We start from the raw sequence: 72,089 nt of genomic DNA on the forward strand, positions 1-72,089 counted from the left end.
TAATTTGGCGTTGGTTTCATCCAAATCAGAGTCACGGATCAAAAGTTATGACTAAAATACCACAGTCTGTCAAGTTTAATGCATATACGTGAAGTCTTAACTTAGTCTTTGCTTGAGTCTAGTCACATAGTCTAGCCACATGGTCATGACACGAGTCTTAACATGTCACCTACACTCACTAGTCTTAGCAAACACTTTGAGTACATGTCACCATGACCATGTCTTAGGTTCATGCGTGAGTCGGTTTTTTTTCCGTCATTTGAGTTGGGGGGTACATTCTATTCCTAACTCTTCATATCCCTCCATCTCCATCATTCTTCTTCACATTCTATTCCATTTTTCTTCACTTCCTCCATCCATTGCATGTCAAATAAAGCTTGAGTCAAATAATTAACAATGAATATCCCCAAATTCCTTTTACACAGTACTTGGTCGAGGAGAGAAGGGCGATTAATCAAGGACAACCTCTTTATTCAAGTTTCACTTTTCGATAAACCGATTCGTCAAAAGAGGAAGGCTAAAAAGATAATGGCAACTCAAGAGGAAGTCAATGAGCTTAGGAACCAAATAGTTACCATGACTGAAACACTGAAGCTCCTTACCCTCAAGGTCGATGATCAGTGAAGCAACAACAAATGAAGCTCATGCAAGAAAGCTTGAGAAAGCTATCTAGTGACTATAAATTTCAGGGCATGAGTTCACAAGGGGTCTCACTGGACAAGGAACTTCTTCCGCATAAGTTTAATGCCACTGACATCCCTAAATTCAAGGCAACAGATAACCCTTACTTCCATCTAAGAGCTTTCGAAACCATAATGAGTATTAAGAATATCGATAAGAAGGTTTTCCCCTCTCTGTTCTCACTATCTCTTTAAACCGTTTGCCAACAATGGTTCTTCTCCCTTGACAAAGAGAAAACCTCTACCTGGGAATCGATAGTGTAGACACCTAAAAATGTCTCCCCAAAACCAAATCCGATGATGAACAACCTTTCACCGCCGCTATTGGTCGGGTTCGGTATTTAATCCCGAGAGTGCTTAAAAAATCGTATTTAATTAAATTCATATTTTTGAACAGCCCATGGATTGGTCTTGATGTCTGGTAAAAGCATAGTTTTAATTTCAGCCTAAACTTATTATTTAATTTTAGCCCAAACCTTTTTTATTTTATTGTTTTATTATTTATTTTTGGCCCAAACCTTTTACTTATTTTTATCTAATTATTTTCTTAGCCCAAATAATAATAAGTCAGAAAAGGCCCGAAATTATCAATCGGCACTTAAAATGCCGAATGAAATTAGGGTTAAAAATGTATTTAGACGGAAAATAGACTGGAAATTCCCGCGCCACGGCAGACTGCCACCGTGTCATGGGAATCCTTCCCGTCTGACGGTGGGATTTCCCGTGACACGGGAGGTCTGCCGTGACACGGGACATTCCGTGTCTTTTCCGCGTAAACCCTTAACGCGTTTTCTTTCCCGTTTTCTGAAAATTTCCCGCGTCACACTAAAAATGTACCGTGTCACGGGAAAGTGTGTCGTCTGACGGTGGGACTTCCCGTGTCACGGCACAGTTTTTCGTGTCACGGGATACTTTTTTAGGGTTTTTGTCATTTTAGGGTTCCGTGTGCTCCCTCAGCACATTTTCCCTATAAATACCCCCTCATTTCTGATGTACGGGGCACCGAGTAATTCTCTGATTTATTTTTCTCTCTTCTATGCTTTAGCCTAAACAATAGCCTACCCTTTTCACTTCAAAATTCCTTCTTCAAGTACTCAAAGGAGTCCATACTTTACTCGTGGTTCTATCCTTAAGCCAAGGCGTGAAAGGTAGAACTGTTTGAGGGTTTGGCCCCAAAATCAACTTTACTTTATTTAATTTAATTTAATCATCGTTTTATTATTTCATTGAAGTTACTAACTCGTTTATTATTTTGTAGTTGCAAACAAACAGAATCAAAGTAAGGATCATGTTCTTTTTATTTCTATTACTTTTCTAACGATTTTATGTTATTGGAATTGTGATTAAATTGGTTTTTAATATTAATGTTATTCTATTATTTTTATTGATCACCATATTGCATGTTAAAGGGAATATGTAATTGAAAATCACGCCTAATAAGATAATTTGGACAACCGGTTTAGGATCCTTTTAATCTTATTATTAATTGAAGTGATCACCAATATTTTAGAATTATGTGTGCATTAATATTAAACCAATTTAGTTAAATAATAGTTTGGAGCGAATTGAATATTTTGTTTTTATGCCTTTGAGATCACAGGAATGCTTTTCACTATAAGAATCGAGTAGAGGCCAATACGGGCGAATGTGACTCCATGACTCACTTCGTACCATCATCCCAGATCCTCCTTTCGTGGTTCCGAACCATATGGAGTTAGTAATCTCATGGATTATGAATGGGGTGTAACCTTCATGGGTCAATCGCTGTTGCTTTCGTTGTCCCTTATTCGTGGTTGCCTTTTATGATCCGTGAACGGTTTACAAGTTCCTTAAAAACTTGTTGGTGACTCCCTACTTTATTTATCCCTAATCGTATTATGTCAATTCCCACTTCCTATGAGTGCCAAGCATATTCACCACATGCTTTGACGTAGGCGCACTTCGAACGACGCCTACAGATAGTGAACGCTTTCATTAATAGGTACAAGTGCAATATCCAAGTTGAAACCGACCATAGACAACTTGAGATGCTAAGACAAAAAGAGAATGAAGGCTTACTTCTTTCTTTAATAAATGGAGGGAAACTTCTGCCAAGATGATTGAGGTCCCCACCGGAAAGGAGTCTGTGATGATATTTATCAAGAATCTCCAAGAAAAGTATTCAAAGCATCTAAAGTATCAACACAATCTGAATACTTTCAAGGCCGTTTATGACATCGGAATTGAAATGGAAGATGACCTCGCAAAGCAAAAAGCTACTAACAATAGTAACCACGGTGGCTGGAAAGGAAAGAAGAATGACAATCCTTCTTCTTCTAAAAACGCCCACTCTAGTAATAATGTTAGTACCTTTAACCATAATGGTGTCTTAGCCATGGACAATCAAGGATCTAAAAGGAAACCCAGGCGAGAGTTCACACCCATTGGAATGACCTACGATGCTGCTTTCGATCGTCTCTATGATCGAGGATTAATCAAACCTATTGGCCCTACCGAGGATCCAACACTAGAAAATCGATCTTCGAGATGGAATCCAAACTCCTATTGCAAGTATCATCAAGGGCGCGGTCATACTACTGATGAATGCTACAGGTTTCAAAACCTCATTCAAGATCTCATAGAGGTAAATAAGATCCCATTGCCTCTAGCTAGCGAGAAGACTGGATGATGTCGGAGCTAACAACACAAGAAAGAGGCGAGCTTCAACGACAAGATTTAATCACCTCTTTTTCTATTTCTTTTTCATTTTTTCCTTTCCCCAATAAGTCTAGCATAGGCACCTTTTCTTTTCCTTTAGATTAATTTGTAGTTTTTTTTCCTTTTCCCTTTTTAATAAAATGAGCATTTATTTCCTTGCATATGATCATCGCATTGCATTACATTAAAAAAAAAAAAAAAATCCATGTCGAATTAAGCACAAGGTATACCAATGATTTAAGGCACCCCTTGTAGCCACATTATATCTCCTTTCACCTTTCAAATATGCAATCCTTTCTTCATAAACCACTTTGAGCCTCGTCTAACGATAGACCTTTCTTTTTTCAACCTACATCTACCTAACCTTGGGATGGGATGGTGTAGGGAATGTTTCAAGCTTTAATCCCACTAGCTTGAACCCCACTGTGATCATACGCTAAAGTACGATGGCGTCCAAAAGGGAAGAAGATAGAGCAAAAGAGTCGCCAACAAGTTTTTGGAACTTGTAAACCGTTCACAGGATGAAGGTTACACCCCTTAACGATCCAAGAGATCGTCAACTCCATAAGGTCTAGAACCAAATAAGAGTTCGGGGATGAAGGTACAAATCCAACCTAAAAGAGATTAAACCTGCCCTAATAATAGGCCTCTACTTTATTCTGATCGTATTCATGTGCGCTTTCTAATTAACATGCAATCAATAGGATTAACTCTAAACTTGTTTATCTATGTTGGTTGAATATTAATGCACAAACAAATCTAATATTGGCAATCACTTTAATTATAATCACATTAACCCTAAACAAGATTATTAATTATCTTATTAAGCGTGATTACAAGTACCAAATTCCCTTTAAGCATGCATAAAAGGCGTGATCAAGCAATAAATATAAATAATCAAGAAACATAATAAAAAATCAATATCACGAATAATAATTATAATAATAATAATAATCATCATAAAATTATAATCATAATCAAAACAATAATAATCATAAATAAAACAATCATTATCAAAATAATAATAATAATAATAATATTCATAATCATCATAAATTATAACAATTATAATCATAATCATGTTCATGTTAATATTAAAGCATAATAAAAATAGCAAGATCCTAGGCATGATACTAACAAGATTAATAACAAACTCTAGCATGTCACTAAACAATAAAAATCAAATCTTTAACCCTAACATGATACTAACAATCATAAATATTAGGAAGAGAATAAAAGGCATCATAGCAATCATATTTAATATTAAAATTAACCCTAGACATGATACTAGGAATATCATAATAACAATATAAACATGATTTCTGCATCATAATATCAATAAATCAATTAAAGCACTTACTTTGATGTTTCGTACCTCTTTCTAATAACAAAATACACACGTTAGTAACTTCAAGGAAAATAATAAACAACAATTAAATTAAATAATTGAAAGAGAGATTTAGGACCAAACCCTCAGAAATTAAACCTTTCACGTCTAGGGCGAAGGCAACTTCGAATATGGTTAGGCGTATCTAAGTCTTGCGAATGCGGAATTTTGTATTTGAGAAAAGGCTAGTTTAGAAAAAGAGAGAGAGAGAGAATAATCAAGAAAATCTTGATGAGAGTTGGTGAATTGAAATAAGAATTGATGAAATCTGGTTATCGAAAACGGATTTTTAATACGTTATTTATAGAGAAAATCAGCCAAAAAGATAAAATTAACAAAACAGAGTCTGGCGCACACAAAAAGAGGTTGGTGCCAGACATTGGCCATTGGCTCCAAGCGACAATGGCTAGCACCAGACGCCAATTGCTGGCGCCAGGCGCCAATGCCTGGAGTCAGGCGCCAAGCCTGTTTTTAACGCGTTTTTGTTTTTATCATATCTTTTGATCCAGAAGTCCAAATAAGGCATATAATATGTCGTTGGAAAGCTCTTAAAGTATACTTTCCAACCCAATTAGAATCAGATTAAAATATTTTGTGGATAAAAATATATGGCCAAAATAGTGGAAGGGTGTCAGTTTTGGATAAAGTTTCATGTCTCATTCATATCTTTTTTGTTATAACTCGGATTTAATATTATAATATATCATTGGAAAGATAATTTCAAGATCTATCTAACCATATAAAATTTGTATAAATATTATGAGGCACGAAAATAAAATCTGAATATATTCCACTTCGTACAAAACAAGGATTCTTAAAAGGAGTAGTTTTATTCAATTTCAAACTCTTTAAAACATAATTATCAATCCTAACTCCATTAGGATTTAAAAGAACCTTCTAGAGTATTCTAGAAGACTATAATCAATCCTAATAGTTTTAGGAATGATAATTAATAATAGGCCCTCCTCTAGATCATTGGGCCGCATATAAAAACCAAATCAGGCCCAGTTTAGTATTATGGCCATAACTTCCTCGATATTCATCGGAATTGGGCTTATAATATATCGTTGGAAAGTTCTTTGCAAGCCCCATAAAACTACACTACTATTGGACCCATATCATGGACCAACCAAACTGGATTGGCTGTTTTCTTAAAATAAGTTTTCAAAAACAGAGAGAAAAGAAAAGAAATTAAAACTATCCGCAACGCTAGACTTTCCACACTTTCACTTCATTCGATTATGATTCGATGCGAAAGGTACTCATCACTGGGTTTGGTTTTGGGGAGACACAAATGGGTGTCTACAGAAGCCCCCACTTTGACTGAGAATGGAGAAACGCAAGTTTCGAAAACAAAAGTCAAAGTATCGATAGGGACGGAGAAAGATTCAAAACGTTCTGCGATCCTAAATCACTCTTGTAACGCCGATATCTGCAAAACTAGCGTTAAATTAGTTAAACAGATAAAAGAGTTAAGAAACGCGTATCTTGCACCGTCGAGCATACGTCTCTGAAAGTAACCTATTTGCTGCCGCTTTACTGTTGTTTTGATGACCTTCTACAAGCTAGAGAATGCCATCCCGCTTGAAAACCGCTACGCCCGTAACTGCTTCCAATTTGGAAAATTGCTTCGCCTGAAACGACCTTCCCCCGCTATGATAATATTCCACATCCAAGGGAATACTATCGAAGATTATTTCTCTCGAAACAATCCTCATCCGCATTGATAACATTCCACGTCCAAGGGAATACTATCGAAGATTGATTCTCTTGAAACAATCCTCAGTTGTTTGTGACAACTCTCAACAATCTAGGGAACGCCACCTTGCTGTTTCGATGTTCACTCGTCTCTGAACAAAGAGCTTCTTTTTTATGACTCTAATTTCCGCTGTGATAGTCTTTGAAAAGATCACTGCTTCTTAATGTTTGCTATGCCAGTACGTCTTTACTTTGCTGCTTGTGAACCAGTATATCGGTGCTTTTGCTGTGATGACAATCCTCTTTTCTTTGGGAATAGTTGCCAACACAACTCTTGTATGATGTATGACAATCCGATTTAGGGAAAGTTGTCAATGCTTTGTAACAATCCATCCTTGGAAATGTTGCCACGATGAAGCGACAATCCGTATCTCGGAAAATTCGCCAAAATCCAATTTTTGGGAAAAGTTGCCAATGCTTCGTAACAATCTTTCATAAGAATTTTGCTACGATCGACAATCATCATCTTGGAATATAACTCTTGAAAGCAATCCACCTTGGAAATTTGCCAACGCTATGCGACAATCCTTTTAGGAAAATATTGCCACAATTGACAATCCGCGTCTTGGAACATTTGCAAAAAAAGAGTCGACCGACAATCCACTTCGGGAAAATTTGCCACTTATTGAAATGAATGACAATCCACGTTGAGGAACTTTTGCCGAAATTTATGATGAATAGAGTCCTACGACAATCCTTTGGGAAATTTTGCCATAGGGAACTGGGTGTATGACAATCCAATCTCGGAAAACTTGCCAGCAATGTATGAATGTATGACAATCCGAACTTGGAAAAACTTGCCAAACAAAGAAGGAGCACGACAATCCACGCTTGGAAACTTTGCCAGAGATGGCAATCCAATCTTGGAAAAATTGTCGTTGAAGAAGATGCACGACAATCCATTTTTGGAAATATTGTCAGTTGGGGATGACAATCCAATTTTTGGAAAACTTTATCGTTTAATAAGAATGCGCGACAATCCATTTTTGGAAATATTGTCGTTTGAGTGCTTGCTTTTGAATCGATTGTAATGAGCCAGTGTTTTAGGCGCTTAAGCTAAGTGAGATGATCTTTTGTCAGGTCAATCACTTACTACGATTGTAATCGAGCCGACTACTAATCATGTCAAATTGCATATAGGGGCTAATTGACGTACCAAGGAACCCGAAATTGCTGCATGAGGTCGAAATCACTTTTCTGAGAGGCTTCGAGCTCTGTCGTTGCTGAGATATTTCTGGCACCAAGAATTGGAGTAGGGTCTTCCCTATTCTTCTGCACCTGTATTTATTTTTGACTATAGAACTTTGCCAATTTCTTTAATTATTTTAGGGTTGACCTAAGGCTTAATGTTGCTTGACTCATCGACTTGACACGACTCAAGGTATAAACTTGACTCGATATGTTTGACTGACTCGAGGTTGACTCGACTCGAAGTGTAATGACACATGTGTTAGATTCAAATCAAAGTGATATGGCACGACATGACTCAATGTGTACATGACTCGTGTGTGCATTGTAATGTGATCGTGCGACTCGAAAAATGCAAAAAAGCAAAAATTTTCCATCAATTTTGTGGAGGGTACCGACTTTCTCCCGAAAAAGAAAGACGTGAAAAAGAAAATCAAAAGTTTGAAGATGCATGTTGAATGAGCTTAGTCAAATGTTGTGTAATACCCGTATATTTTATGATTTTACAAATTATAAAATTAGAGTTGTATACTTTAAATTTTATTTTCTTATCTTATTTGATAGTATTTATATCCTTTAACCCTACATTATTATTTTATAATAATAATAAAAAAAAAGAGCCGTGTATTCTTTCCTTTGGCTGTGCGTGAAACAAACCAAACCAAGATTTGTTTTTTTTTTTTTCTTTTTATTCTCATCATCATATCTAATGTTTAATATGATGATGATAATAATTTATATCATTATGGTGAGATCAATAGAAAAGCTACACAAATTGCAACGTTACTTGATATAATTTGCCTTGAATATTGTCATTCTGTTGTACTTTGTCGAAGGTAATCACACAAACTTCATGTTTAATTATTATTTATTATATGTAATCACACAGGTTTATTTTAGAATTGTTTGTATAATTATTACTTTATATTGTTATTGAATAATTGGATATTCATATGCTTGAGTGTATGTATATATGATTGACGTATATAATTTTATGATATGATCTGATTTAACTGTCTTGCTATTATTGTTATATTGATTGATTGTGTTATTTTTCTAGGGTTTTTAATGTTGTTTCTATAGGGAGTATTGTTTTATCGAGGTTTTAGGGTTGTTGATGCAGAGTATTATTTTTGGGTTGAGAATTAATTAATTTTGGGTACTAGTATTAGCCCTATAAGAGTGGAGATATTTATGAATCGAATTGTTATATTATTTGGGAACATGTGCCATTGTTGAGATATTGTCTATTAGTTTTTGAATGATTATTTGATCGATGTATGAGATCAAAAGGTTGAGAATTATATTTTGTTCTTCAGTTGAGGCTCGAAGTTATATACCTTAGTCCTTGGCAAGTTGGTAAGAGGATGATAATCATGAGTTAAGAATGAGGTACAATCTTTATTATTTATTTTTCTATGGTCCCCTATAGTGGGAATTGGCCCGTGTGTGGTCTGGTTCAAGGTGTTTTTCTGGTTATTGAGAGTATTCAAGTTTTTATACTTGTTGGTTTGTTATTCGAATTACTCATGTCCAAGGCTAGGTATAGAACAACGAGCATGGCACACTTATTGGGTATGATTAGTTAATTGAGTAAAAGGTTCGTATTATTATTCGAGGTTGAGTCGATAAAGGTTATTTTTCAGAGTACAATGTGTAATGTAGTTTTAAACTACATTATTTAATTGAGCTAGTGTTGTCAATCATTCTATTATACTATATATTCTGATATGTGATGATTACTCAGCTTTTTGCTGACGTGTGTGTTGTTTTGTTATCCTATTTGTGTTTGCGGCCATGTCTTTTTCTTATGGTGGCCCTGCGACGATCTATTTTGGAATTTGTCCTTAATGGTGAGCAGTCAAGATTGTTTAAGCAGGTTGATCAAGTGATCGTAGCTAAAGGAGCTCAAGTGTTTCGATTAGTGTTTTTTTTATATCGAGTTTGTAAAGTTGTATAAATAGCTCACCTAGATTTGTTGGGTTGTAATTATTGGGATTTTGTAAGCCTTAACACTTGACAGGTTGTCGAGTGTGGCGGTAATACCTCCGATTTAAGTGTATGATTCCGCAGTTTTATTCAAATGTTATTTATTTTCCTTTAATTTATTGTTTATTATTAGCTAGTAAATTGGGGGTGTTACATGTTGTTTGATACTATCTCTCAAGGTTCAAGGATTAATTCATCCTAGGCTATCTCAACTGTTGACTCCATGATGAAAGTATTTGGGTAACTTAGGCACGGAGGCTAAGCACTTCATACTTCTTGATGCAATGACAATTATGAGTGATTTTGACGAAGCATGCTTCAGCGTTAAGATTTCATGACAAAGGGTTCCTAAGGGAAATATATTTGGTCATGTATGCGTGATGTGTGTGATAGAGACACTAAAGTTAGGCCGCAAGAGCTAAGTGTGTGGAAAAATATATTATTGAAAAGAGTCAAATGGTGGTGACTCTTAGGCTAGGTAAGCTAATGATGTAGGGATCAAGCCCCCAAGTCTAGCTCTAAATGAATAGGGATGAGCACAGGGGATCCCTTGATATGATCATGGTGTAAGTGTGTGAATGTGAATATGAATGCATTTTTATTACGGCCGCACCTCGATGTGAGGTTGCCTACGTATCCGTTAGGAATCAGGCCGAACGTAGATCTAGCCAAACCTCGCACAAGTGTGTATACCTCAAAAAAGGTTTTTTTAAGGGTTGTAACGTGGTTAGGCTAAAGGTTTGAAGAAAAAGGGGATAAAGGCTCAAGACCCTAGATAAGCCCCCAAGGTGTGCAACCTTGCTTTTGAATACTTGTATTTTTATGCTTGAGGTTTTCTACTCTTTTTTTAGCTCTTTCTTTTGTTTTAGCATTTATTTCATTTTTATAAATGTGGGCAATCTCGATCATGCGGTCTATCACTTACTTGGCATTCATGTTTCTCGAGCACTCGATAAGAGACGCAATCTGAGACGTGTTCATATCGAAGATATTTTCATATCAAAGACATTGGAACACTTGCCCTTTTGTACACTTTTATTTATATTTTTTGCTTTTGCTTATTTTTACTATTTTTTGAATTTATGAAATCACTCAAGCTTCGTTCTTTGAAAATTGCATAAGTTGCACACCATCCCATCCCAAGGTTAGATAGATGTAGGTTGAAAAAAGAAAGGTCTATCGTTAGACGAGGCTCAAAGTGGTTTATGAAGAAAGGATTTGTAAATTAGATGGCGAAAGGAGATATGATGTGGCTACAAGGGGTGCCTCAAATCATTGGTATACCTTGTGCTTAATTCGACATGGATTTTTTTTGCTTTATTTATTTATTTTTTATTATATTTGATGCAATATAATGAAATGATCATATATAAGGAAATAAATGCTCATTTTATTAAAAAGGGAAAAGAAAAGAAAAACTACAAAAATAATCTAAAGGAAAAGAAAAGGTGCCTATGCTAGACTTATTGGGGAAAGGAAAAAATGAAAAAGAAATAAAAAAAGAGGTCATGAAATCTTGTCATGAAGCTCGCCTCTTGTCTTGTGTTGTTTGCTCCGACATCATCCAGTCTTCTCGCTACCTAGAGGCGATGGGATCTTATTTGCCTCTATGAGATCTTGAATGAGGTTTTGAAACCTGTAGCATTCATCAGTAGTATGACCGCGCCCTCGATGGTACTTGCAATAGGATTTTGGATTCCATCTCGAAGATCGATTTTCTGGTGTTGGATCCTCGGTAGGGCCAATAGGTTTGATTAATCCTCGATCATATAGACGATCGAAAGCAGCATCGTAGGTCATTCCAATGGGTGTGAACTCTCGCCTGGGTTTCCTTTTAGATCCTTGATTGTCCATGGCTAAGACATCATTATGGTCAAAGGTACTAACATTATTACTAGAGTGGGCGTTTTCGGAAGAAGAAGGATTGACGTTCTTCTTTCCTTTCCAGCCACCGTGGTTACTATTGTTAGTAGCTTTTTGCTTTGCGAGGTCGTCTTCGATTTCAATTCCGATGTCATAAACGGCCTTGAAATTATTCAAGTTTTGTTGATATTTTAAGTGCTTTGAATACTTTTCTTGGAGATTCTTGATAAACATCCTCACAGACTCCTTTTCGGTGGGGACCTCGATCATCTTGGCGGAGGTTTCCTTCCACTTATTAAAGAAAGAAGTAAAACCTTCATTCTCTTTTTGTCTTAGCATCTCAAGTTGTCTATGGTCGGTCTCAACTTGGATATTGCACTTGTACCTATCAACGAAAGCGTTTACTATCGATTCCCAGGTAGAGGTTTTCTCCTTGTCAAGGGAGAAGAACCATTGTTGGCAAACGGTTTCGAGAGATAGTGGGAACAGAGAGGGGAAAACCTTCTTATCGATACTCTTAATACTCATTATGGTTTCAAAAGCTCTTAGATAGAAGTAAGGGTTATTGGTTGCCTTGAATTTAGGGATGTCAGTGGCGTTGAACTTATGCGGAAGAAGTTCCTTGTCCAGCGAGACCCCTTGTGAACTCATGCCCTGAAATTTATAGTCACTAGATAGCTTCCTCAAACTTTCTTGCATGAGGTTCATTTGTTGTTGCTTCACGGGATCGTCGACCTTAAGTGTGAGAAGATTCAGTGTTTCAGTCATGGTAACCAGTTGGTTCCTAAGCTCATTGACTTCTTCTTGAGTTTCCATTATCTTTTTAGCCTTCCTCTTTTGACGAATCGGTTTATCAAAAAGTGAGACTTGAATAAAGAGGTTGTCCTTGATTAATCGCCTTTCTTTCCTTGACCAAGTACTGTGGAAAAGGAATTTGGGGATTTTATTGTTAATTATTTGACTCAAGCTTTATTCAACATGCAATGGATGGAGGTGGTGAAGAAAGATGGAAGAATGTGAAGAAAAATGATGGAGATGGAGGGATATGAAAAATTAGGAATAGAATGTACCCCCCAACTCAAATGACCGAAAAGACCGACTCATGCATGAACCTAAGACATGGTCATGGTGATATGTACTCAAAGTGTGTGCTAAGACTAGTGAGTGTAGGTGATATGTTAACACTCGTGTCATGACCATGTGGCTAGACTATGTGACTAGACTCAAGCAAAGACTAAGTTAAGACTTCACATATATGCATTAGACTGGACAGACTATGGTATTTTAGTCATAACTTTTTATTTGTGACTCTAATTTGGATGAAACCAACGCCAAATTAAAGAAAACACTCGGGGCTACAGATCCATAGGTTGTACGACTCGTAGTGCTTCCTAGAACTCCGGCTATGACCAAAACAAGTTGATGCTTGTGCAGTATACGGGAATAAAAATCCGGGTTGACTTAAAGGAACTATGACTCGATTTTATATTTATTTATTAGCTCAAATTAATTAATTAATTAATTAAACAAAGTCCTTTAGTCATTAATCAGTTTATTTAGTCTTAACACAAGTCAAACAAACGGTTAGAAAAAATCACATAGAGTATGCACAACAAATAATGCACAATTAGTCAAGTAGGCACAACATGATGCAATGAGTTTGCAACCTAACCACGGCTCTAGTTCTCTAAAGTTCGGGATATGGTTTAGTCAATAAAGGGTCCATGGTTAATTGTCCGGATGCACCGCGCGGAAGCCTAACCGTGAAGGGTTGGCGCGAGTGGATGGGACACCGCGAGTTTTAGAAAAAAAAAACTTGCTTCCATGGTTTGGTGAATTCAACATTCTCGGATGTACCCTTTGTTGCACGGAGCGTTCAATCAGGTAGATGGAGCATGAATTCCCAGAGGGTTATGTCCATATGTAGAACACATATGGGTTTCGGAAAAGTGAGAAAAAATTCAATCAAGAAGTAGGATCGAGCAAACAATACAAAAAACCGATCGAAATTAGAACGCATATTTCTGGCTCGGTATTGGGGGAGGTTGGCGCCAGCAATCAGAGACTGGCGCCAGTTTTTAACTGTAGCGCCTGGCGCCAATACTGACGTCTGGCACTACGGCTAAAAGTCTGGCGCCAAGCTCTGGCCCCTGGCGCTACTTCCCACATGCCTCAGCAGCTTTCTGTGCTGGATAAAGTTTTCCAGTTTCGCTCGGTATTATTTCGGTCCTAGTTGTGAAAGATATTTCTCAGATTTCCTACGTGTAAAATCCTATGTTTTTAACTCATTACGGATGGTCTTTCCAATGAGATTTTTTTTATGCATATGACAATAATTTTAATCAAAATTACGCACATGAAATACTTAGAACGTTTCGAGTCTCATCCACTCATTCTAAATCATTGCCGAAACAAATTCAGGAATTAAAATAGAAATCTTCCCCAGTGGAGTCGCCAAAAAACTGTAGGGAATAATTTCAAGCATTAAACCCCTAGCTTGAACCCCACTGTGATCATACACTAAAGTAGGGTGGCGTCCAAAGGGAAGGAAGATAGAGTAAAAGAGTCGCCAACAAGTTTTGGGAACTTGTAAACCGTTCACAGGGTGAAGGTTACACCCCTTAACGATCCAAGAGATTGTCAATTCCATAAGATCTTGAACCAAATAAGGGTTCGGGGATGAAGGTACAAATCCAACCTAAAAGAGATTGAACCTGCCCTAATAATAGGCCTCTACTTTATTATGATCTTATTCATGTGCGCTTTTTAATTAACATGCAAACAATAGATTAACCCTAAACCTGTTTAATCTATGTTGGTTGAATATTAATGCACAAATAAATCTATTATTGGCGATCACTTGAAATCATAATCACAATTAACCCTAAACAAGATTATTACTTATCTTATTAAGCATTATTACAAGTATAGATTCCCTTTAAACATGCATAAAAGGTGTGATCAAGCAATTAATAAATAAGCATCAAGAAACATAATAATAATAATAAAAATCATACCAATAATTATAATCATCAAAATAATAATCATTATCATAAAATTATAATCATAACAATTATAATCATAATCATGTTAATATTAAAGCATAATAAAAATAGCAAGATCCTAGGCATGATACTAACAAGATTAATAACAAACCCTAGCATGTCACTAAGCAATAAAAATCAAATATTTAACCCTAACATGATACTAACAATCATAAGTATTAGGAAGAACATAGGAAGCATCGCAGGAATCATATTTAATATTAAAATTACCCTAGACATGATACTAGGAATATCATAAGAACAATGTAAACATGATTTCTACATCATAACTCAATAAAACAATTAAAGTACTTACTTTGATGCTTCGTACCTCTTTCTAATAACAAAATACACACGTTAGTAACTTCAAGAAAAATAATAAACAAAACAATTAAATTAAATAATTGAAATAGAGATTTGGGACCAAACCCTCAGAAATTAAAACCTTTCACGTCTAGGGCGAAGACAACTTCGAATATGGCTAGGTGTTTCTAGATCTTGTGAATGCGGAATTTAGTATGTGAGAAAAGGTTAGTTTAGAAAAAGAGAGAGAGGGAGAATAATCAAGAAAATCTTGATGAGAGTTGGTGAATGAAACCAGAGTTTTTAATACGTTATTTATAGAGAAAATCAGCCAAAAAGATAAAATATCAAAACAGAGACTTTGGTGCACGTAAAACAAGATTGGCGCACCTAAAACAGAGCTGGCGCCAGGCGCCAATGGCTAGCACCAGGCGCCAATAACTGCCACCAGGCACCAGGCTTGGTTCCAGTCGCTGATTTCATAAATTCTCGCGTTTTTGTTTTTATCATATCTTTTGATCCGAAAGTCCAAATAAGGCATATAATATGTCGTTGGAAAGATCTTAAAATCTACTTTCCAACCCAATTAGAATCAGATTAAAATATTTTGTAGATAAAAATATATGGCCAAAATAGTGGAAGGGTTTCAGTTTTGGATAAAGTTTCATGTCTCATTCATATCTTTTTCGTTATAACTCGGATTTAATATTATAATATATCATTGGAAAGATAATTTCAAGATATATCCAACCATATAAAATTTGGATAAATATTATGAGGCACGAAAATAAAATCTGAATATATTCTACTTCGTACAAAACAAGGATTCTTAAAAGGAGTAGTTTTATTCAATTTCAAACTCTTTAAAACATAATTATCAATCCTAACTCCATTAGGATTTTAAAGAACCTGCTAGAGTATTCTAAAAGACTATAATCAATCCTAATAGCTTTAGGAATGATAATTAATAATAGGCCCTCCTCTAGATCATTGGGCCGCATATAAAAACCAAACCGGGCCCAGTTTAGTATTTTGGCCATAACTTCCTCGATATTCATCGGAATTGGGCTTATAATATATCGTTGGAAAGGTCTTTTTAAACCCCATCCAACTACACCATTATTGGATCCTTATCATGGACCAACCAAACTGGATTGACTATTTTCTTAAAATAAGTTTTCAAAAACAGAGAGAAGAGAAAAGAATTAAAACTTTCCGCAACACTAGACTTTCCACACTTTCGTTTCATTCGATTATGATTCGACGTGAAAGGTACTCATCACTGGTTTTGGTTTTGGGGAGACACAAATGGGTGTCTACAATAGCTCATTAAGATTTTTTAGATTCCAAAATCTCTCATCATTTTGCATGTCATCAATGAAATTTCCAAGTAAATGATCAAAGTACATTAAATCACTACTTGAAAATTCATTAGGATACAACTCGGCAAGTCGAATCAATTTTTCTATGTCAAATGATGCAAATCGATTAGAAGGATCAAAAGAAGACATACATATGAGTAACTGTTGGCTTTTCTCATTAAACCGATTTTCAATCTCATATGAGTAACTTTTTGCTTTTCAATCTCTTGTAATTGCAAATCAATGACACCAAGAAAAACCTCAACTCGAAAATGATGAAGATTAGTCACTCTTGGTGTATTACCACGAAACATCCTTCTACCCGGTTGAACATAAAAACCCTCCATGTTAGGAATCTCAATTTCATGCTTCTCCATAAATGAAGTAACTTTATTCAAGTGAGCATCCCATCCATTATCTCTTAACCTTTGCAAACTCCTCTTAGTTACCCCAACCAAATTCATAGCATTCACAATATCTTATCACTCCTTTGCAAGGCCAAGTTCAACCCATTTGTGATCGCAAAAATAGACACCATCAAGTGTGCAACAAAAACAAAATCAAAAGTCATCAACAAGTTTGTTATTGCACATGCTTTGTTTTGGTCGGCTTTATCAATAGAAGAATTCGCAATTTCATCAAGTGACTCAAGAATAGGTTGATATAATTCAAGCACATTCAAGATTGTTTTAAAGTGTGATCGCTATCGAGTGTCACCCGGTCTTTTCAAGCTAAGCTCTTGATTTAAACCAGTTCCTGTTTCAAGTTCACCTAATGACAAAGCCTCAACAACACGTTCCTTTTGTTTTTCTCTAAGAAATTCTTTCCTCTTAGGTGAACCACCAACAAAATTCAATAGTAGAGGAAGCACATCAACAAATAACCAATTGCAATCATTGTTCTTTTTAGCAACGACAATAATAGTTAATTGAAGCTAGTGAGCAAAACAATGAACACAATATGCTTGTTTAGTTTCTTGAAGGATTAAAGATTTAAGACCATTAATTGAACCTTGCATATTACTTGCACCATCATAACCTTGACTACGAACATTAGAAAGACTTAAAGAATACTCCATTAGCATTGATTCAATAGCATCTTTAAAAGTAGCAGAAGTAGTATCAGGAACATGCATAATGCTAAGAAAGCGTTCTTTTACTTCTCCTCTATTATCAACATATCGCAAACAAAGAGCTAATTGTTCTTTATCCGATATATCTGCAGATTCATCAGCCAATATAGCAAAAAAAACCATCACCTATTTCTTCAATTATTGCTTTTGTTGTCTCCCTAGCACATGCATTCATAATTTGCTTTTGAATAGTAGGAGCTATCATTTGACAATTTTGAGGAGCATTTTCCAACACAACATTTTGGACATCAACTCTATCCATCGCATGAAATTTTAAAAGTTCAAGAAAGTTACCCTGATTTAATGAAGTTGTGCTTTCATCATGGCCACGAGCAGGTAGTCCTTGAAGTACAAGCCACTTCAAACACTTCATAGAAGCTTCTAAGTGAATTTTGTATTGCCTTGTGAACTCCTCAGTTTGCTTAGAAAAGTTAGAAATAATAGAACCCCTTTGATTTTGGAAATCATAAAGGGAACCCATAACTTGATTGTGAATGTTATTAACACCACCTACATGCTTCCTTAGTGCCTCAGGTTTGCTCCAATTTCTGAACCCCTCACTAACAAAAGCATCGAATCCGACATTGTCACTCTTGAACAAATATCAAACAAAGCAAAATGCAGCATCCTTTTCAACACTATACTCTAGCCAAGGTCTATTATCTTCAAACCACTTTGGGTTAAATCTACGAATTTTTTGCCCAAAAGGTCTAAAAGGAAAGTCAAAGGTTTCAGGTTGACAAGGTGATCTTTGAATGTACTCTCTTCTAACTACATCCCTGTCATCTGGATGAAATTCAATCATTTTTCTCCTTTTTCCCGGATCTTGAGGAAGGTTTGCTACATCAGTTGATGTTATTCTTGCTTGATCAGTGGAAGCATTTGTGCAAGGATTTGAGGTGCCGACAACATTCTCTGTCTCTACTTCCTCTTCATGTTCTTGAGAGATGGGAAAATTAGTTGAGGGAGAAGAATTTTGTTGGCTAGGATAATTTTGTTGGCTAGGATGATTTTGTAGTGGAGGTGAATTTTAATGACTAGAAGGAGGGTTTGGGAAAGAATTTTCTCCACTTTCTCTTTGTGTTCTTTTTGAAAAAAAAAGCTTGCAATACTTCTTTCTTGTGTTCTTTTCATGATTTTGAAAATATTGCATATACTTTATTAAAGATTTAGAGCAAGTTTTATTGTAAAAATTTTATAAGTTTACAAATTACAACAAACAAGTTATAATTCATCAACTAGCATAACTTTAATCTAATTAGTCAATGTCAAATTGTCAACAAATTAACAATAATTGCACAACTCAATAGATAAAATAACTTAAATAAGTATAATTGAATCACTGCCCACTTAAAGTAAACAATAAGCAACAAACTTATAGGATAACAAGTAACAATTAATACCCATCTAAACAATTAGCAACAAACAATTAGCAATAAACAATCACTGCCCATCTAAACTCTAAAACAGTAAGAAACTAACAAATTAAGAAATAAGAATGGTAAAAATGTAGAATTCGTCAAACACTTAAACATTCATTGATTCATACATTATACATAACAATAATTTAATAAACAATTAGCAAATAGCAATTAGTAATTAATAAAGATTAATAACAAATTAACAATTACTTAGGAATATATACTTACCTTTTGAAATTCAGATCTAAAAGAGGCAAAGAGCAGCAGCCAGCAGGGCCGAGTGCGGGCTGTGCGGAACTCCGAACTGGGCTACCGGCGTGATGGACTAACGACGTCCGGCGGGGCAGCGACGAACTGGGCGTCTGGCAGGCGAGGCAGCAGACCAACAGTGAGGTTGAGTGTGGCTGGGCGGAAGTGGGAAGTTAGGAAGTTAGGGTTTTAACTTTGAAAAGGAAATATAAAAGAGAAGAGGAAGCCTTCCCTTTTCCCGTGTTTTTTTCTCAAAAAAAATTAATTTTTTTTGGGGGGTAGCACGTGCCCCCCCCGAGCCCCTACGTGGGTCCGCCACTGTTTACCATAATGGTAAGCAATGTTGACTATTTTCATGTGGAGTCATGAATGAGCATATGGGTGTCCCGGGATTTGCTTTACCTAGTTTAGAATTGTTGGTCTTGTCTTTATTTTGAGTAATCATAACAATAAATATTAATTAATAAAAGAAAGTTGAGTTTCCGCTGCAAGTTTCGTTATTAAGTTAAATATTTTGAGTAGTCTTGCGTAATCACGCAGGAGTAATACGCCCAAGTCTATCTCTATGGTATAATTATACGTATTATATTAGATTTGTTCCGAAATGCACGAGTAGTTTTCAATGATCTAGTGTTTATAGTTTTTACAAATATACAATTAGAGATATCTATACTTAGTATTTAAAAACTCAAACCACCATCATTCATATGCCACATGTCCTCCCAACTTATCCATATGCCACATGTCCTTACAACTCACTCATATGCCACATGTTACTTCCCTTACCTTTTTAATATTAAAAAATTAAATTAAAAATAGGAAAATTTTAAAATTACCACCCAAAAATGTAACCATTTTCGAACTAACCACCCATTAAATTTTTTATTTTAAATTACCACCCCTTAAATTAAATAAATGCTTACATTACCACCCATTTCAAAAATCCGGTGGATTTTTCGTTTGTGGGCCCCACCTAACACTTATTTTGACCCTTTTGACTGATTTTTTCCCCGATTTTTCTCTTTAAAAACGCTCTCCTAACTTCAATTTACATTTTTTCTCTTTGACATTTGGTTGAATTTGGTGATGAAAATGTAAATTAAAGTATAGAGAGCGTTTTTAAAGAGAAAAATCAGGGAAAAATAAGTCAAAAGGGTTTAAATAAGTGTTAGGTGGGGCCTACAGACGGAAAATCCACCGGATTTTTTAAATGGGTGGTAATCTGAGCATTTATTTAATTTAAGGGGTGGTAATTTAAAATAAAAAATTAAACGGATGGTTAGTTCGAAAATGGTTACATTTTTGGGTGGTAATTTAAAAATTAACCTTAAAAATATTACATAATGTTAAAGTCTTTATGCGTAACTTGCACATTTAAGTAAGAAAATGAAGTGTTTCATTTCTACCATGATAGATTAAAGTAGAATTAACTATTATATAAACATATATATGAAGTATAATAAATCTAGTCTTTTTATCTCTTAAACTTAAAATATAGCTTAAACTAATACGAAGTATGTCATTTCATATTCTACAATATTCATGTATATATACTTAACTAAATTCCTTCATATATTCTTCCACAATTCCACCCTCATTTTTTTATAAGTTTTCACAGCATTCACCTCAAATTCATGTAACAAAAACTTTGTAATTTCAACTATTGAAAAGCATACATTTATATAAAAATAACATAAGTTATAACCCTTGCATTGAACAGGCCAAAATGCTAGTTACACTTTAAAATTTTTGTCTCAATTTACGTAAAAATACATACAATTATTGCAATTATTACGTTACGGATGGAGTATAATAGAAGTGTTAAGTATAAGGAGGGAAGGAAGTTTTCAATTGACAAAAAGTGGTACATGATACGTACCATGTAGCAATAAATAGCGCAGCATACCAACCTTGTGAAGCACTAGTCTTAGGGCATAAAGCACTCTATAAAATTCACATCAGATTAGAATATTTGTTGGGTATTTTTTTTGTTGGATATAAAAGTACTCTATAATAACTCACAACTAACAAAGAGTAATAACAACGAGCAAAAACAAGCAAGAGATCTAAAATTTTGTTGGGTATTTTTTTTTTGGTTTTTGTCTCAACTTTCTTCATCTATAATTTCTTTTGACTTGGTTATTCATTGATTTTATTTTGGGATTTTGTTTAGGTGGTTACTTTGAAGAATTGAAGAAAGTATGAGAAGAAGCAAAGGTTTTGGGTAAGCTACTTCTCCTTTTCATCTTTCACATATTTTTTCTTTCTTCTTCTTTCATCTATCATTTTATTTTATAGTAAATTATTCTTGACAATGCATGTTGTGTTGATGCGAAAATTCTATAATTTTTTTTTATTTTAATTATCTATTCATTTATTCTTTTGGGGTGTTTAGAGAAGACTAAGTTTGCAAAATTTATTTGAACTTACATTCAACTAAAAAAGATTAATCGAATTTCTCATGACAAAAAAAAGGAGAAAAAAAAAAAAGAAATTCAACGAAAAGTTAAAAAAAATTGTATTTCTTTGTAAAAAAAAAAAACAAAAAAAAAAAAATTGTATTTCACATTTTCACATTAAGAAAAGTTCTTACCATGGGATCCCTATTTTTTTAAGGGTTTAGGTACTTCAGTTTTTATTATAATTTTTTTTTTTGAAAAATAATTTAATCTTTAAATTGTAGGTATTTTGTCTACCACTAACTAAATTGTACTCCGTATCATTATATTTTGAGGCTTTCAAAGCAAATGATTTGCAATGGTAATAATTATTTTAATACAATTATGTAGATTTAGGATTTATCTATGATATGTGTTTGCCATCATATATTGTGCTTATTTAACTATTTGCCATTAAAAAACAAAAATAGGTTTTAACTTTATATTTCATGGTACCGTAAAAAAACACAAGGTTTATGTGGGGTAGAGACTAGTACAGTGGCGGATCTTGAAACTTTTTCTTTCAGGGGCCAATAATTTTTAATATAAGCATATGAAAATTATTTACAAATTCAGTGCAATTTTATATTATAAATGCTAAGGTGTTAAACAACTTGTTAATTGATAGATACTCATATTAATAGAAAAATATATAACGACATATCGTAGGTATGAAAGCAAAAACTTACTTTATACTTTTAACGGAGTAATTTATCGACCTTGATAACGTCTTTTCGCCTAAAATTATCAATTATTTTCTAGTGCTCAGACAAACCAATATAACATACGAAGTAGAAATTTATTTTAACAACAAAAAATGTATAACAATTGTTTAAGGAAGATTGAATAAATAAATGTGGAGTAAGAAAAAAGGGGAAAGGGTTTGTGGGTCAATGAGTTGTCAGTACTTTTGGAAATTGGGTTGTAGGGTGTTTATACTCTATAGTTAGTTACCTTTTCTACGCTACTAGGCAAATAAGAAAAACAATTGGGTTTTCTTAATGGACCTTTAAACAAAGTACAATATAATTTTTTTCCCACAAGTTATCAGGGGCCAAGCCCTCTTCAGCCCTAACAATAATCCGCCCCTGCTTAGTACCCCTCTTGGTGCACTTGGTGTTGTTGTTGATGGAATTGTTGTTGTTGGAATTGTTTTTGTTGTTGCTCTTGACCTTGTTGTTGTTGCTCTTGTTTCTCTTATTCTTCACCGGGAAGCCAAAAAAGGTCCCTTGGAAAGACCTAGTTGCCTTCATCGTAGATGCCCGTGATCTCTTGGTCGGGGAGGTAGGCATGGTGTTGGACTTAATGATTTTGATGATGACACAACCTCACTTACTTACAAACTAATAAGTGCTTGATTGTTTGAGTGTGTGCTCAGTTGCAAAGACCAGGAGAATTAAGTGTCTTGTAAAGATACCATGAGGAACAAGAAGGCCAGAAACAGAGCTATCCATAAAGAAGAGTTCCTTTGCAGGAAATGGTGCTTCTGAAATGAAGACTTGAGAAGAGAAGGTTCCCCTCAGGGAACAGAAGCTTTAGAGAAGAAGCTTCATCAGAGAAGAGAAGTTCCTCCCAAGGAACAGAAGCCTCGGAGTAGAAGCTTCATCAGAAAACATGGAGACTAAATATATTTTTATATTTTAGGATTTATGTAAGTATGAGATATTAAGTTGCACTCGAAAATTCTGTGTGGAATTGGTCCAAAAGATAAAATTGTGCATGCTAGTTTTTAGGAAAATTGTTGCTTTCTAAAACGCTTATCTTTTTCCAAATTAAAAGGGATTTTATTTTATTTCTGATTTTCGAAAATATCTTTTGAAAATAAAATCTCCCACGTTTTCTAAAAACCTGCGGCCTACTCCTCCATGATTTTCTTCAAGTCATGGTCTTGCACATTGAGGAGTTCATGTTTCCTTAATTTTAGGAACATGATCTTCTTAGTGGGTTGGAGTAGTGGCGTAGTGGATTTGCTGCACAAAGAAGTTTTTCCTAAACAAATTTTGGTCTATAAATAGCTGTTGATTTCAGATGGAAAAACTCACCCTTGTTCACATAAGTTTTCTAGCTTTTAATTCGAGTCAAGTGTCAATTCCACACAAGTCAATTAGAGTGTTCTTAATGTTCTTATACTAGAGTTTGTTTTTCTTTCGATTTGTAATTTGGGGAATGGGGAAGTTTAAGTGAACTTCTGTGTATGAGAAAGAGAAGTGAGAAGAGAAGTGAGAAAGAGAAGAGAAAGAGAAGAGAGAACAGAGAAGTGAGAAGAGAGAAAGAGAAGAGAAGAGTGACAAGTTGGGTGTCTTGTTCCTTAGGGTTTCAAGTTCGTAGAGGAACTTGAGTTTGAGTCTTTAGTTTGTAATAGGACCATTTCCCTATTCTAGTGAATATTCTTTTCCCAAAATCCCAAGTGGTTGTGGTTTTTCTCCTTATTAGGGCCAAGGAGTTTTCCACGTAAAAATCTCTCTTGCATCTTTTTGTTCCTTTAGTTAATCTTTCAGTTTCTTTAGCTTACTTAATCTTAATTCCGCAAAAAGTTTGGCTAAACTCTCATACTACAATTCAACCCCCCCTTCTTGTAGTATTCTTTGAAACAACACATGGGGTTGCCCACTCACCAACCACAAGTATGGATGGGCCCATTGTACGTTCATGACCTAGTTCATCGTCCTCAATGCTTACATATCTACCTGCATTGGCCCTGGACAAAAATCCTCATCTGCAAAATCAAGGTTAAGAAAACCAGAAATAATGGTAATCATTCCACCTATGGTAATGTTACCGGTTCCCGTGGCAACATCATCAAGGTCGTCAACAAGCCAAGCACCTACATCTAAGGCGGTGCTCCCCTCACTGAGGTGCCAAAGGAATTAAAGCTCCCTTGTGGACACCACCCCCGAACTATCACCCCTAGCAAACGTCATGTTTGCTATAGTCCTCTGAGAAAGCCTAAAAGCGGGGTGAATAACGGTTGTGGCCTTATCGGACCTGGGTTGTACTAAAAAAGGCCCGTGATTTTTCTCCAAAACTCTCCCTCATTGTAGTTACGGGGGTACCTTTCCTTGGGCCCTATGGTTCCGGCAGTAGACCACCCAAATGCTTGATTAACCTTCCTAATGTTTCATTTTATGGTTTGAGTTCATGAGTTGGAAGGTCATGTAACGGGGAGTCCAGTTCATGTCTCGGTGCACGTAAAGGATGGAGAGGAACTCAAAAGTTTATCTCTAGTAAGTTGGGGCGGAAAATCCTAACCAAGAAGCTAGGCCGGCACCCTCAAACAACATTCTCATATCGTCCCCTACCCCTAATTTATTTGCCACCTCGTTGTTGTAGAACCTAGTTGGCCTAACTCACCTCCTACTATTCTTAACAAAGTTGGACAAGAAGGCTGGGTCATTAAACACAATCCTCATTGTATCCACTTATGGTGGAACAACGGGAGGAGGAGGCGATGGGTTTCGGTACCTAGCATCGGTGTTTCTAGGTCGGTAATTTGTGAAAATTTGTTGAATTTGGGTGCAAATTTAAGTGTTTGATGGAGATTTGAGTGAGTATGAAGGAAGAGGAAGTAGAAGTTAGAGTGAGAAAGAGGGGAAATTGTGGAGAGAGAAAGGGGGTTTGAATTTTTTTTTTAAATGAGTAAAATGTCGTGCTTAATACTCCTTAAACCCAGGTTGCACGGGCGTGCAATGGTTGGCATGGGCGTGCAGCCTGGGTCAGAAAGTTTTGAACTTTCTGCCTGACCGAGCACGGCCGTGCAGCCTGGGCAAGAAAGTTTTGAACTTTCTGCCTGACCGAGCACGGCTGTGCAGCATTTGGCATGAGCGTGCAGCTTCTCTTGCATGACCGTGCGTGATTTGGCACGACCGTGTAGAACTTTGAGTTTTGCTTTGAAACATTCTGATTGCCTCTATCTGACCCTGCACGGGCATGCGTTCTGCACGCTTTCACTCTTTTTTTTTTTTTTGAATAATAGCAATAAGGAATAACGATAATGATAAAATTATTATCATCACCATTATTATTACGGTTTTTTTCACCATAGACCCCTGAGTTTTTTTGTTTATTCACCATATACCCATGATAATTTTCAAATTAACCATATAACCCTGAGTTTAAACAAAAATTCACCATATATCCCTAATGACAACAAGATGAGTGGAATATGATTAATTATGCATCAAAACCACCTTATATCTCTCTCCCCCATCCTTGAAACCACTCCTTTCCCTAGTCCTATCCTTGAAACTATTCCAAATCTCCATAATCATATCTATATGATCAATTTTGAGGATGAGAAAAAGAAATTTAGGGTGGTTTTGGGGGTGGAAAAATGAAATGTGGGTGATTTCGAAGGTAAAGGAATGTATTTAGGGTGGTTTCGGGTCATAATTAACGCTAATGACTGACAAAGTTAACAATTAAGGGTATGGTGTATTTTTGTGAAAACTCGAGGGTATATGATGAATTTTAAAAAGTTCATGGGTATAAGGTGAATAAAAAAACAACTTAAGGGCATATGGTGAAAAACTTGTTATTATTATTATTATTGTAACACTTCTCTCACAAATCTTTTATATAACCCTTTCAAGCATACCTACAAGTGTAAAAAGAAAGGAGTTATTGAAAATAAAAATAGATTGAGAGAAGCAAAAATGGGAAAGAAATAAGGGAGAAGGGTGAGAAACTCGATCGGGTTGCCTCCCGTTAGCGCTCTTTATACATCACTAGCTTGACGACACTCCGATCACATTAATTGGAGTTGTTAAATTCCTTCACTTTGATGGAGTGAAGCGCACCTTTCTTGTCACCCTCATAATAAACCCTGAGGCGTTGACCATTCACCTTGAACGTTCCGATGCTCTCACTCCAAACTTCAATTGAGCCATAGGGAAATACCTTAACCACTTGAAAAAGGCCACTCCACCTTAATTTAAGCTTTATGGGAAAAATCTTTAACCTTGAGTTGTAGAGAAGAACCTTATCACCTTCTTTGAAGTCCCTTTTGATGATGTATTTGTCATGAAATTCCTTTGACCTTGCCTTGTAGGAGCTTGCACTATTGTATGCATTCATTCTCAATTCTTCTAATTCATGCAAGTCTAGCATTCTCTTTTCTCCGGCACTTTTGAGATCAAAATTCAAGGATTTGATTGCCCATTGAGCCTTGTGCTCCAACTCTACGGGCAAATGACAAGACTTCCGATAAACCAACTTGTAAGGAGTAGTTCCAATGGGAGTCTTAAAAGCCTTACGGTATGCCCACAAGGCATCATATAGCTTTGCCTCCCAATCCTCCTTGCTTATAGCCACGGTATTCTCAAGAATGAGCTTGATTTCTCCATTTGATACCTCCATTTGGCCGCTTGTTTGAGGATGGTAGGACAAACCAACCTTATGGTGAACTCCATACTTAGCCAATAAAGCCTTGAATGTTCTATGAACAAAATGAGACCCTCCATCACTTATCGCATATAATCCCCCATATTTTCAACCTAATTAAAGCATATTTATTTATTATTTATACAAATATTTTTATTTTAATTTTATAGTATGAATTATTTTGATGAAAAAGTAACAATATATTTATAATTAGTAAGCTAAAACTACTAAGTTTAATTTAAATTATAAGCCTCTCTTAACTTAGTAGCCCAATATTTAATTCCTACTCAAGCCCAAATTACACAATTCCTACTCCTAATAAAATTAGGAAACTAAAGCCCAAATAAAATCCCAAAATCCTCAAACCCTTCTCCCTCTCACGTAAAATTCATTCACCCTTTTTCCTCATTCTCTCCTCTTTCACGGCTTCACAACAACAACAACAACAATAACAACAATAACAAAAAACTGAGACTGTCGGCTGCCGCTGCCAAGCCGCCGACGCACCACCTCCGTCGCCACCCAGCTGACCGGCGACCACCACAACCTACAATAAATAGCCCCCATTTCTTCCTCCATTTCTTTACTTCTTTTTATTTTATTAAATTGATTTAAAGTTCTAATCTTTGTTTAATTTTGATTCTAAATTATTATTATGGGTTGATATTATAAATGGGTTATAAAAGATTATAAATTTATGAATTTTTATATGTTTAAATTATTATACAAAATTTCGGATTTGTTTAATTAAGAAAATAAGGGTTTAAGAATTGATTTTTCATGTTTTAGGGCTTGAAAACATGCTAATCAAGTTACCAAATCATACTATGTTTAACTTACGTTACAATATAATTATTTTGATCATATATAAATTTTTAGATTATTAAATTTTTAATTTTTATGAACAAGTTGTGTCAATTTCATATTTTTATGCTTATAATCTTATAAAATAATTATTGTGGACATTTCATGATTAAAAGGCCTTGAACTTTAAATTCTAATCTCTAGAATAAATTTTCAGATTTTAGGTTATTGTTTTTGAAGCTTCTAATTGCATTGATTTGGTGAATTTTTTATTTTAAAGCCTACTAACTTAATATATAATATTGGTAGTTCAAATATTACTATGATTATAAGATTTCATGTATAAAGTAAATTTTCAGATTTTTATAAAGCTTTAAACTTGCTGTAATTTCATGTACAAGGGTGTATTTTAAGGTTTTTATGAAGGAAATTTAAAGAACTATATATAAGATTTTGATTTTAATTAAAGGGGATGTTCTAAAGTGTTGTTTAATTGGATTTTGAAGGTTTTAAGTAAGTTAGTATTGTTATAAATTTGGTTGTTTGAGTATTGATTGAAATCTTATTGTTGGACTTTATAGAAGGTGATTCCTAGTGGTAAAGTGGCACAAAGGATTGTTTATACGAGGTACGTACGAGTTACAAAACCTTGTCGTTAGATGCATGTTTAGGGATGTATCGAGAACCTAGTATCATGTATAGAGAAACTGGCTAAATTGTTTGGTTATACATTGTGATTTCCGTATATTGTGTATGAGGCATGTTTGAGATATAAGTATATGACTACTGTTGTGGGTGATGTATAAGTGATTGTCTTATCAATTGGATATGTTATGATTAGTTAAAGGTTTTGGATTCTTGGTTGTCTATAAGTGGAATTAGTTTTGATAATGGTTCCATGAGGTTAATTTTTAATACTCTTTCATGAATTAATTATGATTTGAGTAGAGGGAGTTTATTAAAGTCTTTCAAGACGAGGTTCAGGATTTGAAGTCCCATATGCACTTAAGGTGTTTATACACCGAGGTAGTATAGGATTCAATACTAAATATTATTTGCCACTAATAAATCAAGAATTGAATTGAAAATTTAGATTTCTTAGAATAATGTGATATTTGATTGATTATATTGTTTTGCATATGAGTCATCACCAATTCTAAACTTGTAAATCACGTAAAGTGCAAGATGGATGAGCAATAAAACGCTAGATTTGTGCACATCTGGAGTAATGATAATCAGGGGTTGGGGTACACGAGGTATTAGCCGTGCACTTTTCTAGAGGCCGTCTAATATACGAGTCTCTTATTTCAAATAATTTTCAAAAACTAGGAGTTAGATGAGATCTCATACTAGTTACGATCACAGAGTCGCGCCCGTGGTCGTTGGATGTTTGATTGATGTTTCCGAAAGGAGGCATGGGGTTTTTCTTTTATTGATGTTCCAAATGGAGCATGGGATGGACAAACTTGTCTGTTCTTAATCCAATGATTATAATGAAATTAATAAATTGTCATTAAATAGAGGTGTCTTAGTACGTAGTGTTTGGGTCGTTAATTAAATTTTATGTCATTTAAATTGTATGTCATGATTGATTATGCTTGTATGTACTCAGTTTTGCTGATTACGTGCTTTTGAGTGTCTTTATTTGGTCATGGCTTTCGCCTTTCAATGACCCTGTGACAATCCAATTTTTACATTTGTAATATTGGGGAGCCGACTTATCACAGGTGTTTACATAGTTTGGACTTGCATCAAGGTGGTGGGATTTTGAGTGGAGAGTTGGTTATTGTTCGCAATTTATTTCTTTTCATAAGTTGGAATTTATTTAAAATCTGGTTTTATTTATTTACTACTTTTATTGGGTTTTGAATGAGGGCCTTAATGGTTCCAAGTTGTAAGACTTAATTTGGTTTTGTTCGTTGGTTTTGAAACTTAATTATTTATAACTGATTTAGTTTTACCGCTGCTAATTTCTTATTTAGCCTTAACGTTTGAACACGTGGCGAAAGCACGTTAGTAATTTCTTGGATATTGTTCAGGGTACTCACAAGTTTAAAGAGAAAATTATTGGGGTGCTACATCACAGCCCGTGGGACGCCAAATCTTGGGAATATGATCTTTTTAAACATCTTCATCACCACCTTTGAGTCATTCTTTGGTGATGCAAGAGCTTCCACCCATTTGGACACATAGTCCACCGCTACAAGAATGTAGAGATTACCGTAGGATGAAGGAAAAAGACCCATGAAGTCAATCCCCTAAACATCAAACACCTCCAATTCCAAGATCGGATTTTAAGGCATCTCATTCCTCTTTGAAATGTTCCCGGTTCTTTGGCATTTGTCACAAGTCTTCACAAAGACCCATGAATCCTTGAAAAGAGTAGACCTAAATAATAAACATTGCAACACTTTTTGCCGCCATTTTGTTTGCTCCCATATGACCACTACATTGTGATGAGTGGCACATACGGATCACATCTTGTATTTCATCATCGGGAACACATCTTCTAAGAAGATCATCTACCCTTATCTTGTACAAAATGGGATCACCTCATATGTACCTCTTTGATTCATGCTTCAACTTTCTTCATTATTGAGGGGTAAAATCCGGCGAAATTGCCTCACAAGACAAGTAATTCACTATATCGGCATACCAAGGCAATGAATTTGCTTGGATAGCATACAAAACATCATCTTTTAGCTCATTATTAACCGAGAGTTTATCAACATCTTCATCTCGGATCTCCAACCTTGAAAAATGATCCGCTACCGAATTTTTCGTCCCCTTCTTGTCTTTCACCTCTATATAAAAATCTTGCAAAGCAAGCACCCATCTCATCAATCTAGGATTTGAATGATTTTTGTAAATGAGATACTTGATTGCCGAATGGTCTGTACAGACAATGGTCTTTAAACCCAAAAGGTAGGAACAGTTGTGGTGAAGTTCTTTTGTGCATCATTCATGTTTTGCTAGCATCACCACGCGCACCCTCTTTTATTTATTTTGCCCTAGCACGACACCAACCGCTGTGTCACTTGCATCACATACACATTAATTCAAAGGGGAGGCTCCAATCCGGAGCTTGCAGTATTGGTACCGAGATCAATGCATTCTTCAACCTACAAAATGCATCTAGACAAGCATTATCAAATACAAAATCACTCTCCTTTTGAAGAAGTGTAGTAAGAGGTTTGACTATTTTATAGAAGTCCTTGATGAAATGGCGATAGAAACCGGCATGCCCCAAGAAAGATCTCACCCCTTTCACATTTTTAGGGGGTGGGAGCTTCTCTATTACATCCACCTTAGCCCTATCAACCTCAATCCCCTCATGAGAGATCTTATGGCCAAGAACAATGCATTCTTGGACCATAAAATGACATTTATCCCAATTGAGGACAAGGTCGGCCTCTTCAAACATTTTTAAACATCGTGTGAGATTAGTTAAACAATCATCAAAAGAACATCCCCCTACCGAGAAGTCATTCATAAAAACCTCCATTTCTTTTTCAATCATATCCGCAAAAAATTCCATCATACATCATTGGAAAGTAGCGGGGCATTGCATAAACTAAATGACATCCTACATGAAGCATAGGTGCCATATGGACAAGTAAATGTTGTTTTCTCTTGATCATCCGGGTGAATTGGGATTTGAAAGAACCCGAAATAACCATCAAGATAACAAAAATATATACTTGTGAGCTGCTAGCCTTTCCAACATTTGATCAATCAAAGGTAATGAAAAGTGATCTTTCTTGGTGGATGTGTTTAGTCTACGATAGCCTATACACATCCTCCAACCGGTAATGGTTCTAATAGGGATGAGCTCACTTTTTATTTTTAATAACCATCATCCCCCCTTTTTAGGGACTACTTGCACCGGTGTCACCCACCTACTATTGGAAATAGTATAAATGATACCGGTGACAAGTAGTTTAAGAACTTCCTTCTTGACCACTTCAAGCATTGGAGGATTAAGCTTTCTTTGTCTTTCAATTGATGGTTTAACATCATCCTCCAATGAAATTCAATGCATGCAAAGCGTTGGGCTTATACCTTGTAAATCATCAATTTTGTAGCCCAAGGCTTTGCGATGCATCCTCAAAACATTCAATAATTTAGAGGTTTGATCCTCATCCAAAGATGCATTGACAATGACCGAAAAATTAGAAGATGGATCAAGAAACTCATACCTCAAGTTGGATGGTAGAGGTTTTAGCTCTACACTTGGACATTCCTTACCATTGTCGTTCATGAGTTCTTTCTTTACTTATTTTTCTCCAATCACAAGGTTTGCTTCTTCCTTGTCCATGGAGATGGAGTCAAGATTCTCCTCAGTTGGCTCCATCTCCATGTCTTCATTGCAAGACCTATCTTTGCTTTCAAGTTCACACTCAAGAGAATCATTAGTATTATAAAAATGCCATTGTATGGATTCATTAATAACAATTTTAACAACATCAATTCGCATACAAGCATCCATGTTGGATGGACATTTCATAACTTGGTTCAATTTTAATTCTACTTTCTCTTTTCCAACAAATAAAGACAATTTTTCATGTTTCACATCAATAATAGCCCCCGCCGTGGCTAAGAAAGGCCTACCTAGAATTATGGGGACATTCAAGTCCTCGTCCATATCAAGCACAATAAAGTCCACCGGAATGTAAAGTTCGCCCACCCTATGGGGGGCATCCTCTAATTTTCCCAAAGGCATCTTAACCGAACGATCGGCTAATTGAAGGGAAATGTAAGTGGGCTTTAACTCTCCTAGGCTAAGTCTTTTGCACATAGAGAGGGGCATCAAGCTTATGCTAGCACCTAGATCACACAAAGCACGATCAATTACCATTTCACCAATAACACATGGAATAGAAAAACTACCAGGATATTCAAGCTTAGTGGGAAACTTATTTTGAATAATTGCACTACAATTTTCCAGCATGTTAATTGTTTCCACAAAGTCAACTTCTTTTTTATTACTCAAAATGTCCTTAAGAAATTTATCATAAGTTGACATTTGTTTTAAAGCATCGGTGAATGGAATGTTAACATAAAATTTCTCAAGACTTCTAAGAATTTAGCAAATTGATCATCAAGTCTAGACCCGGCAAACCTTCTAGGAAAATGAAGATTTGCCACCTGAAGCGGGATTTCACTCTTTTTTTTTTCTTTTTCAACTTCTTTTTCTTTGTTTTTCTCTTCTTCTTTTTCTTTTTCCACTCTGATCTCTCCATGGGAATCACTCATTTCAATCACTTTTTCTTTTGACTTCTCACCTTCTAAGTCATATTGCATTCCTTTCCCTTAGACTTCCCCCAAGCTTTTCCTACTTCTAGTTACAATGGCATTGGCTTGCTCTCTAGGATCTAGACCTTAACTAGGCAATGAGGTACTAAACTTGCCTTTAAGTGCACTAGCTATTTGGGCCATTTGATTTTCCAACATTTCATTCTAGGTTTGCATTTGTTTGAAGCTTTTCTCTAAGTCATTTGTCTTTTTAGTTTGGGTGTTGAAGAATTGCTCCATCATGCTTTCTAAGTTAGACTTAGGAGGAGGGGGGGCTTGAATTTGGAGTGGTGGTTTAGGAATAGGATCTAGGGTTGGTCTTACACCTCCATTAAAATCGGGTGGGTTGTGAGTGGAAGAGTATTGGCCTTTTTGTTGATACCTATTGTCATTTCTATAATTTCGTTAATTATTAGACACATAATTACCACCACCATTAGCTTGACCTTGACCTTGACCACTGCATTTCCCTTAGGTTTGGCCATTTCTCCAACCAAAACTGGGTAATGTTTCCATACCTCGTTATAGGTGTTGGAGTAGGGGTCATACCTAGGGTTGGCATGCAGATTATTTACTTGTTCCATAGAAGGGGAAGGGGAACTTTGCTCATTCAACAATGGACACTCAGAAGACGTATGGTCTTCACTACCACACACTTCTCAAGACATCAATTGCATAGACACATTATCATTTAAAGAATTAGATGCATGTGAGTTATGGAAAAAGGAGATAGGAGGAGGAGAAGACTGCATTTGATCAAATTAGAGGACAAAGCATCTAATTTTGATCTAAGCATATTGATAGCACTAACCTTATACCTTCCTCCTTTTTTAGTAGTGCTTCTCTCATTGTGACTCCAATCGGTGTAATTTTGCACCACCTCTTCAATGATTTTGAGTGCTTCCAATGGTGGCTTGTTCATGAGTGGACCACCCGATGCTCCATCAAATAGTATGCGATCCGCCATCAAGAGACCCCTATATAACCTATGTAATAAGATCCAAACTTCCATGCCATGATGTGGGCATTGTTTTTGGTAACTCTTGAACCTCTCCCAAGCATCATAGAGAGATTCATCGGGTTCTTGTTGGAAATTTGAAATTTTGGACCTTAAATCCACCATTCTCCCAAGAGGTATGAACCTCCCAAGGAATGCCGAAGTTACCTTGTTCCAAGTTGTCAATGAGTTCAGGGTCAACTTATCAAGCCAATCACTTGCACTCCCCGAAAGAGAAAATTTGAACAGGGTTAGAAGAATGTACTCTGGAGTCACCCATTTGCCTTCACGGTGCTACAATACCGTGTGAATTGCTTATGATGTGCAATGGGATCCTCATGCTTTTCCCCAGAAAATTGGTGACCCTCGATCAAGGTGATAAGGGCGGACCTTATCTTAAAGTTATTTTCCTCGGTGGTGGGAATAACAATCCCACTTGCTTCTTGATATGGTGGAGGGACACCAAACTCTGTCCAATTTTTGTTAGGTTGAGCCATTTTGAATTGGTGAAGAGGTGGAGAAGTTGGAGATCTTATCCTTGGTGATTCTAATGGAGTGGTGTCTCCACTAGATTCACTAGAACTAGAATGATCGGACTTAACCACCACTTGTGGCTCACTTGAAGTAGCACCACTAGTTATCGCCCTCTTTTCTCTTTGATTGCCCTTACCACGTTTTCAAGCTCAAGGTTTAACGACACAAGAGGAAGTGTCCTATAGCTGCGTTTGGGCATTAAAAAAAAAAAGACTGGATGGGAGATTTGTAGTTTAGTCAAAGAAAACAAAGAAAAATAAAGCAATATAAGAACTAGTCTCACATATTTCACAAGTAACTCAATGCTTAACGCCATTCCCCGGCAACGGCGCCATTTTGGTAGACGAATACTCAGTCGATGGATAATCACCCTAAACCAAACAATATTTCTACCTAAACCAACCTAAGACAAGTCTAGGGTGAGTAGAGGATCGTATCCACAGGGAAAGGGTAAAGAACACCAAGAGTATGAAACGGTTGTAAGCTAATTAATTCGGTCACAAATTGGGTTTTGATTAGTTAACTTCTATGTAAATTAAAGGAGCGCTAGGGGAAACGGGATTCAACACCAACCAAACCAAGGAATCAAAAACAAGAATAAATCATGAGCACACATGGAAGATAGAATATAGGAACTTAACATTGTCTTCTTTCAAAGTTACAACATAAGCATTTCCTAGATTAAGCACCAAAATAACAAGGATTAAGTATCAAGGATAGGAAGTGGGTTTCTAGCTCAAGTTTGTATCTCGATCGTTCCGAACTAGCATGAAGCACAAATAATTGGGATTTCTCACCTAATTACCACACTAAAGCATCCTATCTATTGAAACAAAGCATCTATAATCATTAAAGAGGCATAATCTAATTGCACAAGAAAGGACTCACTCCAAAACCCCATCTTTCAATGTGAGTAGAGGGATGAACACATGAGCATAAAGTGACCATCAAAATACACATGCAACAATCAATTCAAGTACAAACAACTATCAATCCAAGGTATAACATGAATAAATACAAGTCAATCAACCATGGCTTGGTTGGGTTGTCACCTAATCCCTAACTAAGAGACTACTCACTAAACATGGTGGAAATTACTCTAAAAATTAAATATAGGGTTTTCATAAATGAAAATAAGCTAGGAGAAAGATTGAACAAGAATGGATTAAACATGCAATAACAAATAAGCAAGATTTAGGGAGAAATTATCAACTCAAAGTAATTAAAAACTGAAGATTAAGAGCAAGAGATAGAGGAAAGAGATTACTTAGCAAGCTTCAAATTTGATTAATTGTTACAAATGATTGAGTTTTTGAGAAACTAAACTAAGGGATGGGAAAACTATGCACTAATTAAGAAAATAAACCTAAGGAAGTTAAGAGAGAAGAAGATCCGTACAAATGAGTTCAAGGGTGGTATTTATAAGAACCCCAAATAAAAAGACAGAGAAAACAAGAATCGGGTTCAATTGCAGTTCTGCACGGGCGTACAGCACTGTGCACGGTCGTGCAGAGCTAGATAGTAGAAACAGATTCTACTGTCTTGAGCCGTGCAACTTGCACGTGCATGCAGGGTTAAGCACGATCGTGCCTAAGGTTCTGCACAGGCGTGCTTGATGTTGCACTGCCGTGCAGACCTGGGCAGAAGACTTCTACATTCTAGAACACCCCTTCACAGTCGTGCAAGAGTTAGCACGGTCGTGCAAGATCTTCTTGGCCTTGATTTCTTTTCTTTCTTTGATCTTGCTTCTTTCTTCTTCGATTTGCTTCACTCAATTTCCTCATTGCTCAAAATTCCTTGCATACTTCCCGAGGTGCTTCGTAGTTGTAGACACCCATTTGTGTCTCCCCAAAACCAAACCCGGTGATGAGTACCTTTCACGTCGAATCATAATCGAATGAAGCGAAAGTGTGGAAAGTCTAGTGTTGCGGAAAGTTTTTATCTTCTTTTCGTCTTCTCTCTGTTTTTGAAAACTTTATTTTAAGAAAACAGCCAATCCAGTTTGGTTGGTCCATGATATGGCTCCAATAGTAAGGTAGTTGGATGGGGCTTACAAAGACCTTTACAACGATATATTATAAGCCCAATTCCGATGAATATTGAGGAAGTTATGGCCAATTTACTAAATTGGGCCCGGTTTGAGCTTTATATGCGGCCCAATGATCTTGGGGAGGGCCTAATATGATTTATCATTCCTAATGCAATTAGGAATGGTTTTAGTCTTCTAGATTCTTCTAGAAGGTTCTTTTCATTCCTAATTAAATTAGCATTGATAAATTGACTTTTGTTGACTTTTCAGAGTTTTAATCAAAATCAAATAGCATTTTCGAAGAAATTATATTATTTTATCCTCTAGTACGGTAAACTTATCAGATTTTCGAAAACGCGTTGAAATAAAGCTTGGCGTCCAACCCCAGGCCTTGGCGCCTGGAACCAGGCTTGGCGCCTGGCGCTAGTGCTGGTGCCTGGCGCCAGCTAGCCAGGGTTGGCGCCAGCTCTGTTTCCTGAGCGTCAGACTCTGTTTTGTTAATTTATCTTTTTTGGCTGATTTTCTCTATAAATATTGTATTAAAAACTTCGTTTTCATTCACCAATTTTCACCAATTCATCATCTACATCTACATTCACCTACAATCAGTTTTCATTCATCAAGATTCATCATACATTCATTAGCATTCTTTAATTCTCTCTCTCTCATCTCTCTCCTCCTAAACTTGGTTTTTCTCATACAAAATTCCGCATTCATTAGATCTAGAAACACCTAGCCATATTCGAAGTTGCCTTCGCCCTAGACGTGAAAGGTTTAATTTCTGAGGGTTTGGTCCCAAATCTCTCTTTTAATTATTTAATTTAATTGCTGATTATTATTTTCCTTGAAGTTACTAATGCGTGTATTTTGTTATTAGAAAGAGGTACGAGGCATCAAAGTAAGTATTTTATTGGTTTTAATTGATGTTATGATCACGTTTACATTGTTATTATGATTCCTAGTATCATGTCTAGGGTAAGTTTAACGTTAAATATGATTGCTACGATGCTTCCTATGTTCTTCCTAATATTTATGATTGTTAGTATCATGTTAGGGTTAAAGATTTGATTTTTATTGCTTAGTGACATGCTAGGGTATGTTATTAATCTTGTTAGTATCATGCCTAGGTTCTTGCAATTATTATGCTTTAATATTAACACGAACATGATTATGATTATAATCGTTATAATTTATGATTATGAATATTATTATTATTATTATTTTGATGATAATTATTTTATTTATGATGGTATTATTATTATTATAATTATTATTCATGATATTGATTATTTATTGTGTTGCTTGATTATTTATATTTATTGCTTGATCACGCCTTTTATGCATGTTTAAAGGGAATTTGGTACTTGTAATCACGCTTAATAAGATAATTAATAATCTTGTTAGGGTTAATGTGATTATAATTCAAGTGATCGCCAATAATAGTTTATTTGTGCATTAAATTCAACCAACATAGATAAACAGGTTTAGGGTTAATCCTATTGATTGTATGTTAATTAAAAAGCGCACATGAGTACGATCAGAATAAAGTAGAGGCCTATTATTAGGGCAGGTTCAATCTCTTTTAGGTTGGATTTGTACCATCATCCCCGAACCGTTATTTGGTTCACGACCTTATGGAGTTGACGATCTCTTGGATCGTTAAGGGGTGTAACCTTCACCTCGTTAACGGTTTACAAGTTCCTAAAAAACTTGTTGACGATTCTTTTGCTCTATCTTCTTCCCTTTTGGACGCCACCGTACTTTAGTGTATGATCACAGTGGGGTTCAAGCTAGTGAGATTTTAAAGGCTTGAAAATATTCCCTACAGTTTTTGGCGACTCCGCTGGGGAGGATTTCTATTTTAATTCCTGAATTTGTTTCGGCAATGATTTAGAATGAGTGGATGAGACTCGAAAAGTTCTAAGTATTTCATGTGCCTAATTTTGATTAACATTATTGTCATATGCATACAAAAGATCTCATTGGAAAGACCATCCGTAATGAGTTAAAAACATAGGATTTTACACGTAGGAAATTTGAGGAATGTCTTTCACAACTAGGACTGAAATAACACCGCGCGAAACTGGAAGATTTTATCGAGCACAGAAAGCTGCTGAGGCATGTGGGAAGTAGCGTCAGAGGCCAGAGCTTGGCGCCAGTGTTTTAGTTGTAGCGCCAGACGCCAATATTGGCGCCAGGCGCTACAGTTAAAATCTGGCGCCAGTCTCTGATTGTTGGCGCCAATTTCCCCCAATACCGAGCCAGAAATATGCTTTCTAATTTCGACCAGTTTTTCGTATTGTTTGCTCGATCCTACTTCCTGATTGAATTTTTTCTCACTTTTCTGAAACCCATATGTGTTCTACATATGGACATAACCCTCTGGGAATTCATGCTCCATCTACCCGATTGAACGCTCCGTGCAACAAAGGGTACATCCGAGATGTTGAATTCACCAAACCATGGAAGCGAGTTTTTTTTTTCTAAAACTCGCGGTGTCCCATCCACTCGCGCCAACCCTTCACGGTTAGACTTCCGCGCGGTGCATCCGGACAATTAACCATGGACCCTCTTTGACTAAACCATATCCCGAACTTTAGAGAACTAGAGCCATGGTTAGGTTGCGAACGCATTGCATCATATTGTGCCTACTTGACTAATTGTGCATTATTTGTTGTGCATATATATTCTATGTTTCTCTTGACCGTTTGTTGACTTGTGTTGAGATTAAATAAATTAATAACTTAAAGAACTTTGCCTAATTAATTAATTAATTAATTATTTAATTTGAGTCAATAAAGTCTAATTTTTTTTTTAATCGGAATTGACCTAGTACGACTTTAGGCATACCCCAGTTGACTAATAACACCGAAAACAGTCCCAAACCGACGCTCCACTATTGGCGCCAAGATCTAAGCTGTAGCGCCACACTATGGAGCCTGACGACAGCTATGTTTTCTGGCGCCAAGCTCCACAGTGTGGCGCCAGTCCTGTCGCTTGGCCGATAGTTCGGATTATTGGTCGAGTCATTACCTAGGGTCTAATTAACCAATTTGCTAATTAATTTGGTTAGTTTTCGCTGTCAATAACACCTTGTCGAGTCATTAATCGAGTCTTAGTCACATAGTCTAGCCACATGGTCATGACACGAGTCTTAACGCACCATCTACACTCACTAGTCTTGGCACACACTTTGAGTACACATCACCATGACCATGTCTTAGGTTCATGCATGAGTCGGTTCTTTTTCCGTCATTTGAGTTGGGGGGTACATTCTATTCCTAATTCTTCATATCCCTCCACCTCCATCATCTTTTTCTTTTTTCACATTCTATTCCAATCTCTCTTCACTTCCTCCATCCATCGCATGTTGAATAAAGTTTGAGTCAAATAATTAACAATGAATATCCCCAAATTCCTTTTCCACAGTACTTGGTCGAGGAGAGAAGGGCGATTAATCAAGGACAACACCTTTGTTCAAGTCTTACTTTTTGATAAACCAATTCGTCAAAAGAGGAAGGCTAAGAAGATAATGGCAACTCAAGAGGAAGTTAATGAACTTAGGAGTCAATTGACTAACGTGACTGAGATGCTGAAGCTACTCGCACTTAGAGTTGATGATCCCGTGAAGCAACAACAGATGAACCTCATGCAAGAGAGTCTAAGCAAGCTATCTAGTGACTATAAATCAGGGCATGAGTTCACAAGGGGTCTCGCTGGACAAGGAACTTCTTCCTCATAAGTTCAACGCCAATGACATCCCTAAATTCAAGGCAACAGATAACCCTTACTTCCATCTAAGAGCTTTCGAAACTATAATGAACATTAAGGGTATCGATAAGAAGGTTTTCCCCTCTCTATTCCCACTATCTCTTGAAACTGTTTGCCAACAATGGTTCTTCTCCCTTGACAAGGAGAAAACCTCTACCTGGGAATCGATAGTAAACGCTTTCATTGATAGGTACAAGTGCAATATTCAAGTTGAAACCGATCATAGACAACTTGAGATGCTAAGACAAAAAGAGAATGAAGGTTTCACTTCTTTCTTTAATAAATGGAGGGAAACTTCCGCCAAGATGATTGAGGTCCCCACCGAAAAGGAGTCTGTGAGGATGTTTATCAAGAATCTCCAAGAAAAGTATTCAAAGCACTTAAAATATCAAAACAACTTGAATACTTTCAAAGCCGTTTATGACATCGGAATTGAAATTGATGATGATCTCGCAAAGCAAAAAGGTACTAACAATAGCAACCACGATGGCTGGAAAGGAAAGAAGAGCGACAATCCTTCTTCTTCCGAAAACGCCCACTCTAGTAATAGTGTTAGTACCTTTGACCATAATGATGTCTTAGCCATAGACAATCAAGGATCTAAAAGAAAACCTAGGCGAGAGTTCACATCCATTAGAATGACCTACGATGCTGCTTTCGATCGTCTCTATGATCGAGGATTAATCAAACCTATTGGCCCTACCGAGGACCCAACACCAGAAAATCGATCTTCGAGATGGAATCCAAACTCCTATTGCAAGTACCATCGAGGAAAAGGTCATACTACTGATGAATGCTACAAGTTTCAAAATCTCATTCAAGATCTCATAGAGGCAAATAAGATCCCATTTCCTCTAGCTAGCGAGAAGACTGGGTGATGATGAAGCGAATGATACAAGACAAGAGGCGAGCTTCAACGACAAGATTTCGTGACCTCTTTTTTCTATTTCTTTTTCATTTTTTTTCCTTTCCTCAATAAGTCTAACATAGACACCTTTTCCTTTCCTTAGATTAATTTTGTAGTCTTTTTTCCTTTTCTTCTAATAAAAATGAGCATTTATTTCCTTATATATGATCATTTCATTATATTGTAAAAAAAAAAAAAAAAAAAAATGACGAATTAAACACAAGGTATACCAATGATTTAAGGCAACCCTTGTAACCACATCATATCTCCTTTCACCTTTCGAATATGCAATCCTTTCTTCATAAACCACTTTGAGCCTCGTCTAACGATAGACCCTTCTTTTTCAACCTACATCTACCTAACCTTGGGATGGGATGGTGTGAACTTATGCAATATCAAAGGCTTGAGTGAATTCAAAAGATTAAAATAGCAAAAAAAATAAGTAAAAAATAAATAAAAAATAAATAAAAGTGTACAAAAGGGCAAGTGTTCCAATGTCTTTCATATGAAAATATCTTCGATAAGAACACGTCTCAGATTGCGTCTCTTATCGAGTGCTTGGTACCGTGCCTGAAAAACATGAATGCCAAGTGAGTGATAGACCGCATGATCGAGATTGCTCACACTTATAAAAATAAAATAAATGCTAAAGCAAAGAGAGCTAAAAAAGAGTAGAAACTCAAGCATAAAAATATAAAGATTCAAAAGCGAGGTTGCACACCTTGGGGGCTTATCTAGGGTCTTGAGCCTTTATCCCCTTCTTCTTCAAACCTTTAGCCTAACCACGTTACAACCCTTAAAAAGACCTTTTTGAGGTATACACTCTTGTGCGAGGTTTGTCTAGAGCTACGTTCGGCCTGATTCCTAACGGATACGTAGGCAATCTCACATCGAGGTGTGGCCGTAATAAACATACATTCATATTCACATTCACACACTCACACCATGATCATATCAAGTAATTTCCTATGCTCATCCCTTTTCATTTAGAGCTAGACTTGGGGGCTTGATCCCTACATCATTAGCTTACCTAGCCTAAGAGTCACCACCATTTGACTCTTTTCAATAATATATTTTTCCACACACTTAGCTCTTGCGGCCTAACTTTAGTATCACTTTCACACACCGCACAGATACATGACCAAATATACTTCCCTTAGGAACCCTTTGTCATGAAATCTTAACATAACGCTGAAGCATGCTTCGTCAAAATCACTCATAATTGTCATTGCATCACGAAGTATGAAGTGCTTAGCCTCCGTGCCTAAGTTACCCAAATACTTTCATCATGGAGTCAACAGTTGAGATAGCCTAGGATGAATTAATCCTTGAACCTTGAGAGATAGTATCAAACAACATTTGACTAAGCTCATTCAACATGCATCTTCAAAACTTTCGATTCTTTTTTGCGTCTTTCTTTTTCGGGAGAAAGTCGGTACCCTCCACAAAATTGACGGAAAATTTTTGTTTTTTGCATTTTCGAGTCGCACGATCACATTACAATGCACACACGAGTCATGTACAAATTGAGTCATGTCGTGTCATATCACTTTGACTTGAGTCTAACACATATGTCATTACACTTCGAGTCGAGTCAACCTCGAGTCAGTCAAACATATCGAGTCAATTTTATACCTTGAGTCGTGTCAAGTCGATGAGTCAAGCAACATTAAGCCTTAGGTCAACCCTAAGATAATTAAAGAAATTGGAAAAATTATATAGTCAAAAATAAATACAGGTGCAGCAGAACAGGGAAGACCCTACTCCAATTCTTGGTGCCAGAGATGTCTCAGCAACGACAGAGCTCGAAGCCTCTCAAAAAGGTGATTTCAACCTCATGCAGCAATTTCGGGTTCCTTGGTACACCAGTTAGCCCCTATAAGCAATTTGACATGATTAGTAGTCGGCTCAATTACAATCGTAGTAAGTGATTGACCTGACAAAAGATCGTCTCACTTAGCTTAAGCGCCTAAAACACTGGCTCATTACAATCGGTTCAAAAGCACGCACTTAAACGACAATATTTCCATATATGGATTGTCGCACATTCTTATGAAACGACGAAGTTTTCCAAAAATTGGATTGTCATCCCCAACTGACAATATTTCCAAAAATGGATTGTCGTGCATCTTCTTCAACGACAATTTTTCCAAGATTGGATTGTCATCTCTGGCAAAGTTTCCAAGCGTGGATTGTCGTGCTCCTTCTTTGTTGTTTGGCAATTTTTTCCAAGTTCGGATTGTCATCGCTGGCAAGTTTTCCGAAATTGGATTGTCATACACCCAGTTCCCTATAGCAAAATTTCACAAAGGATTGTTGTAGGTTTCTATTCATCATAAATATCGGCAAAAGTTCCTCAACGTGGATTGTCATTCATTTCAGTAAGTGGATTGTCGGTCGACTCTTTTTTGCAAATGTTCCAAGACGCGGATTGTCAATAGTGGCAATATTTTCCCAAAAGGATTGTCGCATAGCATTGGCAAATTTCCAAGATGGATTGCTTTCAAGAGTTATATTCCAAGATGTGGATTGTCGATCATAGCAAAGTTCTTATGAAAGATTGTTACGAAGCGTCGGCAACTTTTCCAAAAATTGGATTTTGGCGAATTTTCTGAGATACGGATTGTCGCTTCATCGTGCCAACATTTCCAATGATGGATTGTTACGAAGCATTGACAACTTTCCCTAAATCGGATTGTCATACATCATACAAGAGTTGTGTTGGCAACTATTCCCAAAGAAAAGAGGATTGTCATCACAGCAAAAGCACCGACATACTGGTTCACAAGCAGCAAAGCGTCAACGTACTGGCATAGAAAATACTAAAAAGCAGTGATCTTTTCGAAGACTATCACAGCGGGAAAAAGAAGCTCTTTGTTTAGAACGTCAAAGGAGCAAGCTGGCATTCCCTAGCTTGCGGAAAGTTGTCACAAACAACTGGAGATTGTTTCAAGAGAAATAATCTTCGATGGTATTCCCTAGGATGTGGAATATTATCAATGCAGATGAGGATTATTTCAAGAGAAATAATCTTCGATGGTGTTCCCTAGGATGTGGAATATTATCAATGCGGATGAGGATTGTTTCAAGAGAAATAATCTTCGATGATGTTCCCTTGGACGTGGAATATTATCAATGCGGGGAGGATCGTTTCAGGCGAAGCAATCTTCTATATTGGAAGCAGTTACGGGCGTAGTGGTTTTCAAGCGGGATGGCATTCTCTAGCTTCCAGGAGGTCATCAAAACAATCGGTTACTTTCAGAGACGTGTGCTCGACGGTGCAAGATACGCGTTTCTTAACACTTTTATCTGTTTAACTAACGTTAGTTTGCAGGTATCGGCGTTACAAGATTGATTTAGGATCGCAGAACGTTCTGAATCATTCTCCGTCCTTATCGCTACTTTGACTTTTGTTTTCGAAACTTGAGTTTCTCCAAACTCAGCCAAAGTGGGGGCTTCTATAGACACCCATTTGTGTCTCCACAAAACCAAAACCGGTGATGACTACCTTTCACGTCGAATCATAATCGAATGAAGCGAAAGTGTGGAAAGTCTAGTGTTGCAGAAAGTTTTTATCTTCTTTTCGTCTTCTCTCTGTTTTTGAAAACTTTATTTTAAGAAAACAGCCAATATAGTTTGGTTGGTCCATGATATGGGTCCAATAGTAGTGTAGTTGGATGGGGCTTACAAAGACCTTTCCAACGATATATTATAAGCCCAATTCCGATGAATATTGAGGAAGTTATGGCCAATTTACTAAACTGGGCCCGGTTTGAGCTTTATATGCGGCCCAATGATCTTGGGGAGGGCCTATATGATTTATCATTCCTAATGCAATTAGGAATGGTTTTAGTCTTCTAGATTCTTCTAGAAGGTTCTTTTCATTCCTAATTCAATTAGCATTGATAAATTGACTTTTGTTGACTTTTCAGAGTTTTAATCAAAATCAAATAGCATTTTCGAAGAAATTATATTATTTTATCCTCCAGTACGGTAAACTTATCAGATTTTCGAAAACGCGTTGAAATCAAACTTGGCGCCTGGCGCCAGCTAGCCAGGGTTGGCACCAGCTCTATTTCCTGAGCGTCAGACTCTGTTTTGTTAATTTATCTTTTTTGGCTGATTTTCTCTATAAATATCGTATTAAAAACTCCGTTTTCATTCACCAATTTTCACTAATTTATCATCTACATCTACATTCACCTACAATCAGTTTTCATTCATCAAGATTCATCATACATTCATTAGCATTCTTTAATTCTCTCTCTCTCTCATCTCTCTCCTCCTAAACTTGGTTTTTCTCATACAAAATTCCGCATTCATTAGATCTAGAAACACCTAGCCATATTCGAAGTTGCCTTCGCCCTAGACGTGAAAGTTTTAATTTCTGAGGGTTTGGTCCCAAATCTCTCTTTTAATTATTTAATTTAATTGTTGATTATTATTTTCCTTGAAGTTACTAATGCGTGTATTTTGTTATTAGAAAGAGGTACGAGGCATCAAAGTAAGTACTTTATTGGTTTTAATTGATGTTATGATCATGTTTACATTGTTATTATGATTTCTAGTATCATGTCTAGGGTAATTTTAATGTTAAATATGATTGCTACGATGCTTCCTATGTTCTTCCTAATATTTATGATTGTTAGTATCATGTTAGGGTTAAAGATTTGATTTTTATTGCTTAGTGACATGCTAGGGTCTGTTATTAATCTTGTTAGTATCATGCATAGGATCTTGCAATTATTATGCTTTAATATTAACATGAACATGATTATGATTATAATCGTTATAATTTATGATTATGAATATTATTATTATTATTATTATTATTATTATTATTATTATTATTATTATTATTATTATTATTATTATTATTATTATTATTATTATTATTATTATTATTATTATTATTATTATTATTATTATTATTATTATTATTATTATTATTATTATTTTGATGATAATTATTTTATTTATGATGATATTATTATTATTATAATTATTATTCATGATATTGATTATTTATTGTGTTGCTTGATTATTTATATTTATTGCTTGATCACGCCTTTTATGCATGTTTAAAGGGAATTTGGTACTTGTAATCACGCTTAATAAGATAATTAATAATCTTGTTAGGGTTAATGTGATTATAATTCAAGTGATCGCCAATAATAGTTTATTTGTGCATTAAATTCAACCAACATAGATAAACAGGTTTAGGGTTAATCCTATTGATTGTATGTTAATTAAAAAGCGCACATGAGTTCGATCAGAATAAAGTACAGGCCTATTATTAGGGCAGGTTCAATCTCTTTTAGGTTGGATTTGTACCATCATCCCCGAACCCTTATTTGGTTTATGACCTTATGGAGTTGACGATCTCTTGGATCGTTAAGGGGTGTAACCTTCACCTCGTGAACGGTTTACAAGTTCCTAAAAAACTTGTTGGCGACTCTTTTGCTCTATCTTCTTCCCTTTGGACGCCACCGTACTTTAGTGTATGATCACAGTGGGGTTCAAGCTAGTGGGATTTTAAAGGCTTGAAAATATTCCCTACAGTAGTACGTTCATTGGACCTAAAATGTCATAAAAAAACAATAACAACCCCGTGAAGCACGTAATACACAAAAATGCATAAAAATAGAGTGAATTACGAAATAAAGCATTGATTCCTCATACATTCAACGTTAAAAATCACTCTATAATCATACTAAATAGCATGCTCTCATATGTGTATTTTTTTTAAGTAAGATAGGAACATTAATAAGGCAGTCATGACAGTAAAGTGTAAATGAAGTAGAACTTATGTAAAGTCTCAATCTTTTGGAAATGAACAAAATACAATTGCACATATGGTTTTTCAATTATGACAATGAGTAAGAGATCTATATCCATCATATGAGATTGTCTTAATCATAACATACTCCCTAAACAAGGCACCTCAATAACAACCTCTGTATGAAGTTGTTGGAGTCATCCTTTGTTAAGGGACTGTTGTCAGATGAGTCCCTTCATCATGTGGATATCCATTACACTTTGATTCATGAATGGGGAGGGACTCAATGCATCAACAATACAAGCTACATTTGGGACTCAGATCATCGAGCAAACAGCACAGTAAACACAAAATATAATCCAGCATGATCCATCACAAACAACCAACCACCAAAATCAATCAGTATAATAAACCATGAATCATCAACCATATTTCACCGGGCTACAAAAAGCCAATCCAACACATACAACATCATAAAAAACCAACCAGCAAAATCAATCAGCATAAGCAAGCAGAAACTAGTTATAAGAACTCATGATTTGGCATGCTTTACAAGAATGATAGATGGACACCAAACTCGACATAATAATTTTAACATCCCCGATTTACTAACTAATAATAAACAAGATTTAAAGGAAAAATAAACAACCTTTAATAAAATTACGGAAGCATACACCTAAATCGGAAGTATCACCGTCACACTCAACAACCTGTCGAGTGTTAAGGCTTACAAAATTCAAAATATACAACTCAATAAATCTAGATGAGCTATTTTTACAACTTTACAAACTTGTTATAACAAACTAATCGAAACACTTGAGCTCCTTTAGCTACGATCACTTCATTAACCTGTTTAGAAAATCTTAACTGCTCGCCATTAAGGACAAATTCCAAAATAGATCGTCGTAGGGCCACCATAAGAAAAAGACATGGCCGCAAACACAAATAGCACAACAAAGTAACACACACGTCAGCAAAAGCTGAGTAATCACCACATATCAGAATACAAAAGATAATATAATAATTAACATTACTAGTTTAATTAAACAATGTAGTTCGAAACTACATTACACATTGTACTTTGAAAAAATAACCTTTATCAACTCAACATCGAATAATAATACAATCCTTCACTCAATTAACTCATAACCAATAAGTGTGCCATGATCTTTGTTTTATACCTAGTCTTGGACATGGGTAATTCGAATAAATAAACCAACAAGTATAAAAACTTGAATACTCTCAATAACCAGAAAATACCTTGAACCAGACCACATACGGGCCAATTCCCATTGTAGGGAACCATAGAAAAATAAATAATAAAGATTGTACCTCATTCTTATCTCATGATCATTACCTCATTACCAACATGCCAAGAACTAAGGTATATAACGCTGAGCCTCAAACCAAGAATAAAATAATAATCTCAACCTTTTTGATCTCATACATCGATCAAATAATTATTCATAAACAATCTCAACAATGACACATGTTCCCAAATAACATGACAATTCGATTCATAATGTCTCAACTCTTAAAAAAAAATACTAATAACCCAAATATAATCAAATTTCAACCCAAAAATAATACTCCGCATTAGCAACCCAAAAACCTCAATAAAATAATACTCTCTATAGAAACAACATTAAAACGCTAGAAATACTCAATCAATGCGACAAATAAATCATATAATACCACACACTAATCATATACATATAAATCATGATCATAAATAATTCACAAATTATAAAACTTACACATAATAATATGGAATACAATTAATACTTACAATTTATAATCAAACAAATAAAAAAAATATATCAAGGTTGTGTGATTACCATTCTAGAATTGACACCCAAATATTATAACTATACGCAAAACCAGAGCAACACCTTCTCCGATCCACTCAAAACATGAGAAACCATAATGGGTTTGTAAAGTAATGAGAATATATATAAGTATGAGATTGATCATCAAAGAATTACATTGGGAAATTGGGTTTGGTGATGATGCGATGGTGTATCAGTGATGAGAAATTGATATTGGCTAAAAAAACAAGATCTTCTTTGCTTGCTAGGAATAAAGGATGGAAATCACGGCTATTATACATAAGAAAGAATAATAATTAAGCTAGGTTAACAAGTATTTATAGTTTTGTAAACAAAAGTTCTATTAGATATAAAATAAGGTTTCAAACTTTTCAAAAATAAACTATGTATATAAGGAAGGTTACTTAACAATTAAAATAACTCAATTTATCAATAAAATATTATACGTATAATATCATAAAATATTCGAGTATTACAATAACCAAATCAAAATCAGTTTAAACTAATCAAAGCAAAATTTAATCATAATAAACAAGTTGGGTTTAGCAATAGTTACGCTGCAAGATCAATTAATGGGAGGGAAGTCATGAGGGTATTTGGCCCTCAAATAGGCAAGGTAAGCAGGATTCCAGTTGTTGTAGTCCTCCTTGAACACAAATCTGACCCGTTTCTTCCAACTAGAGGACCCACCGGTGGCGGAAGCCTTAAGGGACTCAGGGAAAACTTCATTTTGCACTTCAGGGGAGTCCGTAACCTCCACCAATGCAACGACTTCCTCAAACCCACCATGCTCCACCAGATCTAGCTCCTTAGAAGGGTTCTCCTTAACAACCACTTCTGTAGGCCGCTCCTTTAAAACAACGACAGCGACATCAATTTGACCACCTTTAGCCGACAGATCTGGACCCATAATAGAATAAAAAGCCTCCTTCTACTAGATCTGCGCTCAAACCCTCCTCTTCTTCGTCATCACTCGAACTGTACTCAGCAAGTTTTGCCCCAATTTTTCCACGGGAAAACCTTAAAAACGGAGTAGAGCACCGACGAACTGGTTTCATGATTCTAGTTCCTCGCTGCGCCCTGTAGCGTGTGAAGGGAGGGTCACTCTCCTTCTCACTGTGTTGAAGGGACTCATTAGGATCTGGGTTGGAACTTGTAGGGAATATTTCAAGCATTACCCCAAAATTGAACCCCACTGTGATCATACACTTTAGCATGGTGGCGTCCAAAGGGAAGGAAGCTAGAGTAAAAGAGTCACTAACAAGTTTTAGGAACTTGTAAACCGTTCACATGGTGAAGGTTACACCCCTTAACGATCCAGGAGATCGTTAACTCCAATAGGTCTGGAACCATGACTGATGTTTGGGGATGAAGGTACAAATCCAATCTAAAAGAGACTGAACCTGCCTTAAAAATAGGCCTTTACTTTATTCTTCTCGTATTCATGTGCCCTTTTTGACTAACATGCAATCATTAGGTTTACCCTAAACCTGTTTAATCTTTGTTAGTTGAATATTAATGCACAAATAAAACTATTATTTGCGATCACTTGAATTATAATCAAATTAACCTAGACAAGATTATTAATTATCTTATTAAGCGTGATTACAAATACTAATTCCCTTTAAACATGCATAAAAGGCGTGATCAAGCAATAACAATAATAATATCAAGAAACATAATAATCATCACAAAAACAATCATAATTAAAATAATCATAATAATAACAATTATAAAAATAATCATGTTAACAATAAAGCATAAGAATAGCAAGATCCTAGGCATGATACTAACAAGACTAATAACAAACCCTAGCATGTCACTAAACATATAAAATCAAAGCTTTAGCCCTAACATGATACTAACATGATATTTAGAAAGAAAATAGGAAGCATTCTGATGTGTCTAATTTATATAGTATTTTACCCCCGTCCCTTGGTCATAATTAGTAGTGTTTTTTGCTCTTTAGAGCCACTTTTATTACTAATTGGTGTTTTCTAGTGTTTTCGTAGTTTTGGTTGAGTTTTGTAGGGAATTGCACTTTTCGAGCATTTTCCCGGGTTTTCATGGAGCAACTACGGACATTGGAGGAGCACGACCGTTTTTGAAGCCCAAAGTCGGTTAGAGTCATCAAGCCGGTGGTTAAAAGATCGACTTGTGGAATACAAGCGTTGGATCGAGTATTCAAGACCCTAGGTGGATATCCGGATTGGGCTAAGAAGTAATCCGAATCGAAGTTCCAAGCTTCAAGGAAAAGCCGGGCCTGATCGGGTGAGCATTGGCCCGATCGGGCGCGCCTGCTCAGAAGGATGTGTGAAGAAAAAAAGGCGGGCCCGATCGGGCGCGTGTTTCTGGGGAGGCATCTTCGGCGATTTCTTATTTTCTAATTAGGAATAATTTTAGATTATTGTTTAAGTACGATTTTAATGTTTTTGCTTAGTACCTCTCTTCTTAGACTTTCCCTCTCTACTTAGATTATTTCTCTCTCTTACAACTCACTCTTGTTCTTGACTCAACTCCTTAATTCCGATTACTTTGGTAACGATTTCTTATTTTATTAATTTCAGCAATTTTATTACTTTGTTTCTTCATGACTTGTTTAATTGCTTTGATTAGTTTAGTTTTAATTATGTCCGAGTAGTTTAATTCTAGGGTTTATGGGGATCCGTAATTAATATGAAGGGATAATTTGTTATTGTTGATTATTAATATTGCCTAATAATTTCTTATTGAACTGTTTTAATTCCTTACAATTGGATTATGAATCGAGCAGATGTGATTTGATTGTAAAAGTATAGCAATATTAAATTGATGAATCGAGCAGATGTTAATTTGATATTAAAGGCTATTTTCAATAGGAACTTAGATTTAATAAATTGCGAGAGCAAGTTAGATCCATGTTGGTTAATGAATTGCAAGAGCCTGTTAATCATGTTATTTGTGCAATGTTAATTCCCTAAACTTGATCTTCGTAGTTAGTTCCCTTTTTATAACAACAAATTGGTTACTTGATAATCTAGATTATATTAATTAATTAGGAAAAGAAAGACTTGTTTCCCTGTGGATTCGACCCTAATTCCCTATCTGCATTAGTTAGAGGACTTAGGTAATACTTTTGATTAGGTGATACGACTTTAGCCTGTCAAAATTTGGCATTGTTGCCGAGGAAACAGTTTTATTTTTATTTTCTGATTATTTTTGTAGTCTAGATTATCCCCTCTTGTCTCAGAGAACGTTAGTTCTTTGAGGCGATTCTCATATTAGTCTTTTAGTTCTTTGTTAATGCCCAGGTGTTCCAGATCAGGTTACATTCCATTCGACTGAGATCGAGCGCTCTTACCATAGACAAAAGAATCTCTACAGACAAATCATCGCGGGCTCTGAGGAAAACAATAATCGAAGAGACCCTCAAACTGATTCCAGTGATTCAGAAATCCCTTCAGATCCAGAATCAGAGATGGCAACACCTAAGAAGCTCATCGATTATTTGCAGCCAACCCTAACAGATTTTCCACATCTTACTCCTACTTTGGCCCTTGATGGAGTGCAATTTGAAATCAAACCCCAATTTATCACAATGATAGAGAGGAAGCAATTTAGTGGAGCTAAGGGTGAAGATCCTAATCTTCACATTGTAGATTTCTGCCAGTATTGCAACACCATTAGACAAGCTGGGGTCACGCAGGACCAAATTAGGGTGATTCTTTTTCCCTTTTCATTATGTGGAAAAGCTAAATTATGGTTTAATGGTTTGAATAGAACTGCATTTGGTATTACTGACTGGGAAACTCTTGCCTTGAATTTTTATAATAAATATTACCCTGCAGAGAGAACAGCTGTACTAAGGAGTGCTATTCAGAACATTGCCCAAGAGGCCGATGAAACTCTATATGAGGCTTGGGAGAGGTTCAAGGATCTACAGAGAGAATGCCCCCACCATAATCTGGCACAATGGCAGTTGATCCAAGCCTTTTACAATGGACTTGGAAATTCATCTAGATCAATTCTAGATTCTGCAGCTAGTGGGAGATTCATGAATCTTAATGTGGAAGATGCAGGACAAGTTATCGAAATTATGGCAATACACAATTCCCAATACGAGAATCCGAGAGAGTTTGTTAACAAAGGAAAACATAATGTCGATTCTGTTTCCTTTTTGCAAGCTTAGTTAACATCTATTTGTCAGAAACTAGATAATCTTATTGTTGTTCCTAACTCTGTAGCTAATGTTTCTGCTTTTGCTAATAATGAAGCTTTTTGTGAAAATTGTGGAATTATAGGGCATTGGGAGCAAGATTGTAGGAGTTCCATGGATCAAGTTAATGCTTTTCAAACCTATAGGCAAAATAACCCATACTCCAACTCTTATAATCCCGGTCTCTGGACCACCCATATATTTCCTACAGGAGTACCAATGTACAAAACCCTCCGCCTCCACGAAAAACAAAACAACAACCCCCACCATAGCAAAAATATTACCATCCTAATTCTAGCTAGAAAACCCAACCACAATCCTCCTCATCTTCTGACCCTGCTATGACAGAAATTAGAGCAATGCTTTCAAGCATGCAAAAGCACATGGAGAGTAGGGATGCACAAATTGATTCAATCATAGCCCACAATAAAATCATGGATAATCAAATTGCGTAAATTTCATCAACCCTACAAACCCGTTAGCAGGGAGCTCTACCATCGCAACCAATTCATCCCACAGATCATGCCAATGCAATCACTCTAAGGAGTGGTTCACATTATGATAGACCTCCTATGCCAAAGGAAGATGGACCTGTTCCTGACCCTGATTCCTTTATACCAAATGCTAATCCTATTAACCCTGCAGGGCTACAAAAAGATACTAACCCTTCTAATGTTTCTTTGCAGGGTAAATCTCAGGATAAGGGAGGAGATGTGCAGAGCCCATTTATCAAACTACCATTCCCCAATAGACAATTGAAGAGTAAGTTTGATAAACAATTCAGTAAGAGTTTTTGGAGGTTGTGAAAAACCTGCAGGTAACAGTTCCTTTCATTGGCTTAATCACTCAGGTTCCTGCATATGCTAAATTTATGAAAGATATTTTGACTAGGAAAAGGGCCTTTGATGAGGTAGAAACTGTAGATTTTAAAGAGGAATGTAGTGCTTTATTGCAACATAAATCCCCTCCTAAGTTAAAGGATCCTGGTAGTTTTTCTATCCCTTGTCATATAGGTAATGTCTTCATTGATAAAGCATTGTGTGATTTGGGTGCTAGTGTCAGTGTTATGCCATCGTCTATATGTTCTAAACTTAATATGGGTGATTTAAAAGTTACTTATATAACTTTGCAAACGGCAGATCGTTCTGTTAAGTACCGTTTAGGTATTTTAGAGGGATGTCCCTGTCAGAGTTGGTAAATTTTTTATCCCTGTTGATTTTGTTGTTTTAGAAATGGCTGAGGACACACAAATTCCCATTATATTAGGTAGGCCTTTTCACCATACTGCAGGAGCCATTATTGATGTTAAAAATGGTAAACTAGCTGTAATCCCCCGTATTTTTTTAAATATTTTATAAATGAAATTTTATTTTATTTATAATATTTATTTGTTATATTCCGAAATTTAATTTCAAAAGTTTCAAATTATTAATCTGGGTCGAAAATTATTAGAACAAATTATTTTATGCACTTTTATTCTACAATTTATGTTTAATCAAACAAGCCTAACCCATTTGTTTACTTAATTGACCCATTATTTTTATGAGGCTCAATCTTTCTATTTACCCTACAACATTCTCCCCTAGCTATAAATACCCCATGAATCCCCAAAAATTTCCCGCACAAAAAGGTTAGTCTTATTTTCTCCTTTGTTTTATTAATTTGTGTAATTATAATTATTGATTTATGGGTTTTGATTTTATTGTTTGAAATTAATTTAATTAATATCAAATTGTATTTTGATTATTAAACTTTATAATTTCAGATTTTATAAATGTCATAATTTTCAGATTTTGTAAATTTTATAACCTAGGGTTTTTAATTATTGAAAATCATGATTTTATGGTTTTTATGAACAATTGATTTAGGGCTTTTATAGTAATGATGTTTTGAAATTTTGGTGATTATAACTAATGATTAGTTTAATTTAATTCCAGATTATTTTGAACATTTAAATTCGTGTTTTAATTTTTAGATTCCGTTCGTTAATATTAATCCTGTTTTAATCCCGGTCAGGTTCTGAACTCATTCAATTTTGATAAAAAAAAAAAAGTACAGTTTTTCATGTAGAAACAACGTTTTAAGAAAGACTCACTACCTTTGGTAGTGAGCACCACCCTCTCGTGGCCAAATTCAGCCTCTAAATATGATTTTCGGGCAGTTTTTGATTTTAACGAAGTTTTTTTATACTTAAAATATTATCCTTGAGTTTGATTAATAAAATTAATTATGTTTAAAGTTAATTAAGCAAAAATATATGTTTTTATTTAAGTTTTAGGTACTGGAAATAGTTTCTAAGTACTACATTTGATGTTTTATAAAGAGGGTTTAATCACCCATTAAAAAGGGAGATTATTAGGGGTTTTAAAATAATTTTCAGATTTTTATTAAACTTTAAACTTGCTGTAATTTCATGTATAAGAGTGTATTTTAAGGATTTTATGAAGAAAATTTAAAGAACTATATATAAGCCTTTAATTTTAACTAAAGGGAAGATTTTAAAGTGTTTTTTTATTTGGATTTTGAGGGTTTAAAAATAAGTTAGTATTGCTGTAAATTTGATTGATTGGGTATTGATTGAGATGTTATTGTTTGGTTTAGGAGAGGAGTTTATTGAAGGTGATTTCTAGATTGTAAAGTGGCATACCAATTCGTTTATTCAAGGTACGTACAAGTTGCGAAACCTTGCTTGTAGGTCCATGTTTAAGGATGGATCGAGAACTTAGTATCATGTATAGGGATGACTGGGAATAATTGTTTGGTTATACATTGTGATTTCCTTATGATATGCACTATTTTACTTTGCAAATATTATTTATGCATTAACTTTGCAAGATGCGCTTAGACGCAAAGGTATGTGAATATGTGGAATGATTTATTTATTACTCATTCATGATTATTGAAATAGAATGAATAAAGGAAGATCCAATTCAAGTCTTAAAAGACGAGGTTAAGGTTTTGGGGTTCCTTATGCACTCAAAGTGTTTATACACCGAGGTAGTTAAAGGAATAAATAATAATCGTTGCTTGTCACTAATAAATCAAGAATTGAAATTGGAAAGTTGTTTTACTTGATTGAATTGATATTGGATTGATTGTATTGTTTGCATATGAGTCATCACCAAGTCTAAACCTGTAAATCACGTAAAGTGCAAGATGGATGAGCAATAAAACTCTTGATTGGTGCACTTCTGGAGTAATGACAATCAGGGGTTGGGGTACACGGGGTATTAGTCGTGTACTTTTATCGAGGTCGTCTGATCTACGAGTCTCCTATTTCAAATATTATTTTTTTTAAAACTAGGAGTTAGGTGAGATCTCATACTAACTACGGTCACGGAGTCGCGCCCGTGGTCGTTGGATGTTTATTGATGTTTCTGAAAGGGGGCATGGGGTTTTCTTTATTGATGTTCCAAATGGAGCATGGGTTGGACAACCTTGTCTATTTCTTAATCCAAAGAATTAAATAAATTGAGTTTGCTACTATTAACTAGTGAAGTCTTAATTAACTAGTGAAGTCTTAATAAAATTGATAATTGAGTCGTGTGTTGAGTCTATAATTTAATGATGTATGATGATTGATTATTAGTAGCATGTTATGGATTTCTTATTTGTTTCGCATCTTGTATGTACTCAGCTTTGCTGATTGCGTGCTTTTGTGTGTGTTTTTCTTTGGTCATGGCCTTCACCTTTCAATGACCCTGTGACGATCCAATGTTTACATTTGTAATATTGGGGAGCAGATTAACCACAGGTTCTTACAAACGCAGCATTCGCATCAAGGTTGTGGGATTTTGAGTAGAGAGTTGGTTATTATTCGCAGTTTATTTCTTTCCATAAGTTTGAATTTATTTAAACTCATGTTTTATTTATTTACTACTTTTGTGGGGTTTTAAATAAGGGCCTTAATGGTTCCAAATTGTATGATTTAATTTGGTTTTGGTTATTGGTTTTGAAACTTATTTATAACTGAGTTAATTTCTGATATAGCCTTAACGTTTGAACACGTGGCGGTAGCATGCCAATAATTCTCTTGGATTTTTTTCAGGGTATTTACAGGTTTTAAGAGAGAATTATTGGGGTGTTACACTAACCCTTTCTGTTGGTAATGATAATGTTACATTTAATTTAGGGAAAGTTTTGAAAGGACCTATGCTAGAGGAAAATTGTTGTTTAATTGATGTGATTGATATAATGGATGATATTTGTGATGAAAGCTTACCACAGGTTCTTGCAAGGGATCCCTTAGAGGAAATTCTTTGTGGAGATTTATCTGCAGATAATGCAAGCGTCTGGGGTAATAAGGTGGATGCCATTGAAAAAGCTCTTTCCCTAGAAGAGCTAGACCCCAAAGAGACCATGAAGGTAGTGAATTTAGTTCTGGAACAAAACCAGGAGAGGTTAAGAAACCTGAACTAAAACCTCTCCCTTCTCATTTAAAATATATTTTTCTTGATGAGCAGGAAATATACCCTGTGATCATCAGTACTGCACTTGATGACCCACAAACTTCCCAAATTCTAGAGGTTCTTCGAACCCATAAAAGAGCAATTGGGTAAAGTATTGATGATCTTAAGGGTATTAGTCCTGATTTTAGTATGCACATGATACATTTAGAGGACAACTATAAGCCCTGTATCCAACCCCAGAGAAGGTTGAATCCTAATATGCAGGAAGTAGTCAAGAAAGAGGTTATGAAATTACTTGATGCAGGTATTATCTATCCTATTTCTGACTCTAAGTGGGTAAGTCCTGTACAGGTGGTTCCTAAAAAGGGTGGGATGACTGTGATTAAAAACTAGAAAAATGAATTGATTCCCATTAGAACTTTTACAGGGTGGCGTATGTGCATTGACTATCGTAGATTAAATATCGCCACTAAAAAGGACCACTTCCCTCTCCCCTTTATTGATCAAATGCTTGAGAGGTTAGTGATGTGTCCAATTTATATAGTATTTTACCTCCGTCCCTTGGTCATAATTAGTAGTGTTTTTGGCTCTTTAGAGCCACTTTTATTACTAATTGGTGTTTTCTAGTGTTTTTGTAGTTTTGCTTGAGTTTTGTAGGAAATTGCACTTTTGGAGCGTTTTCCCGGGTTTACATGGAGCAACTACGAACTCTAGAGGAGCACGACCATCTTTGAAGCCCAGGACCGGTTAAAGCCGGTGATTAAGGGCTCGGTATATATGATACCGGGGTACTTTGACCAAGTATGCAAGACCCGAAGAGGAAATCTTGATTGGGCCGAAGAATCAAGCCCAATCGAAGTCCAAGCGTCGAAGAAGTAACCGGGCCCGATCGGGCAAGCTTACGCCCGATCGGGCGCGCACGCAGTCAGGTGCATCGAGCAAGGCGCCCCTGATCGGGTGAGCGTTATCTCGATTGGGCGTAGCTGCCTAGAAGAGATTCAAAGAAAAAGGCGGGCCCGATCGGGCGCGTGTTTCTGAGAGACATGTTTGCCGAATTCTTAGTTTCTAAATAGGATTGTTTTAGAGTGGTTTAAGTACGATTTGAGTGCTTAGTTTTTGTTTACCTTCTTTTTTAGACTTTCTCTCTCTACTTAGATTATTTTCTCTCTCTAAAATTCTCTCAACTCTTGTTCTTGACTCAAGTTTGTAGTTCCATTGATTTTGGTAACGATTTCATCTCTATTAATTTCAGCAAATTTATTTCTTTATTCTCTTATGGCTTATTTAATTGCTTTATTTAGTTTAGATTTAATTATGAGTGAGTAGTTTTATTTCTAGGGTTTATGGGGATCCAATAAATAATATGAAGGGGTAATTTATGATTGTTGATTGTCAATGATTAATTATTTTTCCTATTGATTGATTTAATGTTGTGCAATTAGATTAGGCCTGGTTTAGTTGTATGAGTTTAGCAATATTGATTCGAGATTCGAGAGATGAGAATTGATGTTTAGGCTTAGTTTCAATAGGCGGACTAATTTATAAATGGTTAAGTCGAGATTCAAGAGATGAGATTTAATACCGGTAAATTAACTATGTGATTGTAATACGTAGCGAAAGCCCTTTATGATCTTATTAATTGATGCATTGATGATTGATTATTATGTGTTACCCTGGAATATTGTTTATTGGTGAACCTATGCCCTAGGCTGTTATTTCATTGAATTCCCTTTTACTTTTATTCCTTCCTACTCTTACTTTTACTAGTTTAGTTACCCTTATAATAATAATAATTTGGTTACTTGATAATTAAGAATGCATTTAATTAATTAGAAATAAATTGACTTGTTTCCCTGTGGTTCGACCCTTCTTCCCTATCTGCATAGTTAGTGGATTTAGGTATTATTTTTTATTGGGTGAGTACGACTTGAGCCTGTCAAATTTTGGCGTCGTTGCCGGGGAAAACAATTTTATTTTTATTTTCTGATCATTTTTGTAGTCTAGATTATCCCCTCTTGTCTCAGAGAACGTTAGTTCTTTGAGGCAATTCTCATATTTGTCTTTTATCACCATGATGGAGAAGAAGCAATTCAGTGGAGCTAAGGGTGAAGATCCTAATCTTCACATTGCAGATTTCTGCCAGTATTGCAACACCATTAGACAAGCCGGGGTCACGCAGGACCAAATCAGGGAGATTTTTTTTTCCTTTTCATTATGTGGAAAAGTTAAATTATGGTTTAATGGTTTGAATAGAACTGAACTTGGTATTACTGACTAGGAAACTGTTGCCTTGAATTTTTATAATAAATATTACCTTTCAGAGAGAGCAGCTGTACTAAGCAATGTTATTCAAAACTTCGCCCAAGAGGCCGATGAAACTCTATATGAGGCTTGGGAGAGGTTCAAGGATCTACAGAGAGAATGCCTCCACCATAATCTGGTACAATGGCAATTAATCCAAGCCTTTTACAATGGACTTGGAAATTCATCTAGATTAGTTCTAGATTCTGCAGCTAGTGGGAGATTCATGAATCTAAATGTGGAAGATGCAGGACAGGTTATCGAAGATATGGCAATACACAATTCCCAATACAGGAATCCGAGAGGGTTTGCTAACAAAGGAAAACATAATGTTGATTCGTATCCTTTTTGCAAGCTCATTTAACATCTATTTGTTAGAAACTAGATAGTCTTATTGTTGCTCCTAACTATGTAGCTAATGTTTTTGATGTTGCTAAAAATGAAGCATGCTGTGAAAATTGTGGAATTGTAGGGCATTGGGAGCAAGATTGGGAGTTCCATGGAGCAAGTTAATGCCTTTCAAACCTATAAGCAAAATAACCCATACTCCAACTCTTATAATCTGGTCTTCGGAACCATCCATATATTTCTTACCGGAGCACCAATGTAAAAAACTCTCCACCTTCACAACAACCACAACAGCAACCTCCACCACAGCAAAAATATTACCATCCTAATTCTGGCCAGAAAAAACAAGCACGACCCTCTTCATCTTCTGACCCTGCTATGACAGAAATTAGAGCAATGCTTGCAAACATGCAAAAGCATATGGAGAGTAGGGATGCACAAATTGATTCAATTAAAGCTCATAATAAAATCATGGATAATCAAATTGCGCAGCTTTCATCTACCCTACAAACCCGTAAGCAGGGAGCACTACCATCGCAACCAATCCATCCCACAGATCATGCCAATGCAATCACTCTAAGGAGTGGTTCACATTATGATGGACCTCCTATGCTAAGGAAGATGAAAATGTTCCTGATACTGATTCCTCTATACCAAACGCTAATCCTGCTAACCCTGCAGGGCTACAAAAAGATACAAACCCTTCTAATGTTTCTTTGCAGGGTAAATCTCAGGATAAGGGAGGAGATGTGCAGAGCCCAATTATCAAACTACCATTCCCCAATAGACAATTGAAGAGTAAGTTTGATAAACAATTCGGTAAGTTTTTAGAGGTTGTGAAATACTTGCAAGTAACAGTTCCTTTCACTGATTTTATCACTCAGGTTCCTGTATATGCTCAGTTTATGAAAGATATTCTGACTAGGAAAAGGGCCTTTAATGAGGTAGAAAGTGTAGCTTTTATAGAGGAATGTAGTGCTTTATTGCAAAATAAATCCCCTCCTAAGTTAAAGGATCTTGGTAGTTTTTCTATCCCTTGTCATATGGGAAATGTTTTCATTGATAAAGCTTTGTGTTATTTGGGTGCCAGTGTCAGTGTTATGCCATCGTCTGTTTGTGCTAAACTTAATATAAGTGATTTAAAAATTACTAATATAACTTTGCAAATGGCAGATCGTTCTGTTAAATACTGTAGACACCTAAAAATGTCTCCCCAAAACCAAACCCGATGATGAACAACCTTTCACCGCCACTATTGGTCGGGTTTAGTATTTAATCCCAAGAGTGCTTAAAAAATCGTATTTTATTAAATTCATATTTTTGAACAGTCCATGGATTAGTCTTGATGTTTGGTAAAAGCATAGTTTTAATTTCAGCCCAAACTTATTAATTAATTCTAGCCCAAACCTTTTTTATTTTATTGTTTTATTATTTATTTTTAGCCCAAACCCTTTATTTATTTTTATTTAATTATTTTCTTATTTTAGCCCGAATAATAAAAAGTCAGAAAAGGCCCGAAATTATCAATCGGCACTTAAAATGCCGAAGGAAATTAGGGTTAAAAGTGTATTTAGACGGAAAAACAGGCAGGAATTTCCCGCGCCACGACAGGTACCTACCGTGTCACGGGAATCCTTCCCGTCTGACGGTAGGATTTCCCGTGACACGGGAGGTCTTCCGTGACACGGGACATTCCGTGTCTTTTCCGCGTAAACCCTTATCGCGTTTTTTATCCCGTTTTCTGAAAATTTCCCGCGTCACACCAGAAATGTACCGTGTCACGGGAAAGTGTATCGTCTGACGGTAGAGCTTCCCGTGTCACGGTACAGTGTGACCGTGTCACGGGATACTTTTTTAGGGTTTTTATCATTTTAGGGTTCTGTGTGCTCCCTCAGCACATTTTCCCTATAAATACCCCCTCATTTCTGATGTACGGGGCACGAAGTAATTCTCTTATTTTATTTTCTCTCTTCTATGCTTTAGCCTAAACACTAGCCTACCCTTTTCACTTCAAAATTCCTTCTTCAAGTACTCAAAGGAGTCCATACTTTACTCGTGGTTCTATCCTTAAGCCAAGGCGTGACAGGTAGAATTGTTTGAGGGTTTGGCCCCAAAATCAACTATACTTTATTTAATTTAATTATTGTTTATTCATTTCCTTGAAGTTACTAACTCGTTTATTATTTTGTACTTGCAAACAAACAGAATCAAAGTAAGAGTCATGCTCCTTTTATTTTTATTATTCTTCTAACGATTTTATGTTGTTGGAATTGTGATTAAATTGGTTTTAATATTAATGTTATTCTATTATTTTTATTGATCACCATATTGCATGTTTAAAGGGAATATGTAATTGAAAATCACGCCTAATAAGATAATTTGGACAACCGGTTTAGGATCCCTTTTAATCTTATTATTAATTGAAGTGATCACCAATATTTTAGAATAATGTGTGCATTAATGTTCAACCAATTTAGTTAAATAATAGTTTGGAGCGAATTGAATATTTTGTTTGTATGCCTTTGAGATCACAGGAATGCTTTTCAATATAAGAATCGAGTAGAGGCCAATACGGGCGAATGTGACTCCATGGCTCACTTCGTACCATCATCCCCGATCCTCCTTTCGTGGTTTTGAACCATATGGAGTTAGTAATCTCATGGATTATGAATGGGGTGTAACCTTCACGGGTCAATCGTTGTTGCCTATTGTTGTCCCTTAATCGTGGTTGCCTTATAATGATCCGTGAACGGTTTACAAGTTCCTTAAAAACTTGTTGGCGGCTCCCTACTTTATTTGTCCCTAATCGTTGTCCCTAATCGTAATGTCAATTCCCACTTCCTATGAGTGCCAAGCATATTCACAACATGCTTTTACGTAGGCGCACTTCGAGCGACGCCTACAAGTACCCTTTAGGAATTTTAGAGGATGTCCCTGTCAGAGTTGGTAAATTTTTTATCCCTGTTGATTTCGTTGTTTTAGACATGGCTGAGGATACACAAATCCCCATTATATTAGGTAGGCCTTTTATCCATACTGCAGGAGCCATTATTGATGTCAAAAATGGTAAACTAACCCTTTCTGTTGGTGATGATAATGTTACTTTTAATTTAGGGAAAGTTTTGAAAGGACCTATCTTAGAGGAAAATTGTTGTTTTATTGATGTGATTGATATAATGGATGATATTTGTGATGATATCTTACCACAGGTTTTTGCAAGGGATCCCTTGGAGGAAATTCTTTGTGGAAATTTATCTGCTGATACTGCAAGCGTCTGGGGTAATGAAGTAAATGCCTTTGAAAAAGCTCTTTCCCTAAAAGAGTTAGACCCCAAATGAAGGTAGTAAATTTAGTTCAAGAATCAAAACCTGTAGAGGTTAAGAAACCTGACCTAAAACCTCTCCCTTCTCATTTAAAATATATTTTTCTTGATGAACAGGAACTATACCCTGTGATCATCAGTACTGCACTTGATGACCCACAAACTTCCCAAATTCTAGAGGTTCTTCGAACCCATAAAAGAGCAATTGGGTAAAGTATTGATGATCTTAAGGGTATTAGTCCTGATTTTAGTATGCACATGATACATTTAGAGGACAACTATAAGCCCTGTATCCAACCCCAGAGAAGGTTGAATCCTAATATGCAGGAAGTAGTCAAGAAAGAGGTTATGAAATTACTTGATGCAGGTATTATCTATCCTATTTCTGACTCTAAGTGGGTAAGTCCTGTACAGGTGGTGCCTAAGAAGGGTGGGATGACTGTGATTAAAAACGAGAAAAATGAATTGATTCCCACTAGAATTGTTACAGGGTTGCGTATGTGCATTGATTATCGTAGATTAAATATCGCCACTAAAAAGGACCACTTCCCCCTTCCCTTTATAGATCAAAGGCTTGAAAGGTTAGCTAATCATAAGTTCTTTTGCTATTTGGATGGGTATTCGGGATTTTTCCAAATTCCAATTCACCCTGAAGATCAGGAAAAGACTACATTTACATGTCCTTATGGTACTTTTGCATATCGTAGGATGCCTTTTGGTTTATGTAATGACCCCGCTACCTTTCAACATTGCATGATGAGCATTTTTTCTGATTTCATAGAGTCTATTATGGAAGTCTTTATGGATGATTTTAGCGTGTATGGTTCTTCATTTGATACATGTTTAGTAAATCTCGCTAAAATTTTAAAACGATGTGAAGAATGCAATTTGGTGCTAAATTGGGAGAAATATCACTTTATGGTGACAGAGGGAGTAGTTCTAGGTCATATTGTATCTGATAAGGGTATACAAGTAGACAAAGCTAAGATTTCATTGATTAAGCAATTAACTCCCCCAGTTAATGTTAAGGGAGTTAGAAGTTTCTTAGGTCATGCGGGGTTTTATCGTCGCTTTATCAAAGATTTTTTTAAAATTGCTAAACCACTAACTTTGCTTTTACTCGAGGATGCCCCTTTTATTTTTACTGACGAGTGTCTTGAGGCTTTTAACAGGATAAAGCAGGCTTTGATATTGGCACCCATAATATGTGCTTTCTATTGGAATCTTCATTTCGAGATTATGTGTGATGCAAGTGACTTTGCAGTAGGAGCCGTGCTCGGACAGAGAAAGAACAAAGTTTTGCATGCTATTTATTATGCAAGTAAAACTTTGGATGAAGCCCAAGTCAACTATGCCACCACGGAAAAGGAGTTTCTTGCTATGATTTATGCTTTAGAAAAATTTAGATCATATCTTGTTGGTTCTAAAGTTATTGTTTTTACTGACCATGCAGCTCTGAAGTACTTGATAGCCAAGGCAAAATCAAAGCCTTGGCTACTCCATTGGGTTCTTTTGCTCCAGGATTTCAATATTGAGATAAAGGATAAAAAGGGAGCAGAGAACGTAGTGGTAGACCACTTGTCACGTATCAGGTATGATGAGGGTAAGGATTCTCTTCCTATAGATGATTCTTTCCCTGATGACAACCTGTATGCAGTTGTAGAGAAACACCCTTGGTATGCTGATCTTGCTAATTATTTAGTGGGTGGTACTCTACCTCCTGACTTGTCCTACCAACAGAAAAAGAAATTCCTTTAGGATGCTAAACATTATTTTTGGGATGATCCTTTTTTGTTTCGTGAGTGTGCAGATGGATTATTTCGCAGGTGTGTTCCTGAATGGGAAGTTCACGGTGGGCTTACTAGTTGCCACACCTCACCTTATGGAGGACATCATGGCCCCGCCAAAACGGTGGCCAAGATTAATGAGTCAGGTTTCTATTGGCCTAATATGTTTAAGGATGCTAACACTTTTGTGCAGGCTTGTGATTCTTGCCAGAGGACTGGCAACATCTCGCGGCGGCATGAGATGCCTCAAACTGGGATTCTAGATGTTGAAATTTTTTATGTTTGGGGTGTTGATTACATGGGACCGTTCCATTCTTCAAATGGGAACCGTTATATACTTGTCGCCATTGACTATGTATCCAAGTGGTTTGAGGCCATTGCCACTCCTACTAATGATGCCAAGGTGGTCCATGGACTTTTCAAGAAGACTATCTTTCCAAGATTTGGGGTGCCTAGAGCTATAATCAGTGATGGAGGATACCACTTTCATGAGCGGAAGCTAGATACCCTCCTCAAAAAGTATGGTGTTTACCATAGGGCAGGTTTAGCCTACCATCCCCAAACTAGTGGCCAAGTTGAAGTTTCCAACCGTGAGATCAAGGCCATTCTAGAGAAGGTGGTGGCAAAATCAAGGAAAGATTGGAGCGATAAGTTGGATGACACCCTTTGGGCATACAGAACTGCGTTTAAGACCCCGATAGGTACTACTCCATATAGACTCGTGTACAGTAAAGCATGTCATCTTCCGGTGGAATTAGAATATAAGGCATATTGGGATATTAAGGAGCTCAATTTGGATGCTAAACTAGCGAGAGAAAAGAGGTTACTTCAACTTAACCAACTTGATGAGTTTAAGTTGATGGCCTATTATAGTGCACGTGTCTACAAGGAAAAGACAAAGAGATGGAACGACAAGATGATCCTTCCGAGAGATTTCAAAGAGGGTGATAAAGTGTTGTTTAACTCTAGACTTAAACTATTCCCAGGAAAGTTAAAGTCAAGGTTGTCGAGTCCTTAAACTGTCAAAAGGGCTAACAAATTTGGTTATGTGGAGTTATTTAATGAGCATGGTAATGAGTTCAAGGTTAATGGCCAAAGACTTAAGCTATATCATGAGGGGGCTACGATTGGTGCGGTTGAACTACTTCACCTAAGCGGTTCCGGTTCATCTTGAGCTTCAATGTGGTAAGAGGTTCGTGCGAGTACTAGATAAACCAGCGCTTTGCAGGAGGCAACCCGTATTTCTTGCTTTCTAAACTAGTTTTCCCTTTATTTATATTTTTTTAGAGAGGTGGGGATAGTGCAATTTTACCTTTCCAAAATGTTTTTTTACAGGTATTAGATCAACAGGTTAGGAGATTTAAAGAGAAAAAGTAGAAGAATGCGTACTCCAAGTTGGGCACGGGCCCGATCGGTCGCGTACCTAAGGGTCAAAATCGAGCATAAATACGCCCGATCGGGCAAGGAGTCCTGATCGAGCGCGCAAGTGAAGAAATTTTGGACCTTTATTTTGCCCGATCGGGCGAGGCTCGCCCGATCAGGCGCGCAAGTGAGGAAGAGAAATCAAGGAAAATTTGCCCGATCGGGCAAAGCTGCCCGATCGGGCGAATTTTTGGAGAAATCAAGTGAAGTAAAAAGATTTGTCGGGCGAAGCTCGCCCAATCTGGCGAACAAAGGGTGAAATTTTTGTTCGAGTTCGCGCCCGATCGGGCGCGCAACTGCACAATCCAGAACATATTTACTCGCCCGATCGGGCGAGCCTAATTAGCCGTCCCTCTTTATTTCTTTTTCTCCTCCCTTCTTTTCTTTTTCCTCCTTATTTCTTCTTCATTCGCACTTTCTCTCTCTAAAACCTCCATTTTCATACCTTCAACCTCACTTTCTTTCCAAGATCTCCTCAATTTCATCAATCAAAACTCCAAAATTTTTACATATTCTTCATCCTTTCACCTTCCTCTACATTCTCCACTAAATTTATACCACTTTCTCTCAAGATTTCTCAAAACCCTTAGAGAGAGAAAGCTTCAAAATCCTACCATTCATATTCAAATGGCTTCCAAAAGATCAAGGCAACAAAGGGGTGAGAGTTCGAGGCAACAAAAACAACCAATGGTTGACCCGAAACTCAAAATTCTGGGATGGAACGAAGTGGTTATCACCTCAACCGAGCAACGAACTAGGATGCTTAACCTCATTGAGAGGCAGGTAATCTCTACACGCTTTGTTCATCACCCTACTTTGTCTAGATTAGGACTTGATAAACCGGTAGAAAAACTATTCAAGGGTATTGGAATGAGTGGCCTTTTTCAAATGCATTATGACACTTATGATTATTTGACTTTGGAATTTATTTCTAGTTTCAATGTGATTAAAAATAATGCTTTGATTACTCATGTTCAATTCCGTTTGCTTAACAATGATGTGCGTATGACATTGAAAGAATTTGGAAAATTGTTTGAGCTAAAATCGGATAAACCCATTGAACCCTCTCAAGAACACATTGTCGTGGTTTATAGAAGACTCACCGGGAGGGTTTAACCAACCTCCAACATGCTAAGGGGACGTGGATTCAACATCCCGTCCCAAAGTTTTGGCAAAGGTTTGTCGGCCTCACAATCTTTGGGTGGCACGAGCCGGCAAATGTTAGGAGGGATAAGCTTGAGTTGTTGGCCTCCTACATGATCCCTAGTGCTGAAAAATTAAACATACCGCATAGGATAGCCCAACACTTCCAAAGGGTGGCCAATGCGGCCGAGGGGGGTAAGTCTAGGGCGCCTATATATTTTGAGTGGTTGGTTACCCACATAGCAGTAAAACATCTAGGTTGGACCCCGACCGGCCATAGGAAAGTAGAGGGTTCTACCCTTATGGACCTAGCTTACCTATGAGGCCTTAACTGGGTTCAACCCATGGGAGGTGAGACATGGTGGATAGTCCATCGAGAGTCGGGTAGGAGAGATCAAGCTTTTAAGCTACCCAACCCCACCTTGACCAAATTTGAAAAGGGAAAGCCTTCATACACTTTTGAGTTAGACGGTCAAGGAGAGGCTCAGGAGGCTCACCATTCACCACCACCCCACTCATCACCCCAACCCTACACATATGACATCCCTACCTCCTCCGTTTATTACAACATAGACCCCCATGCTCCATATGACTTTTCGGCTTTTAAGAGCCAACTTGACAGGATTGAGAGGGGGCAGGGGAGAGTAAAGGGTATGGTGCAAAATCTAGACTCTAGAGTAGGTTCTCTAGATAGGAGGGTTGGGCAGGTGGAGAGGAACCTCGGGATGGGTTTATACCCCATGTATGATGATTATGCACGCCGAGGGGCTATTCCACCCGAGGCTCTTGTTCCCGACTGGTTCTAATACCCCCAAGGAGGGTATTCGACCCCTGGAGCCTATGGTACTTATGTGGACTACTCTTCGGTCCATGTTTATGGGGTCGATGCTCCTTTTGGTGGGATAGGGGGGAATGTAGACCTCAACTTCTTTGCATGTGGTTCAGGATATGGTGGCGTTGGTACGAGCCATGGTGGCGCCGGCTCTAGCTACGGAGGTGGCTATTAGAGGATGGATGAGGATGATGATGAGGAGTAGCTACTCCTAGCTACACCCCCAAGTCAATGAGGGCATTGCTTGATTTGGATTGGGGGGAGATGATCTTGTACATATGGTAACTCTTTCTCTCTTTTCTTTATTTTATCGCTTTCTAGTATAGATTTAATTGCTTTCTAGTGTAGTTTTATTGCTTTCCTATATGAAAAATACAAAAAAAAAATTGAAAAATTAAAAAAAAAATCTAAAAATAAGTTCCAATGAATTGTAAATCATGTTTCCCTGTGTCCCATACTTGAAAAAATATTGTTTTGATTCTTGGTATATGATAATGAGCATTGTGAATTTGTTGATCATGATTTGAAGTTTAATTGTTTGTATGCCTAAACATGCGTCAATTTTGCCAACCGTTTGTGAATATAGTGCTTGACTAGTTGATTTGATTAGGAATTGTGTGATAGTTCCTGGTATGTCAAGGAATTTGAGTATTGGTTTGCAACTATTAGTAATGTTTGTATGGCTCAATATTATGCACATTGAGGAGGACGAAGGCATTTGTTCTTTTAGGTAGCCTTCAGACGATATTAGATACATGTGTTCCCTTCTTGCTATCCATGTTGTTGCTTGTGCTCTTTTTATTGATTATATATTTAGCCACATTACAAGCATATATGAGCCCCATTGGTTACTAGTCCCAAGCTTGGCTTGGGGGAGCTATTAGTTGGTGAGGTGAGGGAGTTATGATGTGCACTTTATTTTCACAATGTGGGAATAAAATAAGAGTGTTTGTTCTTTTGATATTGTGATTGGAAAATGTTGATAATTTGTGTTTCAAAGTTGAAAATTCTAATGTGAGATAAAAAGGAAAAAAAAAAGAGCAAAGAAAAAAAATGTTTCAAATGTTCTATGAGAAGGTTGCTCAAGAAAAAAAAAAAAGAGAAAAATTCATGGAAAAAAAAAGTTCAAGTTTGAAAAAAAAAAAGAAAGAAAAAGAATAAGTTTAAAGTTTGTTTTAATTCACTTTAATTCTTTATTATCATATTTTGTGAGTGAATATGTAAGTGTTGGGATTGTTGTTATGTATGGGATTGTTTGGTGAACTTTTGTGGAGTTAAGTTGTGATTGGAGATGATTTGGTCATTACTTGTTTTTGAACTTGGGTTTTTTTTAGGATATGGCTCCCTTAAGCATGGCTTTTCTCTCACATTTTTCTAAATTTATCCTACCCTTTACCCTAGCATTACATTACAAGCTTTAAAGACCTTCCGACCTTTGTGCATAGAGTTGTATGAATGTGAAAGTGTTGTTTATCAATGCAAGTTATGATTTGACATATTTCGAGTCGACTAGTAGGTTGAGTGTACATCTTTTTAAACACACGAGAGTGTGAGTTGGGAGGGCATTGTTCACATTAAAGGGGTTGGTTGGAGAGCGATCGAGTACATCTTTTACTCACCACATAAATGAGAGGTGAGTGTGTGAGCACTAGTCTTGAATTCTATATGCTCATGTGGTTGCTCTACTTGACAATTGTTGGGGAGGAAGAGCAATTAGTAGAGATGGCAATATTAAGTGGATATCCGCTAACCCGCTCCAGCCGCTTAAAATAAATGGACGAAAACCCGAATTAAATGGATGAGAAGCGGGTGACGGATGAAGCGGATGATGGATTGGATCGGATGTGGATGATATTTTTTTCACCCGCTAACCATCCACCCATCCGTTTAACATATATTAAATTTTTAATCAAAGAATTTTACTAATAAAATATAGAATGTGCAAGAAAATTACTTGTCTTTTTTTGTTGCAAATTAATTTTTCAAAAAATATGTTGTTATTGTTTCTTTTTTATTAATAAATTAAAAAAATTATTATATAAATAATCGAAAATTAAAGTTTATCTGAGTTTTTTTTTCATTTTAGTACTCATCCATTTGTCATCCACTCCACCCGTTTCATCCACGGATGATGGACAGACGGATATGGATGATGGGTGAAGCGGATGACGGATGGATGTGGATGGAGCAATTAGGATAATGGATGGATGCGGGTGAAGCTCCACCCGATCCAAATCCGATCCATTGCCATCTTTAGCAATTAGATGTATGAGATTGATTGACATAGAAGTATGTTCATTAGATTTACCTTGAATCGTTTATGCTTGATTTTGTTTACTTGGGATGAAGCGTGTTTTATATGTTCATTGATGAACTCTTTGCTTAGGGACAAGCAAAGGTTTGGCTTGGGGGAGTTTGATGTGTCTAATTTTTATAGTATTTTACCCCATCCCTTGGTCATAATTAGTAGTGTTTTTGGCTCTTTAGAGCCACTTTTATTACTAATTGGTGTTTTCTAGTGTTTTTGTAGTTTTGCTTGAGTTTTGTAGGAAATTGCACTTTTGGAGTGTTTTCCCAGGTTTTCATGGAGCAACTACAAACTCTAGAGGAGCACGACCATCTTTGAAGCCCATGACCGGTTAGAGCCGGTGATTAAGGGCTCGGTATATATGATACCGGGGTACTTGGACCAAGTATTCAAGACCCGAAGAGGAAATCCGGATTGGGCCGAAGAATCAAGCCCAATCGAAGTCCAAGCCTCGAAGAAGTAACCAGGCCCGATCAGGCAAGCTTACGCCCGATCGGGCGGGCACGCAGTCAGGTGCATCGAGCAAGGCGCGCCCGATCGGGTGAGCGTTAGCTCGATCGGGCGCAGCTGTCCAGAAGAGATTCAAAGAAAAGGGCGGGCCCGATCGGGCGTGCTTTTCTGAGAGACCTGTTTGCCGAATTCTTAGTATCTAATTAGGATTGTTTTAGAGTGGTTTAAGTATGATTTGAGTGCTTAATTTTTGTTTACCTTCTTTCTTAGACTTTCTCTCTCTACTTAGATTATTTTTTTCTCTCTAGAATTCTTTCAGCTCTTGTTCTTGACTCAACTTTGTAGTTCCATTGATTTTGGTAACGATTTCTTCTCTATTAATTTCAGCAATTTTATTTCTTTATTCTCTAATGGCTTATTTAATGGCTTTTATTTAGTTTAGATTTAATTATGAGTGAGTAGTTTTAATTCTAGGGTTTATGGGGATCCAATAAATAATATGAAGGGGTAATTTATGATTGTTGATTGTCAATGCTTAATTATTTTTCCTATTGATTGATTTAATGCTATGCAATTAGATTAGGCCTGGTTTAGTTGTATGAGTTTAGCAATATTGATTCGAGAGATGAGAATTGATGTTTAGGCTTAGTTTCAATAGGCGGACTAATTTATAAATGGTTAAGTCGAGATTCGAGAGATGAGATTTAATACCAGTAAATTAACTCTATGATTGTAATA

At 36.3% G+C, this 72,089-nt stretch overlaps 2 protein-coding genes, 2 non-coding genes and 1 pseudogene across 4 annotated transcripts; 1 reads left to right on the plus strand and 4 right to left on the minus strand.

The window, feature by feature from the left end:
* Positions 1-30,285: 30,285 nt before the first annotated feature.
* On the minus strand, positions 30,286-31,117 carry LOC145557435 (putative mitochondrial protein AtMg00860). The gene is made up of 2 exons (XM_081618618.1): positions 30,745-31,117; positions 30,286-30,587 (listed from the first exon to the last, which is right to left on the minus strand). The coding sequence occupies exons 1-2, from the start codon at positions 31,115-31,117 to the stop codon at positions 30,286-30,288; spliced, it is 675 nt and encodes a 224-aa protein (XP_081474744.1).
* Positions 31,118-31,969: 852 nt separating this feature from the next.
* LOC145557436 (uncharacterized) lies at positions 31,970-32,719 on the minus strand. The gene has a single exon (XM_081618620.1). It carries the CDS (start codon positions 32,717-32,719, stop codon positions 31,970-31,972), a length of 750 nt encoding a protein of 249 aa, XP_081474746.1.
* Positions 32,720-33,998: 1,279 nt separating this feature from the next.
* Positions 33,999-34,099, plus strand: LOC145560886 (small nucleolar RNA R71; annotated as a pseudogene).
* An 18,573-nt stretch (positions 34,100-52,672) lies between these two features.
* LOC145561098 (small nucleolar RNA R71) lies at positions 52,673-52,779 on the minus strand. Its single transcript, XR_014093679.1, has one exon. It is a non-coding gene; the product is annotated as a small nucleolar RNA R71 (small nucleolar RNA).
* A 6,991-nt stretch (positions 52,780-59,770) lies between these two features.
* On the minus strand, positions 59,771-59,877 carry LOC145561040 (small nucleolar RNA R71). The gene has a single exon (XR_014093623.1). It is a non-coding gene; the product is annotated as a small nucleolar RNA R71 (small nucleolar RNA).
* Between the last annotated feature and the right edge of the window lie 12,212 nt (positions 59,878-72,089).

This window comes from Chenopodium album, chromosome 9 (assembly GCF_948465745.1).
Source record: "Chenopodium album chromosome 9, dcCheAlbu1.1, whole genome shotgun sequence".
NCBI lineage: Eukaryota > Viridiplantae > Streptophyta > Magnoliopsida > Caryophyllales > Amaranthaceae > Chenopodium > Chenopodium album.

Excerpts from the sequence above, each read along its gene's own strand:
- LOC145557436 (XM_081618620.1), bottom strand. The coding sequence starts at position 32,719 with ATGTCAACTTATGATAAATTTCTTAAGGACATTTTGAGTAATAAAAAA.
- LOC145557435 (XM_081618618.1), bottom strand. The coding sequence starts at position 31,117 with ATGTTTGAAGAGGCCGACCTTGTCCTCAATTGGGATAAATGTCATTTT. Across the intron at positions 30,588-30,744 it reads CCTCCCCTTTGAATTAATGT|ACCATTCGGCAATCAAGTAT; the intron begins GTATGTGATGCA and ends TTGTCTGTACAG.